Below are 72,089 nucleotides of genomic sequence, written 5' to 3' on the forward strand. Positions count from 1 at the left end.
GCAGGACTGCATAAATATGTGCGGTAATGCTGAACTAGGCACGCGAGACAGTTTCTCTCAATCCCGAGCTTGCAGGTAAGGTTACCTTGTCTCCTTTTTATCTTCTTCAACCTCTTAACTAATGATTAAAGATGAATAAGAATTTGGCAGAAAGCGTAAGAAGAGAATAAGGTGGGTAGGGCAGAACTAAAAGACACGGATGTGTTTTTTCTCCTCAGCCATCACATTTGCATTTAGTCGTTTTTTTTATCTTCAGTAGAATAAGTTTTCAATAAATGCAATAGAAAAGGGCGTTTCTTTGTTTTTTAAAGTCTCTGGAAACTCAATGATTTCTAAAAATACATTATATCTTGTTTATATATATAACTTCAATATAAACAGCCTTCCACAGAGACTAATGCACTTTTCTGTTTCTACTGTCTTTGACGTTGAATTTGTTTTTTTTTCAGACAATCGCAGACTATTTTAGACTGCTTTAGGGATACGTGTGGAATAGATGTCGGACCACGTATACCAGAGACAGAGGAGAAGCTGAGGCGTCAAGGCATCTCTTGTGGTAAGCAGTTAACGCGATCAAGATAAACTCTGATTACACAAAAGCTTATCATGCAAAAAGAACTTGGGAAAAAAAGCACAGTGCGTAATAAGAAACTATAAAGCATCATGGCGAAGCAAGACTCTTCGTTTTATGTTACTGGGAGTGCTACAGTTCTGGACAGGAATCGTAACTATAGTATGCCTCTCTTAAGGTTGTGGAAATATTAGAAGGAAAGTGGCAAGTAATACTGACATATTTTTGTGAAAGAAGGACAAAATGAATTCGGGTTGATAACATTTCAATTTTCTTGCAGACCTTTCCGGCTCTAGTGCTCTCTCTGGCAGTCTCCTCGTCGTCCTTGTTTCCCTGCTGATTACTGCATACCGAGCCTTAGTCTAATGACATCTTGCAGCTATCATCACTAACAACTGGCCTCATGGTGAATTATACTGCGATCTGTATCATCAGGTCGTAAGAATTAAATATAGAAACATTTGCAAAACCTGACAGAAGCAAAAGAAAAAAAAATATATTTGTGCTAAACAACTGTCTGATTACCAGGCAAAATAATGTATCATATCTACTTAAATTAAACATATAAATGCCATTATATGTCCAGGGGACATCACTACCTGAACGAGTATGTGTATAAGTTCTGCATTGCTTACTGCGATAATGATATACGCATTCTATTAGACATCCCCACCCGTGACACTACATTAAAAAAAAAATCCAGAAAATACGAAATCTGAATTCACATCCCAAAAACATCATTGCCTTGGTGACAGGCACTTGAAGCTGTTGTCATGAAAACTAAAAGTAGAAATCTCATTATTTAGGCGATTGTTATATAGACATATATACACACACATACTTTATAGCCACGAACTGCTTTCGAAGAAATGTTTGAAAATATTGAAGGCATGTATGAGATAGTTATCAAATTTAAGAAAGTTGTCAGCTGCAATGTGAATTACCTGTTTTCTATTTGTATATTACAATTTGGGTGATTAAGCGAAGATTTGACAACTAGATAAAATGTCAGCGTTCGAACCCAACATCGCCGGTTTTCTCCTAGTTGATTTCCATAGTCGACCCAGCTGTCGGAAATGATTATCTGACTCTGTAGATGATTGGAGTGTAACGATCGCGGATGTCTACGGATTTTTGACTAGGTATAGGCTGTGTATATATGGAGCTTCGGCGTTAACGAGTGTCTGATACTGTCTGGGAGAGTAATCGTACCTACTGGCTTACTTCAGTACATTGTGAATCAGTGTCTGGCCTTGTGCTGAAAAATAGTCAACTATTAATACACAGCAGTACGTACAATCAATCGGTCAGTCAGTCAGTCAATTAATCAATCAATCAATCAATCAATCAATCAATCAATCAATCAATCAATCAATCAATCAATCAATCAATCAATCAATCAATCAGTTTTGTATGTACAGGACTGAAATTCTTCTCTTTGCTCACAAATCATGATAAACTATATATCTAAACATATAGTATATATGTACATAAAAGTATGGACGTCAAAACTGCGAAGTTTCCTCTAAAAGTCTTTGCTGGGCCTTTTTGTACACTTGATGTGCGTGATCGCTAAAGAAGAGTCTTCCATCTATCACTGTACCAAGGGACTGGCAACCCTCTGCACCTGTTGCCCCTTGACTTGAATTGGTGAGGAGAGAGGGGCAGTGCTATCTCTTCTATCACTTGACATACTAAGGTCATCTCATTTTTCCAAAGTTCAGCTTTAGACACATTCCACAGATAAAAGCACACAAGCAAACACTGTGTCCCACACGTGTTCTTTCTCACAACAAATCACCAAGACATGTACACGGCTTTGCGTTTTTTATTAATAGGGATCTTTGATGATTTTTTTTTTCAGGGAGGGTGAAAACTATTCTAAGAACACAAGAAACTCAAATCAATACCTCTGTAATAACAACAAATAATGTACACACATAAATCACATAAGTTACTCTAATAAATACTTCTCTAATAACAACCGATCATGAATAACACATCAGTCACATTTTATAGCCCTAGACTTTAATAATTGGCTGCCCTGAGTTCATTTCTCGTCTCGGGCACGCTGATCTTTCTCTGCACGTGGCATCTGTTTACAGGGCTGGCTGCTTGCCGTAATATAGCCTTAGTTGCTGGCACGGCGTAAAACACCAATTCCCCCCCCCCCCGTAATACTTTAATAAACCTTGATGTTGAATCTTAAAATTGCAAACTTATTACATTTTCATAACTATAACTATAATTACAATTAACATACGTGTGAAACTAGCCTTCCACTATAGAGAGAACACGATGGCATTTAAATTTTATGCCAGAAAGGATTTAGTAGTACTCAGTATCTTACACTTTACAGATTGCAAGCACACATCTGTAAAGATAACAAATCCCTGCAAGCAGGTAAACAGGGGAGGCTATCATTCATTTCCATGTGAAGGGATGGAGTTGTCTTTCTTAGCAAATGTCACAAACTTGATTAATTTTATGCACTTAAATGTAGAAAGGAAAAAAAGAAAGGCGAAGAGAATGGCAGTTTAACATTTTGCTTGAGAAAGACATATCTTGTAACCGCCAAGCAGCATTAAGGTACCTTTTGAGTGAGTTACCGTAACTTACCGACTGACTAGCACATAGTCGCACGCAGTACACAGATGTAGTTTCTAGCATTTTTTTTCTCGAATGATTGGGTAGAGGTCATTGCAAGATATTACAGTATTTTCAAGACTGGGTAAATCACCATAACCAAAAGGAGGTCAACAGTACAGGAATGTGGTTGGATATCTTCGTTGTGAAGGCTTCAGCCAACAGGAAGACTGGGCTCACTAAACACTAAACAAACAAACATTTCCCTCTTGTAACAAGATCTGCTGCTGTGAGATTTGTGTCATAGCTGTGTGTCTTACAAGGGATTTTCGATAAACGTTTGGAGAAATCTTTTAAAGACCATGTTCAGCTTATTTTATATTGAAGAGAAGATTTAAATAATCATATCTAATTGTGTTTAATTGGACCTAAATAAAAAAATGGGAAATATTTCCTCAATATAAGAAATCCGTTTAGGTTATAAGTTACAAACATAACTTTTAGTCTGAAAGTTACAAATGTCAGGTTTTTTTTTTAGTACAGTATTCATGAAATAATCGTCCGTTGTGCTTTAATCTGACTTGCTCTCGTTTTCCCAGGTGAATTATTTCATTTTAATCCTACATTCATGTTTAGTGCAATATTGTAGCATTCTCCATGTTGGTGAGTGTCTAGTACTTACAGACCATTTCAAACCGACTGCTGGCTGCAAAAAAAATCTTTTTTCAGAATATTTTCGGTTTTTTGAGCGGCTGCTTATGTCATATGATTCAGTTTAAAATACAGCAGTACCTATTTAAATACACAAGATTGGAGTTATGAGCATTGTTGATGAATTTCATGAATCTGTTTGTCACCCTGTATTATCATACACACATCTTCATTCTTTGCTTAAAAGTATGTTTAGAAACCAAAATGCCATCGAGATTGTATAGGCACAGCAAGTGAGCAAGGAGATTTTATCTAAAACAAATATTCGTAATCCCCTTTCGTGTTGACACACTTTGTGTTCACACCGTCCTCTTGTTTGTCACACGGAAAGGAAAGGAAGGAAAAAAGGTAAAAACTAGAAGAAAGAAAATAAACGACTAATATGAAAAGGTTGTAAAATGTCAATGATAGAGCACTATGAACGTGATAGGAATGTTTAAATATTTGTGAAGAACTTAGTTTTTTTTTTTTGCTTCAGCTTGTTCATGCACTTTTTGTGTTTTCCTCTGATGCCATTATTGCAGACATCAGTCGAGTATAACACAATAAAATGGTAATATAGTTAATCGCGGCACGCGACTCAAGAACGAAGTTAAGAAAACAAAACAATGTTTACATCTTGTTTCAACGTATGGCTGCGACCCTCCCGGGGTTATCGGGGGCAGCCAATCAAAGCCATCGGAGTGTAAAGTGAGGCCTGCTGGGTCTGACTCATGGCAATGGAGAAAAATATAAAATGATAGCAATCGTTCTTTTTGTCAGTGTCTCTTGAAGAAAGTTTAGAACTTTAGATAATTCAATACAGACATTTTGGTTATCGAATATTTCTCAAAGCTGTCTTTAGTTTTATCATCATGAAGTACTTTCTGACCGTCCTGTTTCTTTGTGGTGAGTTTACACGAAATTAGTGCACTTAAACTTCACATGGTTTAATACTATGCTTGAAGTTTGTTACGATTTACCTATATTATGCATCTAAGCAACTTATTTTTACATGTTTAATTTGTCAACGGTAGTTTTGTACTTTAATTTCTTAAATAAATGTTATTACCCATGTATTTTTTAAAGTCTTTTGATTACATATCATAAATAAGTTTGTGTGACCAAATGTGAATTTTCTAAGATTAGATCACTCCAGGATTTCCTTACTGTGTGCATGCATGTAGATATTGTGTGTTACGTTTCCACTTACCTTTTAAAGTATACATTTTAATATGCTCGGCCATGCATTTTTCTACTAAACTGTAGCTTCCTTCTTGAACTTGACAAATGGAGCAGATATTTCCTGCATAGAGAAGTGTAAACCCGACTTCGGGTCACCAAGTTCAGGGTACCCGTCCACAGAATGCAAGTAAGAAAATAAGATAAGGTCCAAAATTCACAGTAACTTGCAACGGGGATTATGTGTGTCGTTTTCGATTATTATAATAATATAATATCATTTCCACCTGGTAGGCAAAATTTAATGTCACAACAAATCAACCAGAAACACAATTGTCTCATCCTCATCATCAATGGGACCTCTAGCACAAGTTTACAGACTTTACAAAGGCGTTTGGCAGTGTCACGTGCACGGACGCATCTCGCAGTTCACTCAAGCCGTAAAATTGCACATTCTTTACTTTCCTAGGGAAGTTAATAACACAGAACAAAGAAAATTTAGCTTTACTGATAAGTAGATACAATCCTATAAGCCAGACCACTATCCTTGTGCCGCGTCGTATGCAAATCAAAATCAACTGACCTTCTGCAACATTGTACTCACATCAGAATAATTAATGCTTATTATATCTGTACTGTTGCATATTTACAACATAAGAAAAAGTATGACGTCATAAATATACAGTTCGACCATTCTCGCTCATTCTCTCTCTCTCTTGCTACTCATAAACTAAGAACTTAAAAAGTCTCTTCAAGTTCTCACTTATTCCAACAGGTTCTAACGCAGTTGGCTAGCATCCACTCTTCATTTATTCTTTTACTGTTGTGAACTAAAAGGGAGTTAAAACTCTGCGGCACTGACTGGCCCACGACAGAGTCTAGCACAAAGGGCTATGGCATGTAATGCCAAAAAATAACATTATAGCTCCTTCATATCATTGAAGCTCAGTATAATTAAGTTCGGCCTTGAATGCTCAGTCGTATCGTCGGAATACTGGTGAGATCATCATGAATTACTCATGGACAACGATTTCATGATTCAGACCTTGCTGTACCCTCAGGGCGATGAGGTGCATACAGTCGAACAAACTCTTCTAGTAGTGGAATTGATTTTGTCTTGAAAAAACGTTTCTGCCACCTCTGCGTCGTTTAAGCCCCTCTCTTTATCAAAGAACAATTTTTTCCTGTTTTCATCCTTCTGCCTGGTGACAACGCCCATGTGTATTTCGTCTTCCTTTATAGGCCATTTCCAAACAGATTCATTAAACTGTCCTTCCCCATCTTCTTGGGAAAAAATCTCGAATTTGTTTCTGCATTCAGATCTGCATAGTATTGTCTTAGCTATTAGTAACTTTAACTTTTATTTTGAAGATTGGTTTGACAGGGACACCCTCACACTGAAGACAGTATTGCAAGAAGAGGGTTTTGTATAGTTTGTTGATGTTTCAACCCAGAAACTGGCCATTAGACATTAATTTTATTTATTCGTCCTTCGAGGTGTATGGGGCAAGTGACATTATACACACAAAAAGCAGTTTCCACATACTATTTGAACACATAAATCATAAATGAACGTGCATACAATAGCTAGAATAAATAAAGTGCTATGCAAAAAACCATAATAAAATTACGAAATGTAAAAGAATGGATAATAATGTTAAAGATGTTATTACCATTAACATGTATTAAAACATTGATATTATTTATAAAACTATCAAAAATAAGTCTTATCAACTGAATTTTTTATCAGTACAAACACCTATATCAGAAGCTGAATGTGTTCACTATTTAGTCGTAAACATTTATTATTGCATAATTCTAATTTTGTAGTAACGTCCCAATAACCATAGCCCCAAACTTCACAGCTATATAGTTATGTAATTAGAGCATATAATATAATATTATCTAAAATATATCTAAAAGTATTATATAATGTATCACAATGTCCACGTATGAGTGACACCATTGCTCTATATCCTCAGTCATTTAAATTTTGTTGAGCCACTTAGAATGTATTGATGTAGATAAGTTTAAAGGCAAAAAATAAAATAAATCAAACACTACTTGAACACTAAACTTGAAAACAAGTAGCTTTTTTTAAAGGAACAATTATGTTCAAAGTAACAATCGCCCCTTTCGAACAATATGGAATGAAAATAGCCTGAAAATATATGATAAAGATACAAATTACAACATTGTTTTCTTCGTGCTATAGGGAATAACTAAATGAGAAATATAGAACGCTGAATAAGCATTTAACTGACGGGTAAACACCGCTCACGAACCTCCTGGTCTGGGTCGTTAACTCTATAGACCCTATAGGGTCGGTCCCTGGGTTGTATTGAGGACATCGGTGTCCTTGACCATCCTAGAGCCTTTTCCTCTAAAGTAACTTTTGTACGTCCTTCACTGCGCAAGCGATTGGTCGGCTAAAACATCAACGGTAACTTTTTCATCTCATGTAAGCGCACTTTCTTAAAGTATAAATGGCTAATCCCTTCTGTCTCTCTCTCTTTCTTTGAGGTTTATGTTTCAGGCTTCTTCTGTCACCTAGTTTGTTTCTTTTTATTCTGCTGCAAATTAAGAAACAAAATCACTTGTTCTAGATGAGTCATGTCTTCAAAAGGTAATAGGGTAAGCTGGATTCTAACTCTTTTGTGAATGTGGCAATCATGTTCGCTACAATGGGATCAACTAAGTGACATTAGTATGCACAACATTTCAGAATTAAATACAGTGGAACCTCGGTTAGCGAACGCCTCGGATAGCGAATATTTCGGTTAACGAACAAAAATTTCGTTAAAAGTTTGTCTCGGATAGCGAACAAAATTTCGGATAACGAACAGCCACGTGAACCACACGTGACCGACCAGCATGTCATCTTTTGTGCTCGAGACAGTTACGATCGGTTGTTCCTTATCTGTGCGTATTCTTCTTATTTAGTGATTGTTGTGCTTTATTTTAATAAGATAATCCTCAATCATGGCTCCAAAGAAGATTAAGAGCAATTAATAGTAGTGAGGTAATGACATGGAAGCGGCCAACAAATGAATTGAAAAAGGAAATGATTTCAAAGTATGAAGGTGGCATGCGTCTGTCGGATATGTGATGTCGTATTACCGAAGAGTTTTACAAAAGGCAGAAGCAACAGACACTGCACAAGTTTTTTCCTTTAACCTCAAAGCGACAGAAAAGGGAAGTCCCCCCGATTTTATAATGTCACGTGTGCTCATGGAGGGGGAATCAAAGCAGTAATTCCACCCCTTCCTCCCCACACCTGCTTCCACCCACGCCTTCAAAACAGCAAGTTTTCTGATGTTTTAATGCTTTCGTTAATGTTTTTATGTTTATTTAACTCCATTTCTATTGCATTATAACTGTTCTCATTACAAATACCTATATAGCCTGTAACTTTCAAATATTAGCGAGTCAACAGGGGCTGGGAACCAATTAAATCTATTTCCTTTATTTCTTATGGAAAAAATTGCTTCGGATAACGAACATTTCGGATAACGAACAGCTTTCCAGAACGGATTAAGTTCGTTAACCGAGGTTCCACTGTATCCTTTACGAAAATCAAACTTTTAAAAAAATGTGATGATGGCTATTCAACGTTTTAATAGTTTTTTCACGCAAAGATGCAATGTTGTATCCGTTGTTTTAATGCCTTCTAGCAGTTAAACAGACGATCCAACTTATTTTTCCTATGTGCTTGCAGAGCTGCGCAGATTCAAGTAAACTGCTACAGGTCATGTGGCTTTGATGTGGCAGAAATGATACAGGAATTCCAAAAAGACATTGGGACTTCCTGTGGTAAGCAGCTTCAGTTCATCTTAAAAAGATTAACCCAATCTGTAACACTTAATATACCTAAAGAATGACTGGATAAACCAGACTCGACTAGACTCAGCGGACCCGACCAACTGTCGCTTCTATTCTGTTAATTTTACTGTAGCAGTTCTATAGAGATATACACGAGTACTCATTGTGTAGCAACAGAACTCACTCGACTTTAAAGTTCTTTTTCTCTTTAGCGTTTTCTTTCCAATATTTTGCCTCCATCAGGTTTGGTGATAAAGGAAAATGATACAGATAAGATATATTCACTTGTTTTATTGCGGTTAATGGCAAAAACTTTCACTGATTTCAGCTTTATAGAAAAGTTCTAACCAGAAATGTGGATATTAAATCCTAGTCCTGGCGATTGTATGAAGGTAATAATGACTGCTGCTTGATTCACTTGCAGACCTCTCGGGCTCTGCCACTGTCTCTGGCAGTCTCTTCACCGTGCTGGGTGCACTGCTGCTCACTGCTTACAGAGCCTTGGACCTTTGATTCCTTTACTCTAACATCACTCGCCGGCTTCTTTATTCAGCTATGAGTTATAAAAGATAAATCACTAATGTTTAATAAAAATGAAATCATCAATCATCATTAAGGTTATTCAGGAAATTACAAAGCTTGATGAAAAAAGGTTTTTAATCAAAGACTGTGTATTTTCACTTCCTGCCAGCATTAAAAACCAGTGTTATAGTAAAAAGCTTGTAATTAGTAAAAGAATAAATATTTGTACTTCAGAACTCTTTTAATAAAATAAAACGGTTTACTGTCGGTTTATTAGTAGTCTTTCGTATGGAGCACAACAAAGTCACATAAATACGGGGAAATACATTTTACAATTTTGTATAATACTAATTCTATAATCTGTTAAACTCACCCTCTACTTTTCTAGTCTGATAATTTTATAGCACGGAATACCTGTCGAGGGATATTCAAACTGAGTGACCGTTACAGTTCACAAACGGTTCACAAATACCTGCGCTACTTGTTGAGTTGCACGTAATACGCAGTGGGGATACTGGTGTAGTGGGGGGTATTTTCTTTTAAATTATTAGGTACAAGTTAGTGCAAGATAATATTTCTAAGGCTCAAGAGGACAGGATTGTGAGTTGATATCTTTGCGCTGTGGGGACTTCCGCCGACCGGAGGACCGAGGTCACTAAATATAGAAACAGTGCCGTCACTTGAGTGTCAAAACCTGTTGCTGTGAAATCTCTGTCATAGTTGCCTGATTTCCGATAAGGTCTTGGGACAATGGTTTTACACGTTTCAAAGACTGTGTCGCAGTCTTTTTGAAACTCCAACGGAAATGTTTAACTGAACCATAGTTAAAGCAGCCCCCCACCCCCAATGGAAAAGTGGAAATTTTCATCGCTTAGGTTTCAAGTTATAAATAAAATTTTAGATTGACATTTATCAATATAATTTTTGTAAAATCCAGAATTCATGAAATAATCATTTTCTCAGAATTCTGTTGACATTCATTCTTTTTTAGTCCATTGTTCTTCACACGCAGATTCATCAAAGTTATTTGCGAAGTTGTCTGAAGTGTCCTCTTTCACGAAATAGTCTACAATTAATCTTCCGAGTATTAGCTGTTCTGAATATGGATGATTCGAAAATTAATAGGAATTAAAAATGCTGGTAATTCTTTTTTTTAAATAAGAATCTTTATTTAATATCCTCAGTATCTGAACCTCCAATTGGAGGTGCAATCAACGACCAGATTTGTTTCCTAAACCTCTGTAGGCAATTTGTTTGGCTGCTATTCGAAAAGTAATTACACAGACTAAACATACAGACTTCGGGCTATGTCGGATGGTATTATATGGCAGGGTTCTGATAGGGAAAAGGCACTTAAACAACTTTTAAATTTCATTTTCCTCAGACAATTGTGACTGATCACGTAAGTTACCATCATTAAAATGTATTTTGAGACCATATCTTTCAGCTTCCCTACAGTGCGATAAAGGTTTAGTCGTTAGTTGTTTAAATGTATTAATAAAAATAAAAAAGGGCGTCGGCACCACTTAGACACAGGAAGAGACCTGAAAGATTTATCTCAAACAAACACTCACAAGGTCCTGACAACTTGACTGGTTGTTCTGCTCTCACCGTCCATGAACTTTGCAAATTTCATGCACGAAAAATACGGATTAGTAAGACCGATAAAGGAGTTAGAAAGAAAGTGCACTGCTGTTTGAGTAAACAGGAAAAGGTGATAAGAGGGGAAGGTGTGGTATCAAGGGTTAGTTTACTGTCTTTGGTAGGAAACAGCAAAACAAAACCCGATTAGTAACATTACTTTCCAGAGACGATCTGAAGTACATGTTCACTGTATAGGAATCTGGTTAAAGATCTTATCTCATGCACAATAACACTACTGTGGTAGCACAAAGCAGAATGATATTTACACCTAAACTGGATATTCATAACAGATTTACATTTTCAGTGACTTCATGACAGAAAGAGTCGCACATTTCACTCACTTGAGCACTCTCAGTCACAGAAATAAACAATCCCTTTGGTGATACTCGTTTGTCTGTTAAATTTAGTAAGAATTTCAACTCTTATGATCATAACGAAAGGACAATTACAAAAATAAACACCTTTAATATATTCTCACGGCATTTGACAAAAATTGACGTTGAACGAAAGTGTAGCTAGGTGACAAAACTCAAGTGTTTACTGAAAATGTTTTGCTTTTTACCTGTCTGATAGAAACACTTTGAAAGAAAGAGATGAAGAAAGTATGATGAGTTTGAATCTCGTCTATTTTCGTGTCTGTTGATGTGGGAAAAAGTTAACTGTTTTATAGGATGTTGTGTTTGAAAAAAGAAATTACACGGGACTCTTTCGTTTGATTCCACAAAGTCTCGTCCTCCTAGGACGTGAATTCGACCCAATGAGCTGAAGCAATGATATGATTGGACATTGCTCATAGCAATCTTGATTGTTATCACTAATATATATCACTAATCCTACTAGCGACAGACCACAAATCACTTGAGTTCGAAACCTAGCAATGACAGACACTTCTTCTCCTTCGCTGACGTCACACAGCACACCACAGCCTTATTACCACCGTTAATATACCTTTAATACGATTACACATGGTTTGGACTTGACCTCACGTTTGTAGAAATCTTTATATTTGTAATTAAATATTGCATATTTTAAAACTTATTAGAACCAAGTAAAAATCACAGCAGATTTTCAAGTATCAACATTTTCTCTTTTATTCCCATTATATATGAGTCTTAAATAGTCTCTTTATTTAAAAGAAAGTTTTGAAGTCAAAGCTGACGACTACGTTACACGAATACATTTCATAAACCTTGGCTGTGCGACAACCCCATGACAGCCACACCTTCAAAATTTCGCTTCGAATACTGCTTTCTACTTTCAATAAAAGTCAACATGAACAATACGAGTACAACTCCAAAAAAGTATGTCAATGAAGATAAAATTTAAATTTTGAAACTAGACAGCGATGTTCCAATATCTGGCCTTTGTATGGGAGAATTGGGGTTGTGACCTAAATCTGCTGAAGTTCGCACGCACGCACAAAGAGAGAAAGATAGAAAAAAAGGAAGCTAGAGAGAAAGGGGTATGAAAGGTAAGGGGCAGAAATCTATTCATTATTTAGTAAATCAAACAAGTCCTTGTTTTACTGCCAGCTGTAAGGAACCTCTCTCTTTTAATTGCAATGTATCTTTAAAGATTGTATTTCACTGTCTGGATTTAACACCCATCTACCCTTAATGTTAATCTTGAAACAGAAAACTGATTTCATTTTTATAATTATGATGAAAATTAACAGACGTGTTACCTAGAAAGGTGACATTTAAATGCACAACAATGAGCAGTAATGTATATCAAAGAATGAGCAAAACATAAATAACCATGTTATATGTGTGTATTATTATATATATAAATAGATAGTGTGTATAAGTGTGTATAAAAGTATATAAGTCTCTAATGTTATGTACGTCTTTACCGTGCTAGAGGTATTTTTCTATGAGTACTCGGCTGTTAAAGATCTGCTCAACAGTTCTTCTGGTATTGTATTAACCTGCAGTCTTCTCTTCCTTTGATTAAAGTTTCTTCTTATCAAAGCAGTTACGCTTAGGATGACGTAGCTTCAAAACACTTTTATTTACACCACCCGGCAGCATTTACAATAATCATCACTATTCGTCCCTTGACAAGTACCTGGTGGAACACAGGGACAGACTTGGCAGATGATAACTCGTTGTACACGCTTATCCCGGGCGATAGTGAGCAGATCCTGCACAGGACGACCAGTGCAGTGTTTGACTTTCATAAAACATCCTTCCCCTAGACAGCATCGAATACTTCCCAGTTACCTTGAAGGACAGTCTTTGACAAGATGTAGTACCAGGTCACATGACCTAATCAGACCGGCTTACGTAGCTTGACCTTTCGAGTAACTCCATGGTGTCCTACAAGTGTGGCAGCCCGGTGTTTCGTACAAAGTCATTTGTCTTATGTTCTCTGTATGAAATTCTGAGAAAACTCAGGCAATTTCTCTCGAATGCTAGGATTCTCCTTTCGGGTTGGCGAGAGGATTCAACCTTTTCCATTAGTAAGATTTAAGGCATTGCCGAAAACGCACAGTATATCTATTTATCTATTGTTCAACCTATCTGCGTGTGTACTCGTAGTTGTGTGCATGAGTACGTGGCTGTCACTTACAAGTTACATGAGCTGCATTGGGTGACAGACACATCACAATATGTATAAATATGTATTAGATGTTGACTTGACGCCACAAGGCTTTAAATTCACTGCATAACTTCAGGAACCCTTTTCGCACAGCTGGGTCGACTGGGGAAGGTTCAACACGTCATACGGGTATTGAATCAGCACACATACGGGTGCGTATACCAATGTTCTAACAACTCGGCTATGTGATCTCCCGTAGTGCATAAACCAAACGCAACAACATGAAACCAAATAATTTAGTAAATACCTCAAATGAATGTAACAAAATGTAAATCAGAATAACGAAAGGGCAATTCGTGAACTTCATTGGAACATTGGATTTTAACACAAAACCTGAGTAATCTCAAGATACGATGAACACAGGGTGAGAAACACAAAGTTCAAAATATTTGTAGCAAGGCAAATACATCCATGTATCCACCTTGATTTCATATTATAAAGCAGGGATATACATGTATTTGTTTATAATATCATGCAGACGAGCCCTTAGCAGTATACGGGTGGCCGAGAGCCGTGTGATGAGCTGACCGTGAAAACAGAATTTTCTGTTAGTATTGTCTTTATTCTCCAAATGCTGTATCATGGTAAGCCCTTGACGACTGGCCTTTGGCTTTGACACTAAAAGATATTTGGATTTTATGTCACAAACACCAAATGCACTTGCACCTCATAGCAATACTGCCACAAAGAAGCCGACAATGAAAGTAAGAACAGAAAATTGTTGTATGCCAGCCCGATTATTCTTTGTGGTATCTGAAAAAGAAAAGATTACTCAGTGACTCAGCAGAAAAAAGCTTAAAAAAATCTAATTATCAAAACAGTACAAATTGACAAAATGACAGAAGATGTAAAAATTAAAAAAAAGGTCTGATATTGTACTTTAAATTTCAAATACATGTCAGTTAAAGATTACCAAGTGTAAGAAACAGAAATGCTTACTTAATTGTGCAAAGCAGGTGATATATCACTTATTCAAAACATTTTATGCTGTTGTAACATTTAACGTTTATTACATTTTCAGCTCGTCAACTTCGGTGTTATGATCTCTAGTGTCAGAGACTGGTTCAAATGCAAAAACAAGAAGCGATTTGACAGAGAACAGTTTAACTAAGTTTGACTTAATCTGTCTTTCAACATCTGCTTTATGAGGAAAGTGTCTTTAACCATAATTATGGTAAGTGCACTTAACCGCAGAGAATAAAGATGTTTGTAAGCTACTGGTTTGTTGATGTCAGTAACTTGGAAGCTTGCCCGGCACAGCAGGCAGCGAAGAATACATGCTTTATAAGAAATAATAAAAGGTGACAGAATGAGAAGATTGCCAAAATCCCTTACCATGTATTATTCTTGAATATGAACAGGGATGGGCAAGCTACTTTTAATTTGTAGCCGGCTAGGCTACAGCTACTTTTTTCAAAATGTAGCCGGCTACACTACAGCTACAATTTTGCAAAAAGTAGCCAGCTACTTTGGGCTACTTTTAAAATGTAGCCAGCTTCTTTTGGCTACTTTTAAAAGCGTGATGTTATAACAAGTTAGCTGTAGCCAGCTGGCTGTAGCAAATACACAACATCAAACATACACACAAAACACTATTACTGCTTTACAAAGTTTTTATTATAATAATGAAACGGAGAACTGCGATATATAACCGACAATTTTATTTAGTGAATCCATAAATGCTTTCATTCATTCCTTGCCCCCTTCCTCCCCCGGCCTTTTTCACACAATAAGTACACGTATTTTACGATTATATTAAACATTTCTGGATCTTTTTCCTCATCCTGTTTTTAGTGACAAAAGAAATTATATAAGTTTTCCGATAAACATTTGTTTTCTATAACTATTTGTTCCCTATTACTTAGAAATGAAAAACTAAACAGATGCTTAAGTATCAGGTACCTGGTGAATTTTCAATAAGTTAGGTTATGTGGTGATGAAAAAATGTCAACCTCTTATCAATACTGTGACAATGAACAACAGACCATTGAAATAAAATGAGTTTGCATGGAATATAAGTAAAACACTGCTTAATCTAATTTAGGCAAGCAGATCATAAGGCATTTTTTTTTCTAACACTGACACTGAAAACAAGAAAAGAACACAAACTAATTGTTTCCAAAAAGCTGATAGGGTGAAAAGTATAGTATTGGCATACTAGAATAGACTTTAATTATATAGTAGGATGTCAAATGTAGCATATAAACACTGAAATATATTTTTCAAAAATGATTTTGATACAAGATATATTTTATTTTAAATCTTTAAGCTTGAATTTCTCTGTTTTGTCGTTTTTGACATCCAGTCATAAATATAAAAAACATATTTCTCAAGATTGGCTTGTGCTACAGCAGTACAATTTTGCAATTTTGTTTAGGAATGCATAAGCTAACAAAGTGATGCATTTGAGAATATGATATAAACATTACTTTTGATAAATTAACATTTTTCTAAATATTCTAAATATTTAATTGCCACATTCACACTGAGTCGGGGGGTTACCCATGTCTGATTTTTTATATCTCCTAGAAATCTTGAGATATCAAAACGCCTAATGCATCAGTTTTTCTTATCAGTGCCTCTAGTTTACAAAAAACTCAAACGTTTGGTATATGACTCATGGTATGTGTAAATTTGTTTTTAAAATGCTTGTACGTTTTGAAACAAAATCGTTGATTAAAGTCACAATTTTCACTTTAGGTACTCAAAAACAGTTTTTAAAAGTGCTATATTTATGTTATTTTGTTACTCTATATTTAAAAACCCTTAAAGATATTAAAATATGGATTTTAAATTTTTGGAGTGTACCGGTAACCTTAAAACAAATCTACATTCTTTTAGTCCTTCATAGAATTGAATTTGACCAGAAACTTTGGCCTCGAAGTTGCTGTCTGTCACCCTTGTGCGCAGCTTTTGTCCATGATAAGTCCTCTAGACTGAACAATCTCTCAACCGCAGCACTGCTTGGCAAGAGGGTGTTGGTGCGCAAATAAATTTGTTTGACCGTGGGATATTTGTCCAGTTCACTGACATTCTGTGACAATCCAGACATCAGGAAGGTAGTTGTCTCAGGGTGCCGGTAACTTCTTCATAAATGATGAAGTCTGCCTGTTCGTCTGTGCACTTGGTTGGGGATTGGACTGGCGTGTTGATCAATGCTGCCTCTGCAGTCAAGAGGGATCTGCATTTCTCACGCAGGGTTTGGTCCCCAGTCCACATCAACTTGCACCTGAAAACAATAATATGCACAATAATTAATTCTTTGTTAATTTGGTTAAAAAATTTTTCTTATTGTTTTTTAATTAATTTTATAAAATGTACTGGTTTTTATGTACTTATTTTGATTTGTAACGCAAGTGTCAAAAGACCAGTGACAGTGAATATCATGTTTTGTTTTTTTTAATCAACATCCCCCTCCCCCCCCCAACCAAAAGTTTATTTTTTAATTTATTTACGGATATTTGTTATAGCGCTTATTCTCGTTTAATCTGAGCTCTAAGCGCTTCACATTCTTCTCATTCTCAAAAAAGCAGTGACACAGAGTAGCTTATAAATGAAGAAAAAATACATTGAAAATAACGAAAACTCTCCCTCACCTTGGGTTCGACACAGTTGCAAGCAGGGTTCTTGGTCATTATAGGCATCAGCAAATCTGGTCTCCATCCCATCCATTCAGGACAGCAGTCAGCCAGGGACCACAGATTTCTAGCTTGGACTTCTGTTGCTTGATGCGGATCTTGAGGGTGTTGAGCTGAGGCAGGAGGTGTCCCAAGCCCACGCACTTCTCGCCCTGCAAGTAGTCGAGGCATCTGGCAAGAGGCCCCATCACCTGCAACAAACAAATAACAACCAAATGTTGAACCCCATTTTCAAAGGGGGAAAAAAGGGAAGCAACCACATACCTGTGTGTGTTGACATCTAACCCTGAACCAAGGGGAATAATTTGAAAAATGGTATAGCTTAGCTCAATGAAAAATTTTGCAATAATACATAAAAAAAACTTACCATAACAAACTCTTTCATGAAGAGCTGGTCTCTGGGGGTAAACCTTGGGAGGCCAAGGGCATCTGCTAACTTGGACAGCTGCTCAGCCGTGAGGTCTTGAAGGCATTGGACGGCATCATACGTAGAATTCCAGCGGGTTTGGTTTGGAATGATCATCTGCCGTCCCGTAGCCTCTTGAATGCTCTCTGTTGGACATATAAAAAAAATAAATAAATAAACACACATTACAAACACACACACTCAAAACATACAAAATTAATTTTAAAAAAGACTGGGGTGGGTGGGAGGGGGAGGGGGAGGGGGAGGGGGAAGTGAAACAATTTTGTAAGTAAACAAATGAATTACCTGCAGCAGACTCAGCTCTGGACTGCTTATTCCAGACAGCTTGAGCTTTTGCAAACAGGGATCTGCTGGCAGTTCGGAATGCACCGTCCTGAAAGGCAGCCTCACTGTCCTTGCTTGCGACCAGGTTAAGCGTGTGGGCTGCACAACGCTGGTGAGGGGCAGTACAACAGATGTTATTCCCCTGGCAGGAACTCCACAGAAGTGATGTTCTCCTCTTCCTCATCACATGTCTCGCGTCTTCTGGTGACTGATCCTGAACCAAACACCCTGGAAAACAAAATGCAACGGAAATCATTAAATAATCTGAAGTGCACTTGGCCACATAGAACAACTACTTTTGTTTAAAAATAAAAATAAAGTGTAACATAAGAATCTTCACATTGGATAGTACCTCGCCCGCAGCCTGCTTGCTCATCTAGATATATACAGCAGTACAGTAACGTACATAATCATCATAATACATGTACACACCTGAAAGCTTTCACGAAGTTTGATGCGTTGTCCGTCACAATGCGAACAACTTTGTTCTGGATCTTGTACTCTCTCAGGATGGAGTTGAGCTGCGTGGCTAGGACATCATGGGTGTGCGAACCTTTCACTCTTTTTGCAGGCCAATGCAAAGGATTTTCTTTCATAGCCTTCCAAAAAAAAAATGGCAGGTAACTCCAAGAATGACCTGAAACACAAGAAAGGAAAAGTAACATTAAAACTTAACCCTAATTTACATTGGCATCAAAATATTCTTATAGATGAAAAACAAATACCAACTGAAATTAAACATTGAATTAAAAAATTTAAAAAAACTTGCCTTCGATGAGCAGTCCAGCAATCTGCAGTTGATGCATACATGCTCACATTCTCCAGTTCACGATAATTTTCTTCTTCAGCTCAGCCATCTTTTCCTGCAACACAATGCACAATGCAATTTTTAGCACATGAAATTTGAGTTCTGTGACCAAGAACAAAAGATATTAATTGTGGATACATCACCCTACTTAAAATAAAACTAGTAAAACAAACAAAAAAGGAAGAAAAAAAAATAGTAAAACTTACCTCCAACATTTGGTTCGCCGTTTTCCTGCTCATTAACTGGGTTTCCTGGCCAGTGAGTCTGGACACGAACTTAAATTCTCCAGCATGAAGAAGGACAGGTTGCATTCCAACAGGAAATGAAGGACGGCGGAATTGACGTCTGCTTTGCTGACGGTACTCTCGTGTTCCACTTTGAAGAGCTTCGAGACGGAGGGTTGGTCGTCGTCTTCCCTTTTCCGCTTTCGTGACGTTTCCAAGTCTTGAGTCAACTGCCTGGCAAGCAGTGGATGTTTCCTCTAAAATAAACACATGAAAATAAAACAAAATTTTAGAAGTCCATTCGCAATCACAGCAAGTTTCTACTAAGCTAATTGTCATATTAAATTACTAGCATTAAATATAAAATCCTTCAAGCCACCATACTGTTCAAACGTCCTCCATGCTCTTTTCATACAAACAAACCAAAACACACACACACACACACACACACTTTATGACAAAGACTAAATAGATAGTACAGAAACGGTAAAGACAGCAGTTTGATCAGTCGTCGCCCCTGCGGTAATCACGTTGATGCAACCCCTTACCTTTCCACAATCTTTACAACATGTACACTCCTCTATTCCAAAAGCAGAAAAGCAAGAACATAAAGAATGAACATCAATGAAAATCTCAACGAACTTACCTGCAAGTGAGTTCTCAAATTAAACGCCGACGTCTTGTTCGTTGAGTACTTGTTCGTGCTGCCGCACCCATTCTTGCATTTGAAACTATACCCACATTTTGTGGCTTCGCAAAATGTAAAAAATTTCAAATAAGGCTGGAAATTGATGGGTACGTCCATCTTCGTTTTTCAAATCGCTCCCGCCACATGGACGACACAGTACTTGCGGTTACTGAGCGTGCGAGACACGTGGGTGTCTGGCTGTCACAACACCGAGCAGTGAGAGCAGTGGCTGTCGTCGTCTTGCTGACACGCTATCGACAAATGGTCGTGAAAGTAGCCAACATGTAGCCAAGCTACAGCTACTTTCTAAAATGTAGCTACGGCTACAAGCTACTTTTTTTAAATTTGTAGCCGGCTAAGCTACAAGCTACCAAATTTGTAGCCGGCTACAGTAGCTGTAGCTAGGCTACAGCTACTCCCCATCCCTGCATATGAAGAAGTAACTGTTTTGGTCGTAGCTGAACTTCTGAGACTGTCCAGCGTGTCTGTTGTCAGAAACCATTAACATGTGTTGAAATAAACATACCCCAGTTAGTTTTCTTTACAAATTTGTAAATAAGAAAGTGTACAAACTAGCTACTTATCATAGAGAGAACACGATGGCATTTAAATTTAATGCAGTAAAGAGAACACGATGGCATTTAAATTTAATGCAGTAAAGGATTTAATAGTAGTTTCGTGTGTTTTACGCTGCACAGCTTTCAAGCAGACAGCAGTAGAGACGACAAAATGACAGGGGAGGCTATCATGTATTTCTATTTCAAGTAATGGAGTTGTCTCTCTTAGCCCGTGTCCCGAATTTAAGGATATATATATTATACACATTGATGTGGGTCTCTAAATAAGATAATGGATGTTTAACACTTCGCTTAAGAGGGGCATATTTTGTAACCGTCAAGCAGAATTATTTCGTTTAACTGTAGTTAAAGAGATTTGCACTTTAGTGCGTATAAATAGCCAGAGCAATAAAGAATCTGAAGAGAATTAGCAGAGGATAGTTACATAGGTGTCTGCTGTCATTCTGGAAAGTGTTTTTACTTACTCACCTGTCATTTGTGTAGATCTCCGAGCAACTGTCGACTGAGTACTTGTCAGGTGGTTCACAAAATCTGTCAAAATGATGAAACATAGTTTACATGTCGGTTAAATACATTAAACATTGACATTTTAGATAAAATACAACTGTAGAAGAGAGAAAGTTGATGATTTTAATAGTTGTACAACCTTTGTAAATTATGCTAAAGTAGATGGTTTATTTATTAAATAAAAAAAATTTTCACCTAAATTAGCTAACTAATGTTAAAAGGCACTCTATAGCTATAATTTTCTGCTGGAGTGGGAAACTTTTATAACAAGCCGTTTTGAAAATAATCACAAATTAATGAAAGATGCTTACAATCAAAGTTACAACTAAGGTGTTCACATAGGGCTACAAGTGATATCGATAATAACAGTTTACAACCTCTGTATTTCTTACCTGTCATCTGTGTAATTAACTGAGTAGCTGGAGACTGATTGCTTGCTTCGTCAAAATGTTTAGTAAGATCTGGCAAAATGATAGAAACAAAGCTATTCAGAGTGAAGGTTGAACACATTTTAAAACAGAAAAGCACATAAGTTTTGGTTCGTGGTATCTAACCAAATGTTTTAAAACTATTCCTCAAAATAGAGTTATAAACGACACACTGATTCAAACTCGGACAACAATGATTGTTCGCATTAACAAGAAGTAAGCTAACATGTTTAAAAATGCATGTTCCATAACTTAAAAAGGACAACATGAAAATGTCATTTTTATTTTGTGTGTATAAATGTCTCCTTTGATCAGAAGGTAGCCGGATCTTCAAATTTTACCTTAAAAGCAAGTAGGCTCTGACACGCGCAATTAATATAGATATCTCCGATTATAAACACGATTATACCCAAGCACACAATATCGACATTTAGGTAAGGATTGTGGTGTACCTGAGTGCAATATATTATTGAAACAATTAATAACTTGATATATCATAAAATGATGACATTTACTGTAGGTCCTTGAAGTTTGTGTTGTTTGTTGTTGACAGATTTAGTGATAGCAAACATCAATACTGTGCCTGAAAGCAAAGCAGGTGAGACCTACCACATGATGTGTGTAGAAAATTTAACTTATCCTTAAAATCTTGCAAGATTGAATAGGGCAGCTTGTCAATGCCACATTTGCTTCTGATGCAGGTGAATAGCATGTCTACAGTTCTGAAAATAACAAGTTATTATCAAAAACAAAGAAGCTCATGTTTTCAAAACAGAATGTTCTTCACCGGTTATGACAGGTAGCTTTCCGCTATTTTTAACAATTTTTGTCAATGCTTACGCAAAAACACAGACTAAAATAAAATACTTTCCTGTAATAAAAATGCCGAATTCACTGAAGGTTAATGTCTACAACTACGGATGTTAAAGGCAATAAACAATACTATTATCATGATGGTAACAACATCAGCTAAGGAGGCGACGACTAGAGTGATTCCAAAGACCAGAAGGGAGGTGGAGGAAGAAAATGAGACCGTCCCTACAGTTGTTATTCAGACTGTCGCGTTCCACCCCCAGCCTCGCCAGAAGCACGCGCACAGCCGCTCACACAGCCGGCCAGACACGCACAGACACTCGGCCGGAGGCAGTCTACGACTACCTCTCGAAACCCGTGCACGGCACAAACCACGACAAAGACGGGAAAAACGATACAAGCACGCTGTTTACTGACAAGTATAAACACGCATACACATACACCCACACACACACACAGAAAAAACGGATCAAAAAATACCCCCACGAGCACCCGTCAAATAAATACAAAAACAACAGGGGACTACCTCCCCGCCAAGAGGTTACAAATAAAACACAAATACAGCAGAAAAAATGCCAAGAGCACTGCGACACAGCACAGTCAATGTCTGCTCAAGTGTTCAAAGAATCAGCGGAAACACCAGTCTTCTTCTACTCCAGCTGGCCCCCCTCCCTCCTCGCGTCCAGGTACGAGAGGTGGGTAGGCCGTTGGTCACGTGAACCCCTGCTCGCCGGTCCTAACCCTGGCTGCTCCACCTAAGGCTGGCCGCACACCCGCGCAGCGAGGTCACGTGTTCACACGCCGATGAGATGACGTGGGTACAGGGTGGCTGGTTGACACAATGGCGGATGAGACGTCAACGACGAAGAACACATAGAGTCTGTCGAATACGATGAAGATGCGACATACGAAGACGTTGCAAAATATGGCGAACATGTAGAACGAGTAGAACAGATAAAAGCCTGTAGAAAAAAAAAACAGTTCCTCCAATAAACAGGCAGCTCTTCCACAACTGCACAGTTTCTACACACATATTCTAGCACACGTATAAGCATGTGACCGTTACAGCACCGGTCCTAAAGCATACAAAGCCATTTAATAAAACACGGGTGCGCGCCACATGCGCTGCGACCCGGCCAATACAAAAGCCATTCTAACCGGACACAAGTCTTACACTCCAAAAAAAAAAAAAAAAAAAAAAAAATAAAAAAAATAAAAATAAATAAATAAATAAAAAATCGTGAACACAGTCATTAACACATAAAGATCAACCCATTCACACTCCAATCCCCAACTAAGGGCCCCATAGACTGGAAACGCGTAGAACTCAAAGAAAATCGACTCTACTAACCCAAAACGGCTTGTGATGGTACCCGACGGTCAGCTGCCCTCCACAACGGGAATGGCAGAAACTCTCCCGTGGAAGTCCGCGGACACTTTCCAAGGGAAGTTCAAACGTCCTGGGTAACACGGCGCAGCCCACACTGCCCAAATGGCCCGGTCTCCCGCCGTCCTTTTCAAACACAACACGCTCCTCTCTCCACCGAGCCCAGGTCAGAACTGCCACGAGGGACGCTGCTTTCTGGGGGTCACTTCCTGTCGCCCAGGGGCTGTGACCAATCGTCAGCGCCCACGACACCCAGCCCATGCCAAGGCGCGTGAACGCTTTTCACGCCAAAACCTTGGACAGGGAGGGGAGGGGCCTGACCAGTGCACCCCCAGAGCTCCCACCGGCAGCACACAGCACTCAAGCCGACGTCACGTATCGTAGCCAGAGCGTGACGTAAGACACGGCTACGGTCAGAGGGAGAAGGCCTTGACCTTTCCCCTGCACACCGTACAAAACAAAAAAAAAAAAGCCGCCAACCGTCGTCTGCTGTGAGCTGCCTTACTGAACAGGAGCGTCCCCAGGCGCTGACAGAAGGGCCGAAATCGTGACACGCGACACATCCCCCCCCTAAAGACAAAGCAACGCGGAGTTAAAACCCAACGCGTGTCAAGATTACAGAAGAGCAACATTCAAAACAGTCAAAAATTACAGTCAAAACACCAATACTAAACCCCAAAACACGGGAACGACTGCGTAGGCTAAGGCACAACCCTAAAGAAACTCGACAAGAAAAATATAAACCTCGCTAATCTACATAACTGAAATCTTCATCCTTCTACTGTTGAAGGCAACCGGCCGCCTAAAAGGTATCAGGCGGGGAGAGAGACCTGCTTAAGAAGTAAGCCTCTACATTATCCTCTCCCGCGATGGCTTTTATCCTCATGGGATACGCCAGGAGCTGCATCGCCCATCTAGCTAGCCTAGCACTACGTCAAAACTCAGAATTCCCCCTCGAAAAGAAGAAAAAGTCGAAGCCGAGTGCAAAACGAGAACCAATCTGAATGCACGACGGCGAGGCCTCTACAGTCTCACAATACACCAATCACCTACGCGACATCTAAAGAGAAACTGTCCGCAGAACCTAGCGAAACAGTTACAGAGAATTGAAAAAAAAAACCAGACTCACTCACGCCTAAATCCGTGATACGTCCTAACACCAATCCTAAACAGAACTCTCTACCGATCCAGACGGCCTGACGCGTTGCTTCTGCTCCACGCAGAACGACGCCGGAGAATATGGAGCTGTTGCCAGGATACGTCCCATCCCGGGGAAGCACACAGCATCACCCCAGAGACCTAATGCCCGCCAGGACCTGTCCCCATTCGCTTGAAGCGGGTCTTGTGTCTCCTCCTGTTTTGTTGGCTCCAGTAGATTCGCCTGTGCATATGTTACTTTTCCATGACGACTGGTTTCTGCCCTTTGCTGCACCTCCATGTGCGTCTCGTCGACTGACACCCGTCCCCCAGGGCTGCTACTGTCCCCCGCCTGCCGGGGCGATTCCTCGATAGCTGGCCTCCGTTCGCGGGGAGTTTCACGAACCCGCCCCCTGGGTGTCGCGCGCTGGCATGTGGCGCACGCTGCACAATAGCGCCGCACGTCTTTGTATAACGACGGCCAATAAAAATCATCCAGTATCCGTTGGCGTGTCCTGTGGGCCCCGAGATGTCTACCCGTCGGTGAGTCGTGCGCCATTTTGAGAACATCAGCCCTTAGCGGAACTGGCACGACGACCTGCTCGTGTACAACTCCGTTGCCTCCGGTGTATTTGCGCCAGATAAGCCCTCCCTCGTGTTGAAAGACACGACCCCTGTGCCTCGCTGCACGGGCGGCCGCCTTTGATGAGCCACGGTTCTAATGTGCCGCAAACTTTCGTCTGTGCTTTGCAGCATGCTTAACTCATGGGCATGAATTTCCAGCTTTTGTAGTGGAGCCTTTTCAGTTTCTGCGCTTCTCATCTGCATGCAGGTTTTCACCCGAGCGCAAGTTGCCGTGTGCTCTTCGTATACCGGCACCTGTATCTCTTTTCCTTCCTTCGTCCGCATGGTATTCCCTATAAGCACTCCTTCAATGAGATCGGGAAAAACGGCCGCCTCTACCTCGCCAGAGTAGTACGGCGACTCCAGCCGGACGTATGCAAGAGGTACCCACTGCGTGCCCGTGGATGCATAGCGCACCCTCCGTTTCCTGTGCGTGAGATCTTTCGGGTCGACTAGGTCACGCCTGACACAAAGTAGGTCAGCGCCCGTGTCCCGCACTGCAGAAACCTCGTGACCATTGAGGGTCACCTGCATACGGAAGTCACAACAAGCGGAACGCCTACACCTTCTGTCCAGCAATGTTCCACTCCTCACCTCCTGATCCACCGCCCTCACGGTGGCCAGAGTGATCGTACTCCCCAGGGCGACCTTGTCGTCGGAACTCTTGGGGAGTTTCGGACACTCTGCCCTGTAGTGGCCACTTTACCGCAATGGAAACAGGCTTGTTTTCCTGCTTTTGGTCATCCGGAAACGGGGCTCGCTCCGCCGTTCCTGCTGCTCGCTCTTCTGAGGACGGGTGGTGGGGTCCGTGCGATGGCTCCTCGCTGCCACTCTCGCATCTGAAAACTGTTGAGCCAAAACAGCCGCGTCATCCACGTCCTTGGGCGTCCTCTCCCTGATGAACGTGGCTAGATCAAGGGGTACACTGTCCAATAGCTGTTCCATTAGTATTAAGTCTTTTAGACTTTCGAAGGTGGCTGCCTTGCCTGCTAAGTCCATCCACCTCGCCAGGTACAGGCGGGTCCTGGCGAGGTACTGTTGGAAAGTTTCGCCTCCTTCCCGCCGGGACGCTCGCAGTTTACGTCTGTATGACTCGGCAGTTAGGCGAAACCTCGCCAGGAGAGCGGCTTTAAGCTTTTGGTAGTCTTCGGCATCACTATCGCTGAGGCCTATATACACCTCGCTGGCCTTTCCCCTCAGCAGTACGCCCAATCTGATTGCCCAGGTGCTGAGGTCCCATTGTTGCAGTTTAGCCCAGCGCTCAAACCTACAGAGATACGTCTCTAGGTCCTCCTTTTCGTCGAAGGGTGGGATTTTCAGACGTACCACATCTCCTTGGATGCCTGGCGCATCCTTCCTCTCGCCACGCTTCTAGCACGGGCAATCTCCACATCGTGGCGTAGTTCCTCGAGACGGATTCTCTCTGCTCTCTCAGATTCCTCTCGTCTCTCTGCAAACGCTGCTAACTCCAGACCTGATAGGCCTATCTCCCTACCTAGGCGTAGGTACCTTTCCAGGGCTGGTTCTGTGGGCTGACCTCCCGATGGCCCCCAGCGCGAGGGTGAGCCTCTACGCTCAGGTGACTCATCGCTTCCTGCGTCACTGTGCGACTTGGACTCGAACCTTCCACCGCGCGCCGCCACTTGCGAGCGCGTGCGCGTGGCCACCGCTTCCTCTACGTCGGACATGATGGCTTAACAATGAAAGAAAAACACGCAACCGCGCCTCCGCGGAATCAACAAAAAAAAAAAATATCCACCTAACCCGGACAAGGGGAGCAACTACTCGCCTACCCACGAGACAAACAAGGACGGTACGAAACGAGACAAGACAACATTCACGGGTTCGAGGAACTAAGGGTGGGGTGAATCATACCCCGCATCTCCACCAATTGTCGCGTTCCACCCCCAGCCTCGCCAGAAGCACGCGCACAGCCGCTCACACAGCCGGCCAGACACGCACAGACACTCGGCCGGAGGCAGTCTACGACTACCTCTCGAAACCCGTGCACGGCACAAACCACGACAAAGACGGGAAAAACGATACAAGCACGCTGTTTACTGACAAGTATAAACACGCATACACATACACCCACACACACACACACAGAAAAACGGATCAAAAAATACCCCCACGAGCACCCGTCAAATAAATACAAAAACAACAGGGGACTACCTCCCCGCCAAGAGGTTACAAATAAAACACAAATACAGCAGAAAAAATGCCAAGAGCACTGCGACACAGCACAGTCAATGTCTGCTCAAGTGTTCAAAGAATCAGCGGAAACACCAGTCTTCTTCTACTCCAGCTGGCCCCCCTCCCTCCTCGCGTCCAGGTACGAGAGGTGGGTAGGGCCGTTGGTCACGTGAACCCCTGCCTCGCCGGTCCTAACCCTGGCTGCTCCACCTAAGGCTGGCCGCACACCCGCGCAGCGAGGTCACGTGTTCACACCGATGAGATGACGTGGGTACAGGGTGGCTGGTTGACACAATGGCGGATGAGACGTCAACGACGAAGAGAACACATAGAGTCTGTCGAATACGATGAAGATGCGACATACGAAGACGTTGCAAAATATGGCGAACATGTAGAACGAGTAGAACAGATAAAGCCTGTAGAAAAAAAACAGTTCCTCCAATAAACAGGCAGCTCTTCCACAACTGCACAGTTTCTACACACATTTCTAGCACACGTATAAGCATGTGACCGTTACAGCACCGGTCCTAAAGCATACAAAGCCATTTAATAAAACACGGGTGCGCGCCACATGCCTGCGACCCGGCCAATACAAAAGCCATTCTAACCGGACACAAGTCTACACTCCAAAAAAAAAAAAAAAAAAATAAAAAAATAAAATAAATAAATAAATAAAAAATCGTGAACACAGTCATTAACACATAAAGATCAACCCATTCACACTCCAATCCCAACTAAGGGCCCCATAGACTGGAAACGCGTAGAACTCAAAGAAAATCGACTCTACTAACCCAAACGGCTTGTGATGGTACCCGACGGTCAGCTGCCCTCCACAACGGGAATGGCAGAAACTCTCCCGTGGAAGTCCGCGGACACTTTCCAAGGGAAGTTCAAACGTCCTGGGTAACACGGCGCAGCCACACTGCCAAATGGCCCGGTCTCCCGCCGTCCTTTCAAACACAACACGCTCCTTCTCCACCGAGCCCAGGTCAGAACTGCCACGAGGGACGCTGCTTTCTGGGGGTCACTTCCTGTCGCCCAGGGGCTGTGACCATCGTCAGCGCCCACGACACCCAGCCCATGCCAAGGCGCGTGAACGCTTTTCACGCCAAACCTTGGACAGGGAGGGGAGGGGCCTGACCAGTGCACCCCCAGAGGCTCCCCACCGGCAGCACACAGCACTCAAGCCGACGTCACGTATCGTAGCCAGAGCGTGACGTAAGACACGGCTACGGTCAGAGGAGAAGGCCTTGACCTTTCCCCTGCACACCGTACAAAACAAAAAAAAAAGCCGCCAACCGTCGTCTGCTGTGAGCTGCCTTACTGAACAGGAGCGTCCCCAGGCGCTGACAGAAGGGCCGAAATCGTGACACGCGACACAGACTAATTCAGGTCTGACTATGGTTGCTGGAAAACTAATCCTTGGCACTACAGGCTTGTCTGGCGAATCTCGCGAGGTACCTGCAGAGTTCTTGTAAGCTCGTCATGTTGTGTAAGGCCCTCTCAAAGGCGGCTTGACATCCTCCCGTTTGCCAGCAATTGTTTTCTGGAAAAAATCATCGTCAGTTAGTAAGCTGCTTATGTCAAGCAGAAGCTGAACAGTGTAATTTGATAATGTAATAATTTTTTACACACTATATTTTATATATGTACACATATATAACATGGATCTTTACATGTGTTTTGCGAATTCGTGTATATGCATTACTTGTCATTGGACAACTTTTTATTAATGCCTCCCGGTGCTGTGAATAAAGACGTTTTCAACATTTGTCAGCTTAACTACTTCAAGACTAAGAAAATTTTAGTAAAGGAAGAGAAGACTGTAGGTTACTACAATATTATCAGGGTGCTTTTTTTTTTTTTAACACATCTTTGACTATTACTAGGAAGGGGTCGTAGAGTTTTCTATTTAACGCCAAACTCTACTTTCACCTTACATTGTTCATTGTGTTTTACGTACCTGTGAATATTGAAACATTACTTTCAAAAGCGGCAGGAGCCATTACCTAACTAAATGCAAATTACTGTGTGTGAATAGTTTGTGAGAACAGTGTCAGTTATGTACACGCTGTGCTCATGTGATGGTAACTTGAGTTTGCAGTCACCTGACAATACCTTTTCTGCTTACCTGCCATTCGAGTTGAAATATGAAGAGAAGGGTTATGAGTACTTGAAACTTGTCCAATAAAGTCTGTAGAAAAGGTACAAAATATAAGGTAAAAGACAAAATAAAAAGTTCTACAAATCAAAATGCACAAGCATAAAATACCGTTAATTATTATTAATTTGTTTTTAGAAACCTTTAGATCTTTATATTAAAGATATAATAAAATGAAAGCCTCTGCTCAATACTAGATATACTGAATATCATTTTAATCGCAAATATTTCACTGAATGTTTTGATATCTGGAAATATATCTGATAATACTTTGAAGACTCTTTAAGTTATAATTTTTTCCAGTCTTCTCTTTCTGCAATATTACCGCAACATTTGAGAGCTAAATAGGTGCAGCCACATCGTTTATGAATGTTTCAAACAAGATACATATTAATATACTTATTACAAATACAAACTCAGCTCCATGCTCTACCGTGTGTCGATAGAAAAATGAGAAAATGAGCCATTAGTTAAGACTGGATGGTCTGTTCGTGTGCACTACTATTTCATATGTAAAAATTGAGAAATCTTTAATGCTTGTGGACTTGTATGATTGTCATTGATAGTATCAGATTGTGAAACAAGTTCTTCAAGGTGTGAACAGCTTATGTCCTACCGCAATGTAGTCCATTAATTCCGAGGATTGTATTCATCCGCTCGTAGAATTCTTGCGGAAATTTAGTTATGTTGCACGAGGCTTTGGCACATTCGAAGAAATCACTGGAAATGCTTTATTTGTGAATTTCCAAAACACACACACACACACACACACACACACACACACACACACACACACACACACACACACACACACACACACACACGCACGCATGCATACACGTAAACAGTATTATAAAAGAGATATTTGAAAAAATCTATCTTTGCAACTAAATGTTTTCGACTCTAATCAAACAAATAATTAAGGATAAATTAACTTTTTATATGGATGTATTTTATAAACATTGCTTTACCTTGACTAGTCTGACCAGGGATGGGCAAGCTACTTTTAATTTGTAGCCGGCTAGGCTACAGCTACTTTTTTTCAAAATGTAGCCGGCTACACTACAGCTACAATTTTGCAAAAAGTAGCCAGCTACTTTGGGCTACTTTTAAAATGTAGCCAGCTTCTTTTGGCTACTTTTAAAAGCGTGATGTTATAACAAGTTAGCTGTAGCCAGCTGGCTGTAGCAACATACACAAACATCAAACATACACACAAAACACTATTACTTGCTTTACAAAGTTTTTATTATAATAATGAAACGGAGAACTGCGATATACCGACAATTTTATTTAGTGAATCCATAAATGCTTTCATTCATTCCTTGCACCCTTCCTCCCCCGGCCTTTTTCACACAATAAGTACACGTATTTTACGATTATATTAAACATTTCTGGATCTTTTTCCTCATCCTGTTTTAGTGACAAAAGAAATTATATAAGTTTTCCGATAAACATTTGTTTTCTATAACTATTTGTTCCCTATTACTTAGAAATGAAAACTAAACAGATGCTTAAGTATCAGGTACCTGGTGGAATTTTCAATAAGTTAGGTTATGTGGTGATGAAAAATGTCAACCTCTTATCAATACTGTGACAATGAACAACAGACCATTGAAATAAATGAGTTTGCATGGAATATAAGTAAACACTGCTTATCTAATTTAGGCAAGCAGATCATAAGGCATTTTTTTTCTAACACTGACACTGAAAACAAAGAAAGGAACACAAACTAATTGTTTCCAAAAGCTGATAGGGTGAAAAGTATAGTCCTGGCATACTAGAATAGACTTTAATTATATAGTAGGATGTCAAATGTAGCATATAAACACTGAAATATATTTTTCAAAAATGATCTGATACAAGATATATTTATTTTAAATCTTTAAGCTTGAATTTCTCTGTTTGTCGTTTTTGACATCCAGTCCTAAACTATAAAAACATATTTCTCAAGATTGGCTTGTGCTACAGCAGTAAAATTTTGCAATTTTTTTTAGAAATGCATAAGCTACAAAGTGATGCATTTGAGAATATAGTATAAACATTACTTTTGATAAAATGAACATTTTTCTAAATATTTTCTAAATATTTAATTGCCACATTCACACTGAGTCGGGGGTACCATGTCTGATTTTTTTATATCTCCACCACTGTCAGCCCTGCTATTTATTCTCCCTCCCCTCGAACATTCTAGCACAGACATTCTATTTCGTCGCAATAAAGACATTTTTGAACATCGCTACATTGTTGAACATCATTTCCTCCTCGCGCAAAGACAAGACATTTTTACTTTGAACATTGCTACATTGTTGAACATCATTTCCGCCCTCGCACAAAGACATTCTATCTTTTACATTGCTGCCGTGCTGAACATTCTGGAATATAGATGCAAATCTACAACCCAAAGACATTATACTTTGTACACTACTAGAGTGCTACAGTCGTGAAAGTAGCCAACATGTAGCCAAGCTACAGCTACTTTCTAAAATGTAGCTACGGCTACAAGCTACTTTTTTTTAATTTGTAGCCGGCTAAGCTACAAGCTACAAAATTTGTAGCCGGCTACAGTAGCTGTAGCTAGGCTACAGCTACTCCCCATCCCTGAGTCTGACTTTATTAAATATAACGAACACTTGTAAAAAAAAGAAGTGGCCATACCGACAAATGTCATTTGTGTCGTTTACCAATAATATCTTCTGTAAAATGGTATCGATGCAAGTCTGGTCGACACATGTTGAGCCGACATGAACGCACAAAACTGAAACAGATTTAAAAAAATAAAACACTTGCTAGTAAGTTTTGGTCGGTGTCTTTCAAACAATACATATTTTACAACGGTTTCACAGGTGAGGAGCTGGTGACTTACGATTACACTATGTACCATGTTTACATCTAAAACATAATGAACGACAGCAACATCTGCTTCTTCCAAGAAATGGAGCAGTTTACTTACAAGCGATTAGAAGTCTTGCAAACATCGTGCAGTCCATGGCGAGTGAGGATGGTTTACAAACATCACCAACACTCAATGTACATCCTTGTCGCTGTTTCCTTGAAGCGATGACGCAGGACGGACTGCATGTGACAGGAGTGGCTGGTGGTTGACAAAGTTCATATCCCTGGATGGGAGCGACCGGAACGACAATTGTCCTCTTGTGTGGGTGTGTGTGAGAGTGTGAACAAATGCGTGTGTCTCAGCGAATAAATCGTGTTGGCCGCCATAAGTGCAGTTTTTACAAAGGTCGAGTAAGTTAAAGACAAAGCAAGAGTAAATAATTAGCATTCCTGAGTTGTGACAACTTGTGTGCAGCCTGATCGTGGGGATGAGGGTTGAAAAACTGCGTCGCTCGGTATGGAGGGTCCTCTTGACGTAAAAGGAAGAAGACAGGATGTGTGAAGGCCGGGTCACTAGTGTACCAAGGTCACACAAAGAGATGTAAGTGTTTCTTTTGTATATTCAGCAGCTACAGGTTGTGTGAGTGAAAATCTGTGTGACTGTGCATGTGTGCGCGTCTGTGTGCATGCGAGTGTGCAATTGTGTGTGTGTGTCTTAGTGTGTATGTGTGCTCTTGCTTTGGATAATAGGCCCGAGAAACTTGTACACATTGCGAGGTATTTATGTATAACAACTAGTTTTAATATAAAATGTTATTGTCCTCACTCTAGACAACGTTTCGCTGTTTCCCTTGATTGCAATGATTTCGACATCCGCAATAGACGTCTGTCATCTCACGATAGATGATGGTGGTGGGTGGGGGAGAACAGGAGAAAGACATTGTCTCTTTTTATGATTCTCTAACAAATAAAGATGTTTTACGGAAACCTCTTGTTGCTCCAAAACTGTGTAGAAGAATATTTATTGACTCCAAAAATCTCGCCGTGTAAAAAGCGGGATTTGCATCCCTGTTTCCAATCATCACCTTCCACACATTATACTTGGGGCTAGCAAAGTGGTAATCTAATTTTGTGAGATTAATCAAATTATTGTTTCAGACTTAAAAACGGATAAAAAATCATTCTCTAACCGGAACCAAGAAAGTAATGGCACAGTAGAATAAAAATCTCTGAAGAAGTGAGTGTAATTCACCTTCTCTATGGCACAGCATGTGGAACCTGGAGACTATTCTTGACTTTCGTTGCGCTTCCCTTCCCCGACAAATCAGGAACCAATTCCTCAGAGCAGCTACTAGGTGAGCAGGACAAATATACCCGCCATGTTTGAACAGGCGTTGATCCACCAACCCTCTGCTTGTGGTGAGATCGCTATATGCAAATATGTACATCCATAAGAGTTTATTATTTGTATTTTAAACTGGAATACCAACTGTGCTACCTCATCTATTTTAATATGTATTTATGGTCACCCTCTTCATAGGACGATCCTTGGCGCAAACATTAGCACCTGCCACCAAAACAGTGAGAGTTAGATGTCATGGATGTTGTTTCGTCAGCTCACAAAATGACATAAACTGCTTTCACCCTTCTCCAAACAAAACAAACATTGTGTTACAGCATCGCACAGAGCTACATCAGCTGCCTTTAAACCAGCTGTAACGCAGACTCGTCGCAATTTGTGTCTCATATGAACCTCGGCCTGTCGCAACAAGGCTTTACTACCTGTGGTAAGTCGGTGACACTTTTGACCTGTCTTATTTACATGTGACTGATTTGTTTTGACAGCAGACATCAGTTTAATCTGCGGTTTTGTTGAATAAGAATTTTGTTTAATTTAATACAGGCACAATGTGCACATAAAATTTTATGGACACATCAAACTCATTTGACTCGTGCTACGTCCATTAAAATCATCATCATATCCTCGTCGGAGACAATAATTCTGAATTACTCTCCCTTGACTTTTATATGTAAATCACGCTAATGTTGATCATTATGGAAGTATTGCTTGTACCAAATGACTTATCAGAAACAGTATGTGTTGTTTATTTATTTATTCTTTCTTTTTTCTTTCTTTCTTTTCATGCGCTTTCTCACAAACCTAAAGTATTCTGGTAGAAGATGCTTGAACAAAAGCTTTCTTTGGATCTGATTTTAATGTCCGTCTCAAACTGTTTCTTTTGTAGATGGTTACAGCGATGTCGCCGACGCCGAACCTGAAGCTGAACCGCCTTCAAGCTCCTCGGCAGTGTCCGGCAGTGTCCTGCAAGTTCTGGCGATGGCTACTTTGACAACAAAGATGTCTCTCTGGCAGTTCTCAACTGAAACGTGAGGCAGGAGACTGAGATCCGTCATACAAGTTACTCCTCATCTCACCATCTATCACATCGCCATCCTCGCCTCTCTCCGGATTTCTCTCAAAGACAGCCCTCGTTATGAAGTGTGTTTACTCTTTGTGTCGCCACGCTCGCGTCTCGTCTAACATTTGTGTTAAACGAATAGCGACGATATAAGAGTCCTGGGATAACATGTATTTCTATTTTTATATTATATATTTAGATAATAAAAACAAAACGAACATTGCATACTAGCTAATATCAGAATCGTTGGTTTGTCTTTATCAATTTTTTAAGTAGTCTCACAGTATGTCGAGAAATCTCAACAAGTTCAAGAGTCTGGAAATAAAAAAATATTGAACAAAAGTGAATATTTACTCATGATCTATCTTGATCAACAACACCAGTAGGGTTAATACTTACATGAGCTATCTCTCGTCAGAATGCACGACCAATTAGAATTATATATTTGGTTGTGTTGATTTCCACTCTAATCAAATAAATCCTGTTAAACAATGAAATATTCAAAAACATGTTCACAGCTTTCTATATAGACAGAGGTTATCTGACACCTCTCTGTGCAATGCATTCATGTTACCAAATCATACGTTTATTATAATAAAATACTTTCGTCAGGATAATTTTGCTTTGTAATATATGATAAATATATAGTTTTTCCCGATGTTTTTAAACTAAATTTAGAACTATTTTTGTTAAGCCTGTACCTATGTAAATATACTGTAGACTTGAGTTCTCTACGTTGTTGGTTCCGATGAGTCAAAGAATAAATGGGAATTTCATAAATCTGTTTGTCCCCCAAGATACATACAATACTATACAGGCACCTTCGTTATTACCTGATACATATTTCTGAAACTTAAAAAGGGCATCGGCACTCTCAAGGCACAGCAGGATAGCTAAGAGATTTTAGTTAAAACAAATATTTGAAATTACCTGGCAAGCTGACACGTTTTGTGCTCTCAACTTTCCGTACTTTGTCTCGAGCTTTAAAAATGCGGATTAATATGAAGGAGAGAAAAAAAGATAAGGAAACATTGATTGCTGTTTACCTCAACATACGTGCTGATAAAGAGAGAGCCCCCTGAGGTGTCAAGTTATCTTGACTTCCTTTTCTACGAAACTTTACTTTTCAGTCCCGTAGTATTGACACGAGCTACCGCGGAGTTCAGGAAGGTTATCGCTTCAGAAAAGAAATTATATTTCAATCAGGAAGCTTTGGCCAGGACAAGCTTATACTTGATCTCTTATACTTGATGGGCTTTAGACAGAACAGGCCACTGGCCGGGTGGGTAGAATCCGCCATAATCTTGCACATTCTGCACACTGGGTGGAGATTGTGCCCACAAGGGGTAGGTTACAGCCAGGACACCGGCCAGTGCATTCACCACCCGGTCCAATAGGACCTTTGTTACACTGGTCAACAAATTTGTATAAAAGTCATGCTACTGAAATAAAATTAGTCATTATCTTTTTTATGTGTTCAAGACGAATATGACAATAAAAGAGCAAAATTAGCTTTAGTTTTTTGTAATCTGCAATAATCATTGTGTACATCACGAAATGAATGCTAATAGTAATTGACCTATGGGTAATACCTGATAAATATCAAGTCACCTACTACGTCTTAGATTTCTTTACCTGTCTCGTTCACAGCTGTTAGGGAGCATCTATGTAGGGTCTCCAGCTGTAGTCAGCCAGCATGGTAGTGGAGGATTTGTCCTGGTATCGTTTTTCATTGTTGCGATATGTTGAAGAAAGCGTTGACCATCCCACAGTTGTCAGGAAAGAAATCCAGATGGGAATGAAATGGATTCTCAGAGACATATTGAAGCCAAGTTTCTGATAATGCATCACCATGTCTTCTACTAGTTCCTTGTAGTTCTCTGACCTAACATTCAAAGAAAGTTTATAGACACTAGGCGAAAAGCAGTCCATGGTTGTTGTTTCGCATCATCCTGAAAGCAAGTTCTTCAACCGGCCATCTTTGAAGATTTCCGAATCTGAGGAAACACAAGAATTCCCTCTACGAACCTTTGCCTAACTCGTGGGAATTTTTCATACAGGTATCTGAAAGCTGACAAAGTCCCGCCCATGGCTTTCACGAAGCTCTTCATCAAACCTAGTTAGATGGGATGGGATGGTAGCATGATTTTGTGAGCATTTTCAGCTTAATACTTTAAAAGACAATAGTTCATGTGGATTAAGATCAGCCTTTGGATTTATGTAAAACTTTGCCATTATTATTATTATTATTATTATTATTATTATTATTATTATTATTATTATTATATTATTATTATTATTATTATTATTATTATTATTATTATTATTATTATTATTATTATTATGCGGTCTATTACATTACTGGTTAGGGATATAGGGTTACTATATCGAAACAAGATAAGAGTAACAGTAAATTTATAGTCATGTACATGTTTACATTCATTATTGTTTCTCTTTTCTAATGCATTCCAAAATTCTTGAACATAGTTATATTTCAAAAATATGTGTTCGATCGTTTCCTTTTCTTGATTACAAAAGGTACATAAGTTATTACTTAAAATTTTCATCTTTTAAAATAATATTTTCAACTAATTGCTAATATCCTGTGAACAAGTCTAATGTAACCATGTATATTTAATCTCATGGCTATTAATTATTTTAAGAAACATCATTTTCCAACTGAATTCGCTTTGCAACTTTTAAATTTATTTTTGACAACAATTTGGCTCATACTCATTATCATTTAATATATTGTAATAGTTCTTTGAGCCTTTCTTTAGAAAATATTAGTGCTGAAGAAAATTGAATTTTACTTTTTTTTGTTTTCTACAAATTTGGAAAAGACACTCGAAAATTGATGCACACACTTACACACATACTGCAAACACAAAAAAGGGATAAATAAACAGTAAACATAAAAAAGGGCTCCGTGTATATACTATATAATTATACAGAAACTGTTATTACTAACTCAAAACAAACTTCATAATTCATGAGCTTAACAAATGCTACAGGTTAAGGACAATATAAATAGAAAAAGACAAACACAAACACATTTTAACTGTCTATCAAACTTACCTCAACACCCACACCCTGTCAGACACATTACATCGGCTTCTCAGTGGCTCGCACACAAACATAAAAAAGAAGCTGTCATACATATCTACTTACACTTAAACCATTTACAAAGCACACAAGCACACATTTTAACCCCACCTACAGGTAAGCATAAGAGGCTTCCTCTTATATGCTCTCTATACATACAAGCTACTGTTAATACATACTTCATAATAATAAATATATAAATGCGCATATGCCAAAGTTGTATGGTCAGAAGCACAGCTTAGGTTCTAGATGTTACTCTTGAAATAATTCTAATAATCTTAGCATGGAAACAGCGAAACAGAACACGAACATGAGGACACAGCACTAAATCAAGAATGACATTGCAAACGTAGATATGCCAACCATACCCACTTGTAAACGGGGGGAGATGTTAAAAGTATTTATTCTATGAAACGAAGATCAGGAAGATGGAATTCCTTCACAACATTTCGTAGTTGGGCTGTGACAAGAGATCTCGATGGCCACTGCATTCGTGTTTCGGCGATAACAAGTTTGATTGACAGCTCACAATTAAAAGTGAGTAGGAACAAAGGTATAAATGTAAACCACCGAGGTTAAGCTGTAGTATCAGTACATATCACGATACAAGTTTTGTTCCCAGTTGTAAAATTTGTCCAGTTTTCGATTTCACTTTCTTTCAATTTTTCACCATGAAGTTTATGATGATATTCCTTCTTTCAGGTGAGACCTATAAAGATATAATTTTGTGTAATAGGTGACTCGTGAAAGTTAATTAAAGGCTATATTTATATAAAACTGAGTTAATATTTATACCGTTTTAGGTAAGGTCTACTGGTTTATTTGAAGTGACTATGAATTTTATTTATCTTTCACGAAACTTGGAGTGAAAGTGAATGAGTTTTTTTTTTTCAATATCAGCATCGCCATCAAGTTTCTGATTCTTGCAAAGAAGCTACAGTGGAACCTTGGTTAGCGAACGCCTCGGATAGCGAATATTTCAGTTAACGAACAAAAATTTCGTTAAAAGTTTGTCTCGGATAGCGAACAAAATTTCGGATAACGAACAGCCACATGAACCACACGTGACCGACCAGCATGTCATCATTCGCGCTCGAGACACAGTTACGATCAGTCGTTCCTTATCTGTGCGCATCCTTCTTATTTAGTGATTGTTGTGCTTTATTTTAATAAGATAATCCTCAATCATGGCTCCAAATAAGATTAAGAGCAATTAATAGTAGTGAGGTAACGAGAAGGAAGCGGCCAACAAATGAATTGAAAAAGGAAATGATTTCAAAGTATGAAGGTGGCATGCGTCTGTCGGATATGTGATGTCGTATTACCGCAGAGTTTTACAAAAAAGACAGAAGCAACAGACACTGGACAAGTTTTGTCCTTTAACCTCAAAGCTACAGAAAAGGGAAGTCACCACCGATTTTATAATGTCACGTGTGCTCATGGAGGAGGAATCCAAACAGTAATTCCACCCTTTCCTCCCCACACCTGCTTCCACCCACGCCGTCAAAACGGCAAGTTTTCTGATGTTTAAATGCTTTCGTTGATGTTATTTTGTTTATTTAACTCCATTTATATTGCTTTCTAACTGTTTTCATTAAAACAAATACCTATATAGCCTGCAACTTTCAAATATCAGCGAGTCAACAGGGCCTGGGAACCAATTAAATCTATTTCCTTTATTTCTTATGGAAAAAATTGTTTCGGATAACGAACATTTCGGATAACGAACAGCTTTCCAGAACGGATTAAGTTCGTTAACCGAGGTTTCACTGTATAAAAGTTTGTTCGCGTCAGAATCTTTAGATAGTGTGCCTGAAGATAGTTTCCGGATATGTCGAACAATCTTGTATTTGCAAATTTAGGGAACAGAGATAAGTTGGCAAGAGACTGACCAGTATTCCAAAGCACAGTTTGTGTTAGCTTTGTGAAAGAAAATGGCGTTGTTATGTTTATGTTTGTGCTTGATTCCTCTAAAGGACATATGATTGCCTGCGACTGGGCCTTTCTAATATTCTCCCAATACATCTCTCAAAGTTCAAGAATGTGGCTGGTAAATATTCTCTTGAGAGAGTTCTTTGAGTTGTCCTTCTGTATACCAAGTATCAGTTTGAATCCTTTTTTCCTCGGATCTGGATTTCGGATTTACTATTAGCACACCTTATACTTTCGCCCTGTGAATATCGAAGCGCTATTTTTTTTTTATCCCTGGCACGGTCAGTTGGGTATAGTTGTATGTAAGTAAAGATCCTCATGATGTGTATCAGACGAATTGAGGCACTGTAAAGCTCAACCATTTAAAGATCTTTTGGACCACACCCGAAATAGTTCAAATAGTGGACTCGCCATGATGAAGGACAGGATGGCATCTTTCTCTGGTTGGTGCATTCAAAGTGCAACTTTTTCACATGTATACTGTGTAACCAGTAAGATGTTTTGTAAGGATGACCTGATTCGCTCTTTTCGTTACCTGCAAAATAACAGCCAATAACCCTTAGCTGGAGTTTGTGTAATGTGCAGAAAACTACTCTCTCTATAGCTGTCAACTGGACAAACATTAATTTGCAAGAGATTTAGCATAGTTATATATTTTTTTACTCTCATTGGACGGAGTGTTTCGAAACCCAATCCTAATTAAACTATAAAACACGTTACCTGCTCGTTTGGAAGAGACTCACCCTACCAGTCAACAACAGGGAACACATCTATTTATTTCAGCACACCACACCTATAAACATCAATAATAACTATCCTTCTCAGACGAGTTTTACAGCGGACTATAGAAGACCTGGTTGTGTTAACACGAGGGTAAAGGAAGAAATCACAGCAAGAACATGAAGGCTTGTTTACCTTACGTAGCCTGACGCCAAAGTGAGGCTGTAACATTAAAATTACGGAGGTTATCAAGTGCTTTACTGAAAAGCACACGGTAAAAAAGAAGGCCTGTGATTGGTAAATGATTGTGGAGATGTACAATTAAGCAAAAAGTTAAAGATGTAACACCTATTTGTACAGTTGGAAGTTAGAATGCAATATTGACTCTGATTAAGGTCTATGAATGGCTACTGAGAACTGACCATGGAGAAAAGTTTAGTAAGACGGAAATAATTTGTTTTGTTCCGAAAAAGATATTTGCATGTAAATCTTTTTTATCACAATTACAATTTTCTTTTCAGCCGTGAAACTTCTGTAAAATGTCTTACGAGAAAAAATTAAGAGGTTAATTCTTTCTGTGAACTTTCTAAGTTCATTTTAAAACGTTGCATTGTGCACAAATGTAGCTCACATTAAGTACGTTCTGAACTGATGCCCCCATTGGTGTAACAATTTGTGATAGATTAAAATTTTTAAAAGTTTGCCAAAAATTGTAAAAATCAGGAAACTTTCTAGTCTTAAGTTACATTTATTCGACAATCGACCTTTACCTTTATTTTAGAATTAAATATCATAAACCTCAGCCAAGGTGCATCCCTCATAGGTACCAAAAAAAAAATGAAAACCTGTGAATCAATTGCAGCGTCTTTCATGACTCTAATAAATGGAGACGACAGGGACAGCTGCGTAAAAATGTGCGTGGATGCTGAAATAGGCACGGAAGGCAGTTTCTCTCAATCCCATGCTTGCAGGTAAGGTTCCTTTGTCTCCTTTTTTATCCCCTTCAACCTCTTAACCAATTATTAAAGATGAATATGAATTTGACAGAAATCGTAAGAAGAGAATAAGGCGAGAAGGACAGAACTAAAAGACATGGATGTGTCTTTCTCCTCAGCCGTAACATTTGCGTTTAGTCGTTTTTTTATCTTCTGTATAATAAATTTTCAATATATGCAATAGAAAAGGGCGTTTCCTTGTTTTTCAAAGTGTCTGGAAACTCCATAATTTCTAAAAATACATTATATCTTGTTTATATATATATATAACTTCAAAATAAACAGCCTTCTACAGAGACTAATGCACTTTTCTGTTTCTATTGTTTTTTACATTGAATTTGTTTTTTTTTCCAGACAAGCGCAGAATATTTTAGACTGCTTGAGGAATAAGTGTGGAATAGATGTCGCATCACGTATACCAGAGACAGAGGAGATGTTGAGGCGTGAAGGCATCTCTTGTGGTAAGCAGTTTATGCGATCAAGATAAACTTTGATTACACAAAAGCTATTCATGCAAAAAGAACTTAGGAAAAAAAGCACAGTGCGTAATAAGAAACTATAAAGCATGATGGCAAAGCAAGACTCAGTTTTATGTTACAGGGAGTGCTACAGTTCTGGACAGGAATCGTAACTATATTATGCCTCTCTTAAGGTTGTGGAGATATTAGAAGGAAAGTGACAAGCAATATTTACATATTTTTGTGAAAGAAGGACAAAATGAATTCTGGGTGATGACGTTCCAATTTTCTTGCAGAGCTTTCCAGCTCTAGTGCTCTGTCTGGCAGTCTCCTCATCGTCCTTGTTGCCCTGCTGATTACTGCATACCGAGCCTTAGTCTAATGACATCTTGCAGCTACCATCACTAACAACTGGCCTCATGGTGAATTATACTGCGATCTGTATCATCAGGTCGTAAGAATTAAATATAGACACAGTTGCAAGGCCTAACAGAAGCAAAAGAAAAAACTATATTTGTGCTAAACAACTGTCTGATTACCAGGCAAAATAATGTATTATATCTACTTAAAGTAAATATATCAATGCCATTTTATGTCAAGGGGACATCACTACATCAATGAGTATGTGCATAAGTTCTGTCTTGCTTACTATTATAGTGATATACTATGAGACATCCCCACCCGTCACAATACATTTCAAAAAATCCAGAAATTACGAGATCTGAATTCACAACCCAAAAACATCATTGTCTTGGTCACAATCGCTTGAAGCTGCTGTCATGAAAACTAAAAGTAGAAATCTCATTATTTAAGAAATTGTTATATATCATTTTCTAATAATCTGTTATATATCATTATTTAATAAACTGTTATACATATATAGATATATACACACATATTTTATACCCACGAACTGCTTTCGAAGAAATGTTTGAAAATATTTAAGGCATGTATAAGACAGTTTTCAAACTTAAGTTGTCAGTTGCAATATGGATTACCTTTTTTTCTATTTGTATATTACAATTTGGCCGATTAAACGAAGATTCGACAACTACATAGAGGAGTGGTGAAAATGTTAGCTTTCGATCCCAAGATCGCCGGTCTTCTCCTAGTTGATTTCTCCTAGTCGACCCAGCTGTCGGAAGTGATTATCTGACTCTGTAAATGATTGGAGTGTAACGATCGCGGATGTCTACCATTTGTGACTAGGTATAGGCTGTGTATATATGGTGTAATGGACTGCCACGTGTGGGGTCCCGCGCGCAATGATTAATTTACACTCGCATGCACCCGTCCAACATGCGTCCACACGCTCACTCCAAAACACTCCTCAGAATCCAGGTTTTAACATGAATAACGAATATAATGAAAGAAAAGATGTACCTATATATAGACACATAACTACATAAAGGATTGGCTACAAGTCTATCTTAAACTTATCTCTGGTGTTTCTTCTTGATAATAACTCCACTGCTCACTATTCACAGGTTACAGTTCAGTCCTATGTAGACTTCAACGAGAGTTCACAAATTCCTGCTTATCCAAATTCACACATCACAGTTCAGTCCCCACGTGGACTTTAACGTCTTCTATGATCTCTAAGACGGACTCTCAGCGGCCGCTCACCAGCTCGCTACTTGGAGAAGTGACGTTCTCTGCCCCTCGCCAGACTTGGTTCCTCTTCCGGTGGGCGTACTTCCTCCCGTTGGCCTTGGAGGTGTAGCAAGGGTCTGGACACAGGTGTAAGGGGCGTTGCTCGCCTCAGGCGGTCCCCGACCTTCAGCTGGACAAAGAGAGGTCGGGCTGTTACCCGGTTGTCTCCCTCTGGCCATGGTTGACTCGCGGCCGCTTACGTCAGGTGTTGTCGTTAGCTTCGACTGCCACTGGTAATGAATGGGCGGCCAGACATTTGGCGCGCCAGTCGGGCCGATATGCCGCCAGCTTGACCAGTTCACTGCTTTAATGACTGTAACCACCTTACCCCCACCCGACTAGCACACTAAATCCACTAACTACACAAAATGCCACAAATGTAGAAACATATTTTCTACATATGGAGCTTCGCGTTAACGAGTGTTTGATACTGTCTGGGAGAGTAATCGTACCTACTGGCTTAATCTTACTTTACCACAACGCGAATCAGTGTCTGGCCTTGTGCTGAAAAATAGTCAACTACTAATACACAGCAGTACGTGCAATCAATCAATCAATCAATCAATCAATCAATCAATCAATCAATCAATCAATCAATCAATCAATCAATCAACCAAGCAGTCAATCAGTTTTGTATGTAAAGGACATGAATTCTTCTCTTTGCTCACAAATCATGATAAATTATATATCTAAACATATATATCTGTACATAAAAGTATTGACGTCAAAACTGCGAAGTTTCCTCAAAAGGTCTTTGCTTGGCCTTTTGTACACTTGATGTGCGTGATCGCTAAATTAAAGGAGAGCCTTCCATCTATCACTGTACCAAGGGACTGGCAGCCATCTGCACCTACTGCCCCTTGAATTGGTGAGGAGAGAGGGGCAGTGCTATCTCTTCCATCACTTGACATACTAAGGTCATCTCATTTTTCCAAGTTCAGCTTTAGACACGCTCCACAGACAAAAGCCCACAAGCAAACACTGTGTCCCACACATGTTCTTTCTCACAACAAATCACCAAGACATGTACATGGGCGTTTTTTATTAATTGGGATCATTGATGATTTTTTTTACGGGGAGGCTGAAAACTATTCTAAGAACACAAGAAACTCAAATCAATACGTCTGTAATAACAACAAATCATGTACACACATAAATCACCTAAGTTACTCTCATAAATACTTCTCTAATAACAACCTATCATGCATAACACATCAGTCCCATTTAATAGCCCTAGACTTAAATAAACCTTGATGTTGAATCTTGAAATAGCAAACTGATTACATTTTCATAATTATAACTATAATTACAATTAACATACGTGTGAAACTAGCTTTACACTACAGAGAGAACACGATGGTATTTAAATGTTATGCCAGAAAGGATTTAATAGTACTCAGTATCTTTTACACTGTACAGATTTCCAGCACACATCTGTACAGATGACAAATCCCGGCAAGCCAGTAAGCAGGGGAGGCTATCATTCATTTCCATGTGAAGGGATGGAGTTGTCTTTCTTAGCACATGTCACAAACTTGATTAATTTTATGAACTTAAACGTAGGAAAAAACCCAACAACAGCAAAAACAAAAAACAGAAAAAAGAAACGCGAAGAGAATGGCAGTTTAACATTTCGCTTGAGAGAGACATATTTTGCAACCGTCAAGCAGCATTAAGGTATTCAGGCAGCCAGCAATGAAGGAGTTGCAGTAAGCAGGTCGGATAAAACAGACAAGAGTGTTGATAGCACGCGTAGACAGAATGTGACGGAAGGCCCTGATCTCAATTTGTTCATAATAGGCAGACTGACAGACAGCTGTGACTTGTCAAGGGTCATTTTAGGTTGGGGATAACCAAGCGCACCACGCAGTCCACGAACTTATATCCCTTATACACTTATACACGTCCATCCTCAGTCCCTCTCCCCATGTATAAGTATGAGTTATGGGGATATAAGTTCGTGCTCTACCTGTCATATCACTTCCACTGCTTCAGGCTCGAGGGTGTGCCCGTTAGTTGTCAAATCATTGCTGGGGTACGCACCCGTTAGCCAAAAGTGTTGCGTGTCGCTCATTTTACCCACGACATTTGATCCATCACAACTTAAATCTTTATCTCCGACTGTTCTCTCTTTCAATGCCGTTTCTTATATTCTAGTCTGCCACGAAAAGAAGTAGGTTTTACACCATGTTTGGTGATTGCTATCCCATGTTGAAACCTGAGTATTTACTGTGTTTATCTTTAATAATGTTCACCACACCATGATCTCCTATCTGTTGAGAAATGGAAGGCTCGAGAGGTAAAAAGTTGAGGATTGTGAAAGTTCAAAACGCTAAACACAATATACTTAGGCGGAGACGACGAAAGCCTACCTCATAATACCGCATGGTATCGTCGTTGATATGTTTGTCAAATTTTTTAATCTTCGGGGAAAAATTGCAAGTTTGTCTGTTTTTGTGACAATTCACAAAAGCCTCAGGTGTGTCTGATATGCACGTTTATAGAGGAATAGTTACTCATACGGTTGTCGCTGAGCAAGAATAAGAGATATTTTCTCCACAAATGTCTGTGTTCTACATGTTGATACCCATGTCGTATCGTGAGGTTTCCTTTAACCTCCATGTGGCTCCTTGTTTTGTTTACCACCATGCAAGATCAACTAAGTCCTCCTTTGCAGCTTCAGCCATGTGAATTTTGGATGATGCTGTCTGTGAATGAATGTAGATCATATGTGAGTCTGAATGGTCTGTCTGTTATGGCGGGCATGCAGGATGGTACTGTTGATTGTTTTCGTGTTGTGTAGTTCTAGTCATTTCTACCTTATAGAATACATTGCCCACTAAGATAAATAAAATCGTATCTTATAATAATCCCAGCAGCGTTGTCAGTTTGGAGTGCATGCTATAGTCTCGTGGTAATGTATGTTTTGCGCATGAGTGTTATTGCTCCTGTGAGCACCGCGTTGGTCAAAGTGAGATTTGAACTCTTGACATAAAGAGATAAATCGTTTTATTATTTCTTATCGTGCACATCTGGGTTTCATTGGTGGCGTGAAGATAACAAATACTAGTTACCTGTGATACTTTTGTCCCTTCTAATAGTGTGAAGCTATATATGTTGGTTTCTTTTGTGTTTTGATACTTTATTGTCATTGCTGCTCTTGCCTCGATTTATCTTGGTTTGCTCGATTATATCTTTTTGTGATTGAGTATTTTTTGTCTGTTTATGTATGAAAACTCATTCATCAGTTTTTTCCTTCTTTGCATGAAGGTGCCTCTGTTGAATAAATACATTAACTTGTGTACTTGTTTATGTTATTTTACATTTTTAGTCATTTATTTTAAGCTATATGCCAGTTTGGCAATACTACCAGAACAACGAGCACAAAAAGTTAAGTCTTACTATTCGTATGTGAGTGACTGTGGTGGCCCTACATGTACCTGTGCTACCTGTTGAGTTACCGACGGACTAGGACACAGTCGCACGCAGTACACAGATGTAGTTTCTAACATTTTTTTTTCTCGAATGACTGGGTAGAGGTCATTGCAAGATATTACAGTATTTTCAAGACTGGATGAATCACCATAAACAAAAGGAGGTTAACAGTACAGGAATGTGGTTGGATATCTTCGTTGTGAAGGCTTCAGCCAAGAGGAGGACTGGGCTCACTAAACACTAAACAAACAAACATTTCCCTCTTTCAACAAGACCAGAATCTGTGAGATTTGTGTCATAGCTGTGTGTCTTACAAGGGATTTTCGATAAACTTTTGGAGAAATGTTTTCATATGTTTTAAAGACCTTGTTCAGACTATTTTCTATTGTAGAGAAGATTCAAGTAACAATATTTAAGTGTGTTTAATTGGACTGAAATAAAAAATGGGAAATATTTCCTGTGTATCAGGATCCCTTTAGGTTATAAGTTACAAACATAACTTTCAGTTTGAAAGTTACAAATGTCAGGTTTTTTTTTAGTACAGTATACATGAAATAATCGTCCGTTGTGCTTTAATCTTACTTGTTCTCAGTTTTTCCGAGGGAACTATATAATTTTAATCCTACATTTTAGGACAATCTGATCTAATACTGTAGCATTCTCCATGTTGGTGAGTGTGTAGTGTTTACAGACCCTTTCAAACCGACTGCCGACTACAAAAATATCTTTTTTCAGAATATTTTCGTTTTTTGAGCGACTGCTTATGTCAGATGATTCAGTTTAAAATACAGCAGTACGTATTTAAATATACTAGATTGGAGTTATGAGCATTGTTGATGAATTTCATGAGTCTGTTTGTCACCCTATATTACCATACAGACACCTTCGTTATTTGTTTAGAAATATGTTTAAAAACCAAAATGCCATCGACACTATATAGGCACAGCAAGTGAACAGGGAGATTTTATCTAAAACAAATAATCCCCTTTCATGTTGACACACTTTGTGTTCGCACCTTGTTTTTGTCCTCTTGTTTTTCCCACGATTAAAAAATGCAATTAATGTGAAGATTAAAGGAACTAAAAGAAATGGGTTACTGTTTACCTAGGCACAAGAGTAGATAAAGAGCAAAGCCCTCTGTGGTGTAAAGGTTCGTTGAATTCCTTTGCTAGGAAACAGCAAAACAAAACCTGATTAATATTGATAACATTATTCTCCCGACACTTTCTCGTCTATGTAGCCCTTCTGGCGTTTTAGTTACAAAATTTTTATAAGACAAGTGCCATGTACCATTTACTAACATCCCGAAATTTGATTTATTTACAAAACTTGTTTCTGTAAAGCAGAGAGTTTCAAATGATGAAAGTTTTGGGATAAAATTTACCTGATGAAAATGAAACTAAAATAAAGTTTTAAAGTTATTTTTCTCACTTTATGTTGAAATTTACATGTGAAATATTTTTACGCTGTCTTTGCTGTAAATGTTCGTCTATTTTGCTGTTCGTTCTTTCCTTCATCTATTCATTCGTCTGTTCGCTGTTTTTTATTCTGATTCGCTCTTCTCTTTCCCTAAATATACTTTATTTTAATACCAGTCTTTAAAGAGCACTTAACGAATGCACTGCTTAGGAAAATCAAAACTGGTTTATAATTTTATCTCACGCATAATAACATTGCTGTGTTTCTGGTCTTGATCCAACAAATAGGAGGAGAAATTAGTTTTAGTCTTTGTATTTCCATTTAATATTCAAAACTGATAGGCAATGTTGTTGACTTAATGGCTTATGATGACTTAATGCTCTTATGATGAAAACAAATGGAAGACACGTCAACTAGACAAATTAAACAATTTTAGTAATAGTTCTACGACATTTGACAAAATGGACGTTTTTGTAGAGGGATGACAAAGCATTTTGCTTTACTGGAAACGAGCTGAAAACTGAAAAATGTGACTACTACTAAAAACCTAGAAGCACTTTAAAGAAAAAATGGTAAAAAACGATAAAAAAATAATAAATGACTAATATGAAAAAGTTATATAATGTCAAGTATGGAGAGCTATGTGATAGGAATGCTTAGATATTTGTAAAGACTTTAATTTCTTTTGTTACAACTTGTTCATGCGCTTTTTGTGTTTTCATCTGACTCCGTTATTGTAGACATCAGTGGAGTATTGCACAATAAAATGGTAATATAGATAATAGCGGCACGCGACTCAAGAAGGAAGTTAAGGAAATAAAACATTGTTGACATCTTGTCTCCAGGCGTAAATGTACGTGTGACTGTGACCTCCCGGGGTTATCGGGGGCAGCCAATCAAAGCCATCGGAGTGTAAAGTGAGGCCTGCTGGGTCTGACTCCTGGCCATGGAGAAAAATATAAAATGACAGCAATCGTTCTTTTAGTCAGAGTGACGAAAGTTTAGACATTTCAATACAGACATTTTGGTTAGCGACTATTTGTCTAAGCTGTCGTTAGTTTTATCATCATGAAGTACTTTCTGACCGTCCTGCTTCTTTGTGGTGAGTTTACACGAGAATTAGAGTAGTGCACTTACCCTTCTTGTGGTTAAAATACTATGCTTGAGTTTTGCTACGATTTACCTATATTATCCATCTAAGCAACTTTCTAAAACATTTTTAATTAGTCAACGGTAGTTTTTTACTTTAATTTCTTACTTAAATGTTATTACCCGTGTTTTTTGTAAAGTCTGTTAATTACGTGTCGTACATGCTGAGTGTGTTTGTGTAACCAACTGTGAATTTCCTAAGATTAGCTCACTCCAGGATTTCCTTACTGTGTGCACACATGTATTAAGTGCTTAGTTTCCATTTACCTTTTAAAGTATACGTTTTTAATAATCTTGGCCATGCTTCTTTCGACTAACCTGCAGCTTCCTTCTTGAACTTGATAAATGGAGACACAACTTCCTGCTTAATGAAGTGTACCAGCGACTACACGTCAGCAAGTTCAGCGAACCCGTCTTCAATCTGCAAGTAAGATAGAAAAAAACATAAGGTCCGAAATTCGCAATATCTTGTAGCGGGTATTTTGTGTGTCTGTTTCGATTATTTTAATAATGACCCTAACCCTGGTAGGCAAAATTTAATGTCACAACAAGCCAGACAAGTATCCTTGTGCCTCGTTGCACTCAAATCATAATAATTACTGTTTATTATATCTCCACTGTTGCATTTTTACATTAGTAATAAAAAAGTATGACGTCAAGAATATACAATTCAACCATTCTCGCTTATTCCATCTCTATCTCTCTCGCTACTCATAAACTAAGAGTTTGAAGATATCTTTAAGTTCAGCGGTTCGACGTCATCATCAAAATAAAGTGGACAGGTTCAACAACTTACATTTCCAAAGAATCCGGTATGTGATGGTTATGACAGCTCGGAGATGTTACTGGTATTTTAACAGTCAGGACCTACTGCACGAATGATTCCTTCCGCGTCTACAAGATGTACACAAAAATCAGTTCGTCGAATTCAAGACTCGTACGATGAATAATTTCACTCTCATCAAGGGATACTATGAAATAAAAGCCTGGTAATTCTACAGAAGCCACGGACGTGGTCGATACTCATCGGCAAGCACGCAGAAACCCTACAGAGGTCGCCTAAATGGGCGTAGGCGTTTCGATGTTGTATAAGCTGTTTTACTCCCTTCTAGAAGTTCAGCAGACGATCCAACTTACTTTTCCTATGTGTTTGCAGAGCTGCGAAGACTTACTTAAGCTGCCACGGGTCATGTGGCGGTGATGTGCCAGGTCTTAGACAGCAACTCCAAAAAACCAGTGCGAGTTCTTGCGGTAAGCAGCTTCAGTTCATCTTGAAAAGATTAATCCAATCTGTAACACCTAAGATACCTAAAGAATGAGTGGATAAACCACAACCGACTAGACTCCACGGACCCAACTGACTGTCGCTTCTGTTCTGTTAATTTTGCTGTAGCAGTTCTATAGAGATATACACGAGTACTCATTTTGTAGCAACAGAACTCACTCGACTTTAAAGTTCTTTTTCTCTTTAGCGTTTTCTTTCCAAAATGTTGCCTCCATCAGGTTTGGTGATACGGAAAATGATAAAGACAAGGTATATTCACTTGTTTTATTGCGGTTAATGGCAAAAACTTTCACTCATCTCATCTTTATAGACGAGTTCTAACCAGAAATGTGGATATTGAATCCACAAATTGGCGATTGTATGATGATAATAATGACTGTTGACTGATTCACTTGCAGACCTCTCCGGTTCTGCCACTGTCTCTGGCAGTCTCTTCACCGTGCTGGGTGCACTGCTGCTCACTGCTTACAAGGCCGTGAACCCTTAGTACCTTTACTCTGACATCACTCGCCGGCTTCTTTATCCAACTATGAGTTATAAACGATAAATCCCAAATGATTAAGAAAAATGAAATAATCATTAAGGTTATTCCGGAAATTAGAATGCTTGATGAAAAAAGGTTTTTAATCAAGGACTGTGTATTTTCACCTCCTGCCAACAATTAGAACCAGTGTTATGGTGAAAAGGTTATAATTACTAAAACAATAAATATTTGGTCTTCAGAACTCTTAAGAAAATAAATGCTTTCTACGACTTGCAAACATCTTGTGTTTGGAGTAAAAATGATTAAAGTAATCTTTGTCCAGATGATTGTCTATGTGCTTACAAGCAGAAGCTCGAGGTGGTATAAAACAGTGTAGAGGAATGTTTGCACTACATTTATAATGTTTAGAATCATAAATTGTTAATTTATTTAATTTTAATTTATACATAACGGAACGTAGCATTAGTGGTTCACCTATTCTGACACATATATTTTGGAAAAATTAGGTTGTAGTGGGAACATAATTAACTAATATAGATAAATATAGCTATACTGCCACATATTTGTCATACCTAAGCATCAGCAGAACAACTGAGGGCATAGCCATATCCTTTACCCTTGATGCGTTATCTTCCAACCCTTTATAAACTCAAGTACCCATTTCCTACAGCTGGGTCGACTGGAGAAGGTTCGGTGTGTTTTACTGGATTTTAATCACGACACCGACGGGGGCCAACACCAATGTTTGACCAACTCTGCTATCTGAGTTCCCTAGAGCATGAATAGAAAGCCTCGACAGACACACTAGCACATGTTTACAGTTTTCTAAAACACAGCAGAGGTTCTTTGTTGTTGTTCTCTCCCCCACAGTCCAGAAAATAACTTTCCCTTTCCGCTATTCTTATTTAACTTCAAATACCCAAAGTCGAGTAATGCAATACTCTAATTTATTTGACTTGAACTGTATCGAGAACGAAAGCTTTCGCCATCACGCCAACTACGGAATGTAACAACATCTTGGTAATAATCACTCAAGCTGTGACTTCACACCTTCTAGACCTTCGTGTCAATGTGAATGTGTTCCATCTAACTGCTTGCTATCTTGGTGCAAATGTGTTTGCTTGACATCTATTACCTGCAGACAATAGGGAGAAGTGCAGTGTTCAAACTTAAAATGAGAATTCAAATTCTAGACGGATGTCTAAATAAAATCCGAACAGAAACAGTATCCGGTGCAATGTATATCTGCTAAATAAAACCCACGACTTTTGCCGGGAGATAAACAGCTCTGTTAAATATAACAAGGACCGGAATAATTCCTACCACACTCTTTTAATTAATCTTGCAGAGCCAATAGTACTGTTTCATCTTTAGTCAGTTTCTCATCCATGTTTGCCATGGTGTCATCTGTTTGCCGAGGTTTATGTTTCTTGTATGGTTTATTAGTAGTCTTTCGTATGGAGCATATGAGCTCACATAAATACAGGGAAATGCACATAAATACAGGGAAACGCAGTTTACAATTTTGTATAATACTAAGTCTATAGAGTCTGTTAAACTCAACCCCTACCTTTCTTGTCAATAATTTTATAGCACTGGGAAAATGAAATGCCTGTCGTGGAATATTCAAACTGAGTGACCGTTCGCAAATACCTGCACTACCTGTTGAGTTGCACACAGTCGCACGTACTACGCAGTTGGGATACTGGTGTAGTGGAGGTATTTTCTTTTAAATTATTAGGTACAGGTTAGTGCAAGCTAATATTTCTAAGGCTCAAGAGGACAGCATTGTGAGTGAATATCTTTACCCTGTGAGGACTTCTGCCAACGGGAGGACCGAGCTCATTAAGAGGACCGACCTCACTAAACATAGAAACATTGCCTTCACTTGTGTGACAAAACCTGCTGCTGTGAAATCTCTGTCACAGTTGCCCGATTTCCCATAAAGTCTTGGGCAAATGGTTTTATTAATCCAATGACTTCCTTGTGTAGCAGTCTTTTTGAAATGTGGACGGATACGTTTAACTGGGCCCTAGTTAAGCAACCGCCAATAGAAAAGTGGGAATTTTCACAGCTTAGGTTTAAAGTTACAAATAAAATTTTAGATTGACATTTATAAATATAATTTTTGTAAAATCCAGAATTCCTGAAATAATCATTTTCTCAGTATTCTGTTGACTTTCATTCCTTTTTAGTTCCTTGTTCTTCACACTCAGATTCATCAAAGTTACTTGCGAAGTTGTCTGAAGTGTCCTCTTTCACGAAATAGTCTACAATTAATCTTCCGAGTATTAGCAGTTCTGAATATGGATAAGTCGAAAATTAATAGGAATTAAAACAGCTAGTGATTTTTCTTCTATAATTAATAAAGAGATTTTTAAAAAACAAATCTCTCCCTTTACGTGCCAACTGCTTAGAGCGTGTGTTTTTCTCCTTTCCAAGGACAACTCAGTATCTGAATCTCCAAATGGGCAGAGTCATAATCAACGACCAAATGTGTTTCCTAAACCTTCATAGGCAATTTGTTTGACTGCTATTCGAAACGTAATTACATAGACTAAAAATACTGATCGGATTCTCTTGGAAGGTATGATATGATAGGGTCCTGATAGGGATACGGCACTTAACGTTTAAAGTTTGTCATTTTCCTGAGAAAATTGTGACTGATCACCGTAAGTTACCATCATTAAAATGTATTCTGAGACCATTTCTGACTTTTAACTTTCCTACAGTGCGATAAAGGCTTAGTCGTTAGTTGTTTAAATGTATTAGTAAAAATCAAAAAGGGCGTCGCCACCACCTAGACGCAGGAAGAGACCTGACAGTTTTATCTAAAACAAACACTCACAATACCCTTACAACTTGAATGGTTGTTCTGCTCTCACCGTCCATGAACTTTGTTTCACGCACTAAAAATAAGGGTTAGTAAGACCGATAAAGGAGGGAGAAAGAAAGTGCACTGCTGTTTGACTAAACAGAAAAGGTGATAAGAAGCGCAGGTGTGGTATCAAGGATTTGTTCACTGTCTTTGCTAGGAAACAGAAAAACAAAACCTGATTAGTAACATTACTTTCCAGAGACGATCTGAAGTACATGTTCACTGTATGGGAATCTAGTTGAAGATCTTATCTCATGCACAATAACACTACTGTGGTGATAGTTTTTAATCTCAATTAGTAGCACAAAGCGGAATGATATTTACACCTAAACTGGATATTCATAACAGATTTACATTTTCAGTGAATTCATGACAGACAGTCGCACATTTCGCTCACTTGAGTACTCTCAGTCATAGAAAAAAACAATCTTTTTGGTGATACTCGTTTGTCTGGTAACTTTATTAAGAATATCAACGCTTATGATCATAACAAAAGGACAATTAAAGAAAATAAACACCTTTAATAATATTCTCACGGCATTTGACAAATTTGAACGAAAGTGTAGCTAGGTGACAAAACTCAAGTGTTTACTGAAAATGTTTTGCTTTTTACCTGTCTGATAGAAATAATTTGAAAGAAAGAGAGAAAAGAGAAAAAGAAAGCAAAAAAGAAAAGAAAAAATAATTTGCTTTTTTTTGTACTCGTACCATCTACAAGATCGAGCTCTCTCGCGACATAGCGGACTGACTAAAGTCGCACACAAATACATTTCATAAACCTTGGCTGTGAGTTAAGCCCATGACAGCCAAACCTTCAAAATTTTGCTTCGAATACTGCTTTGTCCTTTCAATAAAAATCAACATGAGCAATACAACTCCAGAAAAGTATGTCAATGAAGATAAAATTTAAATTTCGAAACTAGACAGCGATGTTGCAATATCTTGCCTTTGTATGGGAGAATTGGGGTTGTGACCTAAATCTGCTAAAGTTCTCACGCACGCACAAAGAGAGAAAGATAGAGGAAAAAAGGAAGATAGAGAGAAAGGGGTATGAAAGGTAGGGGCAGAAATCTATTCATTATTTAGCAAATCAAACAAGTCCTTGTTTTACCGCCAGCTGTAAGGTACCTCTCTCTTTTAATTGCATTGTATCTTTTTCAAGATTCTATTTTACTGTCTGGATTTAACTCCTATTGACCTTTAATGTTAATATTGAAACAAAAAAACTGATCTCATTTTCACAATTATGATAAAAATCAACAGACGTGTGCAAAATAGTTATTTACCATAGAGAGAACACGGTGGCATTTAAATGCACAACAATGACCGGTAATGTATATCAAAGAATTAGCAAAACATATAGAAAAAGCCGTGTTATATCTGTGTATTATAAAACCTATATGTACATAGAAAGAGATAGTGTGAGCAAAGACTATCAAATGATGTTTAGTTTTTCGGATGACGTAACAGCTTACCAGCTGACAATAGCGGTTGCCCCTGAAGTACACCAACCGTCGTTCATGGAAAAAAACTTTACCACCTGGTTATTGAATATGGAGCTTTTGGAGTCTTCGTACAACACCTTGATGGTGTGTACCACACCTTCTCCTTCTTTCGTGCCGAACGAGTGCAGGACGTTCCATAGTCGCTCACGCTATATTCTATCAAATGCTTTCTTGAAGTCTCTAACGTTATGTACACGTCTTTACCGTGCTAGAGAGATTTCTCTATGAGTATTCGGCTGTTAAAGATCTGCTCAACAGTTCTGCCGGCCCATCATCCGGTCTGTTCCACCTCCAGTTGGAGCACCTTCTTTTACATCGATGTAAAAATTAATTGAAGCATTAATTATTTGTTTGATCGGAATAGAACAATTTTGCATTGAAAATGTGGTTTCTTTAAATTACACCTTTCATGACACCAATTTATTGTATTTCCAGCGAATTAATTGCCTATGTCAAAGCCTCATGTAATATGAAGAATTTCCACGAGAGCTGTGCGATTGGTTTAATACAATACTCTCACTCCATGGACTGGATCGCATTGCCGTAGGACATGAGTTGTTCGCATGTTGAAGAATTTGCAGTTCAAGGTTTTGATTGACATTTTAACTGACACTGACAACAGTCCCCACACGTTAAAGATTGTTAATGCTTGACATCGCAATTTTTTCAGACAAAGTAGTATATACACACAGAGGTAGTTCTTAAAGACTCATATGAACGAATGTAACAAAATGTAAATCAGAATAACGAAAGGGCAATTCGTAAACTTCATTGGAACATTGGATTTTAACACAAAACCTGAGTAATCTCAAGATACGATGAACACAGGGTGAGAAACACATAGTTCAAAACATTTGTAGCAAAGGCAAATACATCCATGTATACACCTTGACTTCATATTATAAAGCATGAATCTATTTGTTGATAATATCATGAAGAGGCGACCTTAGTATAATGGGGTCGTATGCGGGGCCGAGAGCCGTGTGATGAGCTTACCGGGAAAACAGAATTTTCTGTTAGTATTGTCTTTATTCTCCAAGTGGTGTATCATGGTCAGCCCATGGCGACTGGCCTTTGGCTTTGACACTAAAAGATATTTGGATTTTATGTCACAAACACCAAATGGCACTTGCAGCTCATAGCAATACTACCACAAAGAAGCCGACAATGAAAGTAAGAACAGAAAATTGCAGTATGCCAGCCCGATTATTCTTTGTGTTATCTGAAAAAGAAAAGTTAACTCAATGACTCAGAAGGAAAAAAAGCTTAAGAAATCGAATGATCAAAACAGCACAATTTCACAGAAGATGTGAAAATATAAAAAAGGTCTTTGATATTGTACTTTAAATTTCAAATACATGTTAGTTATAGATTACTAAGTGTAAGAAACAGAAATGCTTACTTAATTGTGCAAAGGTGATATCACTCATTAAAAACATTTTATGTTGTTGCAAAATTTAGCGTTTATTACATTTTCAGCTCGTCAACTTCGGTGTTATGATCTGTAGTGTCAGAGACTGGTTCTAGTGCAAAAACAAGAAGCGATTTGACAGAGAACAGTTTAACTAAGTTTGACTTAATCTGTCTTTGAACATCTGTTTTATGAGGAAAGTGTCTTTAACCATAATTATGGTAAGTGCCCTTAACCGCAGAGAATAAAGGCGTTTGTAAGTTACTGGTTTGTTTATGTCAGTAACTTGGAAGCTTGCCCGGCACAGCAAGCAGCGAAGGATACCTGCTTTATTAGAAGTAATAAAAGGTGACAGAAGGAGAAGATTGCCAAAATCACTTACCATGTATTTTTCTTGCATATGAAGAAGTAACTGTTTTGGTCGTAGCTGAACTTTTGAGACTGTCCAACGTGTCTGTGGTCAGAAACCATTAACACGTGTTGGTTGGAATAAACATACACCAGTTAGTTGTCTTTACAAATTTGTAATTAAGAAACTTTACAAACTAGCTACTTACCATAGAGAGCACATTATGACATTTAAATTTGATGCAAGAAAGGATTTAATAGTAGTTTAGTGTGTTTTACGTTGCACAGCTTTCAAGCAGACAGCAGTAGAGACGACAAAATGACAGGGGAGGCTATCATGTATTTCTATTTCAAGGAATGGAGTTGTCTCTCTTAGCCCGTGTCCCGAATTTAAGGACAAATTTTTTTTTTTTATACACATTGATGTGGGTTTCTAAATAAGATAATGGATGTTTAACACTTCGCTTAAGAGGGACATATTTTGTAACCGTCAAGCAGAATTATTTCGTTTAACTGTAGTTAAAGAGATTTGCACTTTAGTGCACATAAACAGCCAGAGCAGCAAAGAACCTGTAGAGAATTAGCAGAGAGGATAGTTAAATAGGCGTCTGCTGTCATTCCAGGGAAGTGTTGTTACTTACTCACCTGTCATTTGTGTAGATCTCCGAGCAACTGTCGACTGAGTACTTGTCAGGTGGTTCACAAAATCTGTCAAAATGATGAAACATAGTTTACATGTCGGTTAAACACATTAAACATTGACATTTTAAATAAAATACAACTGTAGAAGAGAGAAAGTTGATGATTTTAATAGTTGTACAACCTTTGTAAATTATGCTAAAATGTATGGTTTATTTATAAAGTAAAACGGTTTTCACATAAATTTGCTTATTATCTTATTTTAAAAGGCACTCTATAGCTATAATCTTCTGCTGGAGTGGGAAACTTTTATAACAAGCCGTTTTGAAAATAATCACAAATTCATGAAATATGCTTACAATCAAAGTTACAACTAAGGTGTTCACATAGGGCTACAAGTGATATCGATGATAACAGTTTAAAGTCTATGTATTTCTTACCTGTCATCTGTGTAATTAATTGAGTAGGTGGAGACTGATTGCCTGCGTCGTCAAAATGTTTAGTAAGATCTGGCAAAATGATAGAAACTAAGCTATTCAGAGTATTTCTAAACAGAAAAAACACATAAGTGTTGGTTCGTAGTATCTAACCAAATGTTTTAAACTTATTCTTCAAAATAGAATTACAAACGATACACTGATTCAAACTAGGACAACAATAATTGTTCTCATTAACAAGAAGTAAGCTAACATGTTTAAAAATGCATGTTCCTTAACTTAAAAAGGACAACATAAAAATGCCATCTTTATTTTGTGTGTATAAATGTCTCCTTTGATATGAAGATAGCCGGATCTTCAAACTTTACCTTAAAAGCAAGTAGGCTCTGACACGCACGGTATTTCAAACGCAATTAATATCCATGTCTCCGATTATAAACATGATTATACCCAAGCACACAATATCGACATTTAGGTAAGGATTGTTGTTTACCTGAGTACAATATGTTATTGAAACAATTAATAACTTGATATATCATAAAATGATGATATTTACTATAGGTTCTTGAAGTTTGGATCATTTGTTGTTGACACATTTAGTGATAACAAACATCAGTACTGTACAAGAAAGCAAAGCAGGTGAGACCTACCACATGATGTGTGTAGAAAATCTAACTTCTCCTTAAAATCTTGGAAGGTTGAATAGGGCAGCTTGTCAATGCCACACTTGTTTCTGATGCAGGTGAATAATATGTCTACAGTTCTGAAAATAACAAGTGACTATCAAAAACAAAGAAGCTCACGTGAAACACATGTTTTCAAAACAGAATGTTCTTCACCGGTTATGACAGGTAGCTTTCCGCTATTTTTAATAATTTTCGTCAATGCTCACACAAAAAACAAACTAAAATAAAATACTTTCCTGTAATAAAAATGCCGAATTCACTGAAGATTAATGTCTACATCTACGGATGTTAAAGGCAATAAACAATACTATTATCATGATGGTAACAACATCAGCTAAGGAGGCGACGACTAGAGTGATTCCAAAGACCAGAAGGGAGGTGGAGGAATAAAATGAGACGGTCACTGCAGTTGTTATTCAGACTAATTCAGGTCTGACTATGGTTGCTGGAAAACTAATCCTTCGTACTAACTACATGCTTGTGTGGTGAATCTCGCGAGGTACCTGCAGAGTTCTTGTAAGCTCGTCATGTCGGGTAAGGCCCTCTCAAAGGCGGCTTGACATCCTCCCGTTTGCCAGCAATTGTTTTCTGGAAAAAATCATCGTCAGTTAGTAAGCTGCTTATGTCAAGCAGAAGCTGAACAGTGTCATTTGATAATTTAATAAACCTTTACACACTATGTTATATATATATATACACATATATAACATGGATCTTTACATGTGTTTTTTTTTTTTTTTTTTTTTTTTTTTTTTCCTTTTTCTGATTTGTGGACCTGTGTTGTGAGTAGTGGTCATGCGCTTTGCAGCAGCAGATCGTTCGCTCACAACTGTGGTCCTTTTTTAGCCGTCTGATCGTTTAACTTCTCTTTTGGTTTTCTGCAGCTGCTAATGTTTTATTGGTGTACTTTTCTGTATCATTTCGGCGCATTGAGCGTTTCCCTAGGATTCGGATTTTGCGCGTTATAAGTCTCCTTCCTTCCTTCCTTCCTTTTGCGAATTCGTGGATATGCATTACTGGTCATTGGACAACTTTTTATAAATGCCTCCCGGTGATGTGAATAAAGACGTTTTGAACATTTTTCAGCATAACTACTTTGAGAATAAAAAAAATTTTAGTAAAGGAAGAGAAGACTGTAGGTTACTACAATATTATCAGGGTGTTTTTTTAACACATCTTTGACTATTACTAGGAAGGGGTCGTAGTATTTTCTATTTAACGCCAAACTCTACATTCACCTTACATTGTTCATTGTGTTTTACGTACCTGTGAATATTGAAACATTACTTTCAAAAGCGGTAGGAGCCATTACCTAACTAAATGCAAATTACTGTGTGTGAATAGTTTGTGAGAACAGTGTGAGTTATGTACACGCTGTGCTCATGTGATGGTAACTTGAGTTTGCAGTCACCTGACAATACCTTTTCTGCTTACCTGCCATTCGAGTTGAAATATGAAGAGAAGGGTTACGAGTACTTGAAACTTGTCCAATAAAGTCTGTAGAAAAGGTACAAAATATAAGGTAAAAGACAAAATAAAAAGTTCTACAAATCAAAATGCACAAGCATAAAATACCGTTAATTATTATTAATTTGTTTTTAGAAATCTTCAGATCTTTATATTAAAGCTATAATAAAATGAAAGCCTCTGCTCAATACTAGATATACTGAATATCATTTTAATCCCAAATATTTCACTGAATGTTTTGATATCTGGAAATATATCTGATAATACTTTGAAGACTCTTTAAGTTATAATTTTTTCCAGTCTTCTCTTTCTGCAACATTACCGCAACATTTGAGAGCTAAATAGGTGCAGCCACATCGTTTATGAATGTTTCAAACAAGAGACATATTAATATACCTATTACAAATACAAACTCAGCTCCATGCTCTACCGTGTGTCGATAGAAAAATGAGAAAATATGAGTCATTAGTTAAGACTGGATGGTCTGTTCGTGTGTACTACTATTTCATATGTAAAAATTGAGAAATCTTTAATGCTTGTGGACTTGTATGATTGTCATTGATAGTGTCAGATTGTATAACAAGTTCTTCAACGTGTGAACAGCTAATGTCCTACCGCAATGTAGTCCATTATTTCCGAGGATTGTATTCATCTGCTCGTAGAATTCTTGCGGAAATTCAGTTATGTTGCACGAGGCTTTGGCACATTCGATGAAATCACTGAAAATGCTTTATTTGTGAATTTACAACACACACACACACACACACACACACACACACACACACACACACGCACGCATGCATACACGTAAACAGTATTATAAAAGAGATATTTGAAAAAAAAGTCCACCTTTGCAACTAAATGTTTTCGACTCTAATCAAACAAATAATTAAGGATAAATTAACTTTTTATATGGATGTATATTATAAACATTGCTTTACCTTGACTAGCCTGACTTTATTAAATATAACTCACACTTGTAAAAAAAAGAAGTGGACATACCGACAAAAGTCATTTGTGTCGTTTAGCAATAATATCTTCTCTAAAGTGGTATCGGTGCAAGTCTGGTCGACACATGTTGAGCCGACATGAACGCACAAAACTGAAACAGATTTAAAAAAATAAAACACTTCCTAGTAAGTGTTGGTCCGTGTCTTTCAGACAATATATATTTTACAACGGTTGCACAAGTGAGGAGCTGGTGACTTACGATTACACTATGTACCATGTTTACATCTACAACATTATGAACGACAGCAACATCTGCTTCTTCCAAGAAATGGAGCAGTTTACTTACAAGCGATTAGAAGTCTTGCAAACATCGTGCAGTCCATGGCGAGTGAGGATGGTTTACAAACATCACCAACACTCAATGTACATCCTTGTCGCTGTTTCCTTGAAGCGATGACGCAGGACGGACTTCATGTGACAGGAGTGGCTGGTGGCTGACAAAGTTCGTATCCTAGGATGGGAGCGACCGGAACGACAATTGTCCTCTTGTGTGGGTGTGTGTGAGAGTGTGAACAAATGCGTGTGTCTCAGCGAATAAATCGTGTTGGCCGCCATAAGTGCAGTTTTTACAAAGGTCGAGTAAGTTAAAGACAAAGCAAGAGTAAATAATTAGCATTCCTGAGTTGTGACAACTTGTGTGCAGCCTGGGGATGAGGGTTGAAAAACTGCGTCGCTCGGTATGGAGGGTCCTCTTGACGTAAAAGGAAGGAGACAGAATGTGTCAAGGCCGGGTCACTAGTGTACCAAGGTCACACTTAGCGATGTAAGTGTTTCTCTTGTAGGTTCAGCAGCTACAGGTTGTTTGAGTGACAGTCTGTGTGACTGTGCATGTGTGTGCGTCTGTGTGCATGCGTGCGTGCAATTGTGTGTGTGCTCTTGCATTGGATAATAGGCTCAAGAAACTGGTAAACATTGCGAGGTATTTATGTATAACAACTATTTTTAATATAAAATGTTATTGTCCTCACTCTAGACAACGTTTCGTTGTGTCCCTTGATTGCAATGATTTCGATAATCGCAATAGACGTCTGTCATCTCACGATAGATGATGGTGGTGGGGTGTGGGAGAACAGGAGCAAGACATTGTCTCTTTTTATGATTCTCTAACAAATAAAGATGTTTTACGGAAACCTCTTGTTGCTCCAAAACTGTGTAGAAGAATATTTATTGACTCCAAAAATCTCGCCGTGTAAAAAGCGGGATTTGCATCCCTGTTTTGAGTCATCACCTTCTACACATTATACTTGAGGCTAGCAAAGTGGTAATCTAATTTCGTGAGATTAATCAAATTATTGTTTCAGACTTAAAAACGGATAAAAAATCAGTCTTTAACCGGAACCAAGAAAGTAATGGCACAGTAGAATAAAAATCTCTGAAGGAGTGAGTGTAATTCACCTTCTCTATGGCACAGCATGTGGAACCTGGAGACTATTCTCGACATTCGTTGCACTTCCCATCCCTGACAAATCAGGAACCAATTCCTCAGATCAACTACTAGGTGAGCAGGACAAATATACCCGCCGTGTTTGAACAGGCGTTGATCCACCAACCCTCTGCTTGTGGTGAGATCGCTACACCTCGGCCATGGTGCTTCCCACAACAAACACTGGAAAAGAATGAAGGTCCCAGTAGAAAACCTCCATGGAGGTGGGGGAAGGGGTGTAAAGGTGCTAAGTTTCGCACATTCGATCGGTGACACCACTCGGATGAAGGAGCGAGTTAAGGTGAAGGATGGTGTGATTAATTTAGACGCCGAACACGCTGAAACTCTCTGGTGAGAGGCGCATGAAATACAAGAAAAAGAAGAAAGAAAAGCGAAAAATTAGAAAGGAAACTACGTATTGATCTGCACCGGTATCAGAATAATCTCAGAGTGAGAAACAGCAGGGTTTGCGGGAAACGGAGAGAGGGAAGGAAAAAGAGAGGAAGGGAGAGCGGAAGTGAGATGGGGGTAGCGAGAGAGAGAGACGGAATGCATTGTCGATCGACAAACGAGCAATTGCAACAAAATTATGCAGGCCTGGGTGTCCGGACACGAATTGACCGCCTTTCCCCCATGACCTTCACCTCCAGAAATATTCTGCAGTCTGATTTATACTTCATTTGCTTTCTTCTGTGAAGGAGGTTCCCCATTATTCAAATGCATTGCTAGTTACCGTGATGTCAGAATGCTGGTTATTTCGTTATTTAGCGGATCTCAAACTGAAGTGGGTAGTATGGTTACAATCATTCACCACTACATCAAGTAGGAAAACTAAACGCACTATGTCTGCATAGATGTGTATTGATGGACTGATGTCTGTATGCCGAGACTCACTCTGTGCTTCTTGCGAAGTGATCCGCTTAGTTTCGGTGAGCCGGAACAAGGAATATGAAACCGGAAGCTGTGATGTGCTTTGTGACGCAAGGAAAAGGAAGTGTCGGTCTTTGTTAGGATTTGAACTCAATTGATCGGTGGTGTGTCGCTAGTTGATTAGTGGTATATATTAGTGATAACAATAAAGATGGCTATAAGCAATGTCCAACCATATGTCATCAGCTCACACTGGGTCGAGTTGACATCATCAGAGGGCGAGACTTCGTTGAAGCAACCGAAAGAGTCCCATGTAATTTCTCTGATTAAATATAACATCCTATAAAACATTCTCCACATGAACAGACAGGAAAATAGACGAGATTCAAACTGATCCCACTCTTTACAAAATTCTAAGCAGTTTTATTATGCCTTTACAATCCCTTTAGAGTCCTAATAGAATTTTTGTTGTTTTCTCTTTCAAAATCCTGCTTAGCATAAAGGAGCTTTAAATAAGATTTTCACAGGACAGCAGGTGGATTTCATTAAAAGTTCGCGTATCAAAGTCACTTGAGGATGAGATGAATGCTTTGATGTCATTGTTTTTAAACATCTTGTCCTTTTGACTCGTGCAGAGCGATTTTTCACTTGATGTGTACAGTTTAACCTTGTGTTTTAAGTCCGGGTTAGCTGAATCACGAGGCCGACATTGACTGACCTAGCACGCAACTTTAAATACGAGGCGATGCGAGGGACCCCCAGCTACAGGTGTGGTGACGTGGACATCTGTCACTTACATTTAAAGGTGAAAAAGAAAGAAAAGGTGAAAAATAAAAAGCTTTGTGAAAAATATATCCAAAAGCAACTAAGAGCTAGCTGTGCAAAGTGTTTCTAAATCTTAAATCTGTTTCAATAAATAATTTATAAATGATTTTTCAAAGATAGTTCCTATGCCTTTCAGATGTGTTACACAAGCCTAGATGAAAAATTGTGTTGACGAGGATGTAGGTCTCGCTAAAACAGTTTTATTTAATTAAAAACAATTTTAATAATTAATGTCATTAACAAGAAGATATTGACTTGTTTAAAAGTTTATGTTATCAAACTTAAAAAGGATTTAAGTAAAAAATACATCTTTACAGTATATCTATATAACGTTTATATTATTGTGTATATGTGATCAGAAAGTAATCAGATATTCAAATTTTACCTTGAACACAAGTGGACTTCCATAAGCGCATACGGTGATACACACTCACACGCAGTTCTAAAATTGTATTGTAGACTGTTTCTCTGAAACTTATTATTTAAAATAAGAAATGTTTTGTGAGCTTTAAAATTAGCAAATTTTCAGAAATAAAACCCAGAAAAGGTACCCTGAATTATGAGTTACCATCTACAGATTTACCGAAATATACAAAGGGAAGGGTTTGCTCGAGGTTTTATAGGAATTCGCGGCGTTCGAGTTGTCGTGTGGTGAGGGCTTTTGATGCGACAAATAAGCAAACAAACAGGAACATACATCACACTCAGAAAGAGATAAAGATCAACTCCCTTCTGAGAGCTCACGAACACGTTGGAAGGGCATATTCTATCGATTCTCCTTCTTTCTGGACAACCCCTCCCCTCACACACTCTGTCTATCTCTCGACTGTCCCCTGGCACAACAGCTACCGCCGGTCACAGAGAAGACTGGCTGTCCTGGGTTCAGATCTCGTATAAGGCACTGTTTATTTCTCCATATGTGGCATCTTTGCCATGATATAATCTTAGTTGCTGGCTGGACTTAGAACATCCATTAATCCCTCATCTCTCTTTCTTTCTCTGTACACAGGGTACAATGGGTACTGTTGGGTTACTCTTACATTCAGAAACATCAACGGTGAAGTGAGATTACGTCATTGCTAGCCTCGATGTAAACAGAGTCGTTTTATATTTAGACGTTCTCTTCTTGCTGGTCGATAAACTTACTCCTCTCCGCCATTCCTATCTAAATAAATAAACGCTGTTTATTTATAGAGCTCCTTTCCCCACCACTGAAGGTGAGTTCAAAGCCCTTCACAATGCACACAAAGCTACTTGAAGGCGCAGGCTGACATAATTCTGTGCGTGTTCTCAGCCAGACAAATAAACATTTGACTATGTTCGACAAGCTTTGCATGAAACCGTCGAGGAACTTGCTCAGATTTTCCTCCATATTTTCTTGTAAAGAACAGCTTTTACATAGGTTTCAAGCGCATTTTATAAATCGTTCTCTCATTCACTCTCTCTCTCTGTCTCATGCTCTTTGTTTCTTTTTTTCTCTTTGAAGAATCATAGAGAGTAAGGGCAACCTGTACCACTCTTCTACATACATTAATATGACCAGAGATCATCAATAGAAGCAACAAAACAATAAAAGCATAAATAAAACCTTGCACAAATTAATGCAGAGCACATCAAGTAGAGATGTCAACAACAACAAGACCCAGTAACAAGACAAAAACCACATTGGTATCATCAACAACAACAACCTCGGCCAGGAGCCACCTATGCATCTTGCTGTAGGTTTCCCATCGACTGCAGCAGTGTACAACGCGGCTGGCGGGCTCGGTTGTCGTGGCCGTGCTGCTGCAGCGGCCGCTGATGGTGGTCCGACCTGATGTTAGGGCGGGACAGGCATGTGGCTGGCGGCGGTAGTCGTCAGATGCAGTTATCGAAGTAAACATCTCCCTCGGCTCGGTGGCCGCTGTCTTGGCGACTCTGGTGCTGCACGGCTCTGCCCACGCGCTTGCATCTTATCTGCTGCTGCTGCCTTTGCTTGCTGCTGCTGCTGCTGCTGCTGCGGTAATGGTGGGGGTAATGCAGAAAGACGACAGTCAGAAAGCAGCCTAGTGTCAGGCCAATGTTGAAACGACTACACAACTGAACGAAGTCCAACGCCAACTGTCAACACAACGACACTGGTGAGTGAAGTCCAACGATTTCTGTTGTCCTGTCGATTTTTGTTGATTCTGAAATTGTGGTTAGATGCTGACCGACGGGATTTTCTCTCTCCTACTCTTTTACTTTATCTCTTCTCTCTCTCTCTCTTCTCTCTCTCTCTCTCTCTCTTTTATAACAATCACCGCTTGACGACTGTGTTCACGACACAGATTCTGTATTGGAACAAGAACATTGAACTCCGATACGTGTTGCTAGTCTGCAAACGAGGCCAGACAAAGCAGAGCCAGGCAGGCGAGGCATTATTGCGCATATCAGTGTCGCCATGAAAATAATAGAGCAATCGACTCCTGCCTTCCAAAGGTACCCAAGTAAACATTGGTGGCCAACAAGAACGTGTGTCCTTCCCTGGGTTACACAACTGTTCATGCAGTTGACTTTATTTTAGAATGTGTAGGACAACGAGCAGCAGATGTTGCTACCATCTTGTGCTGTATGACATCTGACTGTCGACCATTTTAAGCCTCGTCCTCATACCATTAGGTCTTCTGCTTCGTTAGATGTTTGACCACGGCGAAAGCCTTGAAAGAGGTTAGGACTGGAGAGTTTTCTGATATAATGGACACTTGGTCTACGAACGTCGATAGCATGATCGATTTTGCTCCATTTGATGTACGAGGTAGGTCTAATGCCAATGGACTGGAGTGTGAATAACCAGCCTCACTCAGAGAAAGAGATGGCACAGTGAAAGTAAAATGTTTGAATGTAATTAAGAAAACTAAAACAGGTTTTTCAATTTTACGTAGAAAAATAAACACATCGTCCCACATACTGCAGTGCTACAAAAATAACACATTTAAACACTGACGTATCACCTATAAATATATTAGTGCATTATACAAATATGACATCATTGTTTTTATTTTTGGATCATAGGGAACTGGTACTCTACCTTTGTAGTCTCGTCTTTGTTTCTTACACTTAATGTTCTGTGTATGTTTATTTATCTACAACATATACATAGGTGTGTATAACTAGGCAGGTAGTATTAGTAACAGCTAAAACTCTTTTGCATTCTGCCACTAAACTGGATGGGTCGACACGTGCAGCATGCTTTAAAAAGAAACAAGATGTCAACGCATGACACTATTTCTTATGTGAGACTTGTGGACATGGTGTGTTCTTGCAGACCTCAGTAGACACAGCTTTCGAAGGAAACTGCACATGCCATTTTTATTGTTGTTATTATTGGTGTGGACGTGTTGACGAGGCCCCAGACTACAGTCTCATGTATCGATCACTCGTGGCCGGCAAGGTGCACAACTCTCACGTCCTTGCGTTGCAAGCGAGTTACAACGTGGCGCTGCGTCTCTTCCCAAATGCCAAATGAAAAAAAAAAAATCTGCCGGCCTGCTGCATGATTTTCTTCCAGCTGGAAATTGGTCTGCAGCTCGCTGGTGTCGACAGCTCTGGTGTGTGGGAGCAAACGAGTAATGCCCTTGTGGGAAGTACGTGGGTGGTGGCTAGGAGAGAGAGAGGTGTCGACAAAGCTAATCTGACATCCTTTCAGCCACAGCTGCAGCATCTCATTTAGTGAAACTGGCACTGCAGCATTTCATTTAGTACAACTGATGCTGCAGCCCCTGCAATCAAAGCTGCAGCATACTATTATGTACAAGAATGCACACGATAGCAGAGGTGCACAAAACACGAATTGCCAAAGTATAGCCAGATACAAATGAACGCTAATAACGAAAAATGCAATGGACTCTAGTTTTCTTAGGATTAATTTCAATATTATCTTTAGTTTTTAGACAAGGTCAGAGGTGGTAGTTGTAAGAGAGATTTAGAATTGGCAACAGGGAAATGGAGGACAACGCGCCATGCATATGAGTGATAGCTGCCGAGCCCCAGTCTTACCCTCCTCTGCATTTTACGACACTCGCTGGACACATACTCAAAACAGACGGTCATTTAGATAAGCAGATGGCTTAGGGGAAAGGTTGGGGAGTAGAGCTGGGTTAGAAGGAGGAAAAGGAAGAACACTGTCGCTGCACACCGCTCTCTCCGATTTTCTGCGCATGCGTCGTCAATCGCTCGCCAGCCTACGTCATCGGATGTCGCGAGCGTTGTGTGTAGCACTGGGTGCGAGTCCAGAAAGTGACACAAGCTGAAATTTGTCTGGGATTCAGAAATCAAGTTAACTATTAGCTGCAATAGTCGATAGCATCGTTTGATTTTCACACCTAATTTTGTATAAGACACCGAGGTCTCATTTTTTTATTTTATTTTATTTTATTTTTTTGCGGCAATCAGCAAGGAGTCGACGGCTATTCTGTTTGTGTAAAGGTTAAAAGTCATCTGTGGCACATACTGACCTTCACCATTCCGAGAAGGCTTACCCGTCTAAGACAAGTCTGACAGTGAAATATAGGAGGTGGATGCACTCTGTGGCTTCTTGATGAGAGAATGTCGCAAATATCTGCCAGAAGCGGTCTTCGTGACCAAGATGGACAAGGGAAAGGTGAGGGAGGGCTCCGGCTGCAGGGTACTGACATTTATTCCCTGCAGTCAACCTTTTCAGAGAGATGTCGTCCCGTCTTCCTGGCAGAGAGAACACTGCACTCAAGCTACACTATACATCTGGGATCAAATCATGTTACTTAGGGTTAACCGTTTTTACAGAAAATTCCGATTCCGAATAGGTCGAAAGAGTTCAAGGAACTGACCTGGGATATTTTTGAAAACATAAATCTTTCTTTATATATGAAAGTGGCCGCAAATTGCGCTGTCTTTCTCTAATATCAACATTCAATTTCAACGGATTAGTATTGATTTTGTTTTTGTTTTTCTGTATGAACGTCTGATGTAGCTACTGCTATCATCTGATGTAGCTACCTGTCTGCATACATACCTCTGTTTTTTTATTGTTGTTTGTGCGTTTGTGTGTGTTTGTGCGTGCTCATTGGATTGTTTTCATGGTGGGAAATTTCTCATTTTTGATATCACTTTATTTTTAATCATTTAGTTTTGATATTATTTGATTTTACTACTTTGTTGATAGTGCTTGCATTATAAAAATATTGATTGATATTTACACTGCAAATCACAAAGTATGAAATATTTAGCGTTTCAAGTTTTACGAATTATTCTTTTCATTTTTTTTTTATTTCCTTGTCTCTATAGTTCTGAACCATGTATCAAAACGAAGCAGTTTTAGACGGGGAAGTAGGTCCCGATGTCCAAGAGAGACAATCCAGTGTGGGCGACATCACAGAAGAGCGCTCAGTTCCCTCCCTTACATACGGCGTCAGCGACAAGAGTTTCGCCACCGTCCCGCTGACGGGGGAAGGGGTCGTCGTGCGCTCCTACACCAAGTCCCCCCACTACCTCCCCCTGGCAATCATCGCCCTTTTCCTGAACCTGCCGCTGGGACTTCCGGCCGTTGCATGCGCATGCGTGTCACGAGCGCGACGACAGCGAGGTCAGGAGGACGGGGCCAACACCACGGGCAAGGCAGCGTTCTGGCTGTCAGTGATCGGCATCGTCACGTCACTTGTCATCTGCATCTTCGTCATCGTTTACTTCTTTGTGATGACGCCGAACATCATACGAAACATAGAGGGAATAACGTGAGTCACGTGACTGGACGGCCATCTTGAGGAAGAAGCACACACCGCCTGCTGGCACTTTGTTTTTGTTTTGGTCTGTTCTTGTTTCCTTACTGAAAAATGCTTTGAAATGGCAATACAGCTGAAATACTGATGTGATTTCACTAACTGTTTACACAACCTAACAAATCCAGGACTGTAAGACTTGGAATTGTTTGTTGCATATTTGTTTATTGTTGACGAATCAGCTCACTGCTATGACAGGCTCTCTTGAGGGTCTTCTTGACAGTCCGCATAAATTTTATTATGTGATTACATGTGGCAAATTTGTATGTCACTGTAACATGTTTGGGGGTTAGTGGAAATGTGACTCCATCTTATTATGAAGGCAATGTGGTAAATTTGTACAGTACAGTAAACAGTACAGTATGCGTTTGATTCTTTTCTTCTAAAGGCGCAGCCACAAGGGCATGATGGTCGTGATTTTGGGGCAAGCTAACATCAGTCTTGTTAGTGCTAATGTTTATCATCAGAACCGCCTGATGCTTGGAACATACAATATTCTAAATCATAGGATATGATACAACTGGAAAATCAGATGACAAGGGTCAGACGTCAGAAGAGGCCAAAACAATGTTTTTTCAAGGGATTGGGGGAGGGTCCTACCGTTTCATTGTCAGTTGTCACATTATAATTTCTTCATAATTTACTTTGATATATTTTTATTAGCACCTTGCTATATATGTAATGTTTACAAAAGCACGCGGCTGCTGTAGGTCATGTGTGTGCATGACTGACGCACCGCAGGATGACGCTCCATGCTGACGCTGGCGCTTGATGCCGACTCGACCGCCCGTGTGAGTTTTAAAAAGTGAGCCTCCCTATAGAAAAGAGACCAAAAAAGGCTGTTTGCAGCACTGATTCATGTTTCTCCTCTCACTGAGTACTATAACTATATAAGATGATTATTATTTTAAAACAAACATTTTATCTGGGGTGGTAAAAATGTATCTCTAGTTCTGGAGAGTCCAGTTCGGTGAAGTCAGTTTTTACTGTAGTTGTCTGCTAGGTTACCCGCAGTATCTATTGTTTTGGATTCAGTTCTCATCTCCGGCAAGCTGCCTCTCCTTTTTATGTGTCACACTTTTCTACTAGATCGACTGCTTTGTCAAGATATTGCCACATTCGTGTTTTTTGTTTGTTTTTGTTGTGTTTTGTGCTTTTTTTTTATTTCTTTTTTTTGTGGGGAAGTAAAGGACTGATACTACCCCCAACTCTCTCAGTTGTGTCTGCTTGCATGCCTTTCCTTATCTGTATCGGTCTGTCTGTCCTTAACCAAGTCTGTCTTCCATTATGCTACATATTACCCTCACCGAATTTAGATGTTTTATAGGATGTTTGATGTTCGATATGTTAATTTGGTTCCTCAATGT

At 39.0% G+C, this 72,089-nt stretch overlaps 3 protein-coding genes across 3 annotated transcripts; all 3 read right to left on the reverse strand.

Annotated features, from left to right (window-relative positions):
* Positions 1-17,261: 17,261 nt before the first annotated feature.
* LOC112561105 lies at positions 17,262-30,326 on the reverse strand. Its single transcript, XM_025233344.1, has 12 exons — positions 30,175-30,326; positions 29,529-29,591; positions 28,859-28,943; positions 21,850-21,962; positions 21,205-21,273; positions 20,774-20,836; positions 20,144-20,212; positions 18,824-18,917; positions 18,568-18,644; positions 17,969-18,235; positions 17,624-17,808; positions 17,262-17,447 (listed from the first exon to the last, which is right to left on the reverse strand). Exons 1-12 carry the CDS (start codon positions 30,209-30,211, stop codon positions 17,262-17,264), a joined length of 1,308 nt encoding a protein of 435 aa, XP_025089129.1. The 5' UTR covers positions 30,212-30,326.
* On the reverse strand, positions 22,444-23,901 carry LOC112569366. Its single transcript, XM_025247166.1, has 2 exons — positions 23,405-23,901; positions 22,444-23,015 (listed from the first exon to the last, which is right to left on the reverse strand). Exons 1-2 carry the CDS (start codon positions 23,699-23,701, stop codon positions 22,848-22,850), a joined length of 465 nt encoding a protein of 154 aa, XP_025102951.1. The 5' UTR covers positions 23,702-23,901; the 3' UTR covers positions 22,444-22,847.
* Positions 30,327-59,609: 29,283 nt separating the features above from the next.
* LOC112573227 lies at positions 59,610-62,466 on the reverse strand. The gene is made up of 5 exons (XM_025253408.1): positions 62,117-62,466; positions 61,822-61,921; positions 61,435-61,547; positions 60,787-60,849; positions 59,610-59,940 (listed from the first exon to the last, which is right to left on the reverse strand). Exons 1-5 carry the CDS (start codon positions 62,151-62,153, stop codon positions 59,819-59,821), a joined length of 435 nt encoding a protein of 144 aa, XP_025109193.1. The 5' UTR covers positions 62,154-62,466; the 3' UTR covers positions 59,610-59,818.
* Positions 62,467-72,089: the final 9,623 nt, after the last annotated feature.

The sequence above is a fragment of the Pomacea canaliculata genome, linkage group LG1 (assembly GCF_003073045.1).
Source record: "Pomacea canaliculata isolate SZHN2017 linkage group LG1, ASM307304v1, whole genome shotgun sequence".
Lineage (NCBI taxonomy): Eukaryota > Metazoa > Mollusca > Gastropoda > Architaenioglossa > Ampullariidae > Pomacea > Pomacea canaliculata.

Excerpts from the sequence above, each read along its gene's own strand:
- LOC112569366 (XM_025247166.1), bottom strand. The coding sequence starts at position 23,701 with ATGGGCTGGGTGTCGTGGGCGCTGACGATTGGTCACAGCCCCTGGGCG. Across the intron at positions 23,016-23,404 it reads ACCATCACAAGCCGTTTTGG|GCTTTTATCTGTTCTACTCG; the intron begins GTTAGTAGAGTC and ends TTTTTTCTACAG.
- LOC112561105 (XM_025233344.1), bottom strand. The coding sequence starts at position 30,211 with ATGAATACAATCCTCGGAATTAATGGACTACATTGCG. Across the intron at positions 21,963-28,858 it reads AGCTTACAAGAACTCTGCAG|AACTGTAGACATGCTATTCA; the intron begins GTACCTCGCGAG and ends TGTTATTTTCAG. Across the intron at positions 18,645-18,823 it reads ATTATCGTGAACTGGAGAAT|GTCATTCTTGGAGTTACCTG; the intron begins GTGAGCATGTAT and ends CTTGTGTTTCAG.
- LOC112573227 (XM_025253408.1), bottom strand. The coding sequence starts at position 62,153 with ATGGACTGCACGATGTTTGCAAGACTTCTAATCGCTT. Across the intron at positions 60,850-61,434 it reads AAATAATGGACTACATTGCG|ACTTTATTGGACAAGTTTCA; the intron begins GTAGGACATTAG and ends CCTTTTCTACAG. Across the intron at positions 59,941-60,786 it reads TATTTCAACTCGAATGGCAG|AAAACAATTGCTGGCAAACG; the intron begins GTAAGCAGAAAA and ends GATTTTTTCCAG.